The sequence below is a fragment of the Triticum aestivum genome, chromosome 1D (assembly GCF_018294505.1).
Source record: "Triticum aestivum cultivar Chinese Spring chromosome 1D, IWGSC CS RefSeq v2.1, whole genome shotgun sequence".
Lineage (NCBI taxonomy): Eukaryota > Viridiplantae > Streptophyta > Magnoliopsida > Poales > Poaceae > Triticum > Triticum aestivum.
Genome location: NC_057796.1, coordinates 149,544,553 through 149,616,641, shown reverse-complemented (window position 1 = coordinate 149,616,641; position 72,089 = coordinate 149,544,553). Strand labels below are relative to the sequence as shown.

General features: G+C 45.1%; 1 long non-coding RNA gene across 4 annotated transcripts; it reads left to right on the top strand.

Moving 5' to 3' along the window:
- The first annotated feature begins 38,567 nt into the window (after window positions 1–38,567).
- LOC123180815 (uncharacterized) lies at window positions 38,568–57,643 on the top strand. Of its 4 annotated transcripts, none has more exons than XR_006491256.1 (7): window positions 38,568–38,914; window positions 39,862–39,982; window positions 40,627–40,798; window positions 40,889–41,004; window positions 41,090–41,151; window positions 41,439–41,570; window positions 42,211–43,349. It is a non-coding gene; the product is annotated as an uncharacterized lncRNA (long non-coding RNA). The 4 variants fall into 4 exon arrangements; XR_006491257.1 differs by having other exon boundaries at window positions 38,569–38,914; window positions 40,892–41,004; window positions 41,103–41,151; XR_006491254.1 differs by having other exon boundaries at window positions 38,570–38,914; window positions 40,892–41,004.
- Window positions 57,644–72,089: the final 14,446 nt, after the last annotated feature.

Genomic DNA, 72,089 nt, shown 5'->3' with positions numbered 1-72,089 from the left:
ATACCGGGGCACCGTTGATTGCCGGCAAAACATTGAGATGCCTGGTTTTTAAATTCTAGTAAATCCAAAACTCTTCTGAAATTCATGAAACTTGGCATGCTATCATGGAGCGGCATCAACATGCCGTGGCACAAATTTGTCCCATTTGAGGCAGGTTTGGGTATATGCTTCTCACAAACCGGAGCTTCTCACAACAAGCATGATGGTTTTCGGTAGGGAACGTCCCACCTTTGGGGACGAGACGATATCCATTGCCTCTTATTGCTTTCAATTTTTTTTTTCTTGTGTCAACATAGAACAACAGGAGTGTTGTGTGATTTTTTGTGATTTTTTGGGGTTCGTTTGGACATTTTTATGCATTAACTGAGTTTACAATGCATTTTATGTGCATAATTCAAATTTTAACTACATGCACAAGCTCAAGTGCATATAAATTAGTTGAAAAATCAAATATGTGTCCTTGGGTGCATGCTTAGGTCCCATGCCAGAAATTGGAATGAATTTCAAACACCGGGGCACCGTTGATTGCCGGCAAAACATTGAGATGTCTGGTTTTTAAATTCTAGTAAATCCAAAACTCGTCTGAAATTCATGAAACTTGGCATGCTATCATGGAGCGGCATCAACATGCCGTGGTACAAATTTTGTCCCCTTTGGGGCAGGTTTGGGTATATGCTTCTCACAAACTGGCGCTTCTCACAACAAGCATGATGGTTTTCGGTAGGGAACGTCCCACCTTTGTGGACGAAATGATATCCATTGCCTCTTATTGCGTTCAAATTTTTTTCTCGTGTCAACATAGAACAACAGGAGTGTTGTGTGACTTTTTGTGATTTTTCGGGGTTCGTTTGGACATTTTTATGCATTAATTGAGTTTTCAATGCATTTTATGTGCATAATTCAAATTTTAACTACATGCACATGCTCCAGTGCATATAAATTAGTTGAAAAATCAAATATGTGTCCTTGGGTGCATGCTTAGGTCCCATGCAAGAAATGGGAATGAATTTCAAACACCGGGGCACCGTTGATTGCCACCAAAACATTGAGATGCCTGGTTTTTAAATTCTAGTAAATCCAAAACTCGTCTGAAATTCATGAAACTTGGCATGCTATCATGGAGCGGCATCAACATGCCGTGGTACAAATTTTGTCCCATTTGGGGCAGGTTTGGGTATATGCTTCTCACAAACCGGCGCTTCTCACAACAAGCATGATGGTTTTCGGTAGGGAACGTCCCACCTTTGTGGACGAAACGATATCCATTGCCTCTTATTGCGTTCAAATTTTTTTCTCGTGTCAACATAGAACAACAGGAGTGTTGTGTGACTTTTTGTGATTTTTCGGGGTTCGTTTGGACATTTTTATGCATTAACTGAGTTTTCAATGCATTTTATGTGCATAATTCCAACTTAAACTACATGCACATGCTCCAGTGCATATAAATTGGTTGAAAAACTAAATATGCATGCTTGGGTGGATGCTTCGGTCCCATGCAAGAAATGGGAATGAATTTCAAACACCGGGGCACCGTTGATTGCCGACAAAACATTGAGATGCCTGGTTTTTAAATTCTAGTAAATCCAAAACTCGTTTGAAATTCATGAAACTTGGCATGCTATCATGGAGTGGCATCAACATGCCGTGGTACAAATTTTGTCCCATTTGGGGCAGATTTGGGTTCTCACAAACCGGAGATTCTCACAACAAGCATGATGGTTTTCAGTTGGGAACGTCCCGCCTTTGTGGACGAAACGATATCCATTGCCTCTTATTGCTTTCAAATTTTTTTCTCGTGTCAACATAGAACAATAGTTGTGCTGTGTGATTTTTTGTGATTTTCCGGGTTCATTTGGACATTTTTATGCATTAACTGAGTTTTCAATGCATTTTATGTGCATTATTCAAATTTGAACTACATGCACATGCTCCAGTGCATATAAATTGGTTGAAAAATCAAATATATGTCCTTGGGTGCATGCTTAGGTCCCATGCAAAAATGGGAATGAATTTCAAACACCGGGGCACCGTTGATTGCCGGCAAAACATTGAGATGCCTGGTTTTTAAATTCTAGTAAATCCAAAACTCGTCCGAAATTCATAAAACTTGGCATGCTATCATGGAGCGGCATCAACATGCAGTGGTACAAATTTTGCCCATTTGGGGCAGGTTTGGGTATATGCTTCTCACAAACCGGAGCTTCTCACAACAAGCATGATGGTTTTCGGTAGGGAACGTCCCACCTTTGGGGACGAAACCATATCCATTGCCTCTTATTGCTTTCAATTTTTTTTCTCGTGTCAACGTAGAACAACAGGAGTGTTGTGTGATTGTTCGGGGTTTGTTCGGACATTTTTATGCATTAACTGAGTTTTCAATGCATTTTATGTGCATAATTCAAATTTGAACTACATGCACATGCTCCAGTGCATATAAATTGGTTGAAAAATCAAATATGTGTCCTTGGGTGCATGCTTAGGTCCCATGCAAGAAATGGGGATGAATTTCAAATACCGGGGCACCGTTGATTGCCGGCAAAACATTGAGATGCCTGGTTTTTAAATTCTAGTAAATCCAAAACTCTTCTGAAATTCATGAAACTTGGCATGCTATCATGGAGCGGCATCAACATGCCGTGGTACAAATTTTGTCCCATTTGGGGCAGGTTTGGGTATATGCTTCTCACAAACCGGAGGTTCTCACAACAAGCATGATGGTTCTCGGTAGGGAACGTCCAACCTTTGGGGACGAAACGATATCCATTGCCTCTTATTGCTTTAAAAAAAATCTCATGTCAACATAGAACAACAGGAGTGTTGTGTGATTTTTCGGGGTTCGTTTGGATATTTTTATACATTAACTGAGTTTTCAATGCATTTTATGTGCATAATTCAAATTTGAACTACAGGCTCATGCTCCAGTGCATATAAATTGGTTAAAAAAACAAATTTGTGTCCTTGGGTGCATGCTTATGTCCCATGCAAGAAATGGGAATGAATTTCAAACACCGGGGCACCGTTGATTGCCGGCAAAACATTGAGATGCCTGGTTTTTAAATTCTAGTAAATCCAAAACTCGTCTGAATTTCATGAAACATGGCATGCTATCATGGAGCGGCATCAACATGCCGTGGTACAAATTTTGTCCCATTTGGGGCAGGTTTGGGTATATGCTTCTCACAAACCGATGCTTCTCACAACAAGCATGATGGTTTTCGGTAGGGAACGTCCCACCTTTGGGGACGAGACGATATCCATTGCCTCTTATTGGTCTCAAATTTTTTTCTTAAGTCAACATAGAACAACAGGAGTGTTGTGTGATTTTTTGGGGTTCGTTTGGACATTTTTATGCATTAAGTGAGTTTTCAATGCATTTTATGTGCATAATTCAAATTTGAACTACATGCACATGCTCCAGTGCATATAAATTAGTTGAAAAATCAAATATGTGTCCTTGGGTGCATGCTTATGTCCCATGCAAGAAATGGGAATGAATTTGAAACACTGGGGCACCGTTGATTACTGCCAAAACATTGAGATGCCTGGTTTTTAAATTCTAGTCAATGCAAAACTCGTCTGAAATTCATGAAACTTGGCATGCTATCATGGAGTGGCATCAACATGCCATGGTACAAATTTTGTCCCATTTGGGGCAGGTTTGGGTATATGCTTCTCCGAAACCGGAGCTTCTCACCACAAGAATGATGGTTTTCAGTAGGGAAAGTCCCAACTTTGTGGACGAAACGATATCCATTGCCTCTTATTGCTTTCAAATTTTTTTCTCGTGTCAACATAGAACAACAGGAGTGTTGTGTGACATTTCGTGATTTTTCGGGGTTCGTTTGGACATTTTTATGCATTAACTGAGTTTTCAATGCATTTTATGTGCATAATTCCAATTTGAACTACATGCACATGCTCCAATGCATATAAATTGGTCGAAAAACTAAATATGCGTCCTTGGGTGCATGCTTAGGTCCCATGCAAGAAATGGGAATGAATTTCAAACACCGGGGCACCGTTGATTGCCGGCAAAACATTGAGATGCCTGGTTTTTAAATTCTAGTAAATCCAAAACTCGTCTGAAATTCATGAAACTTGGCATGCTATCATGGAGCGGCATCAACATGCCGTGGTACAAATTTTGTCCCATTTGGGGCAGGTTTGGGTATATGCTTCTCACAAACTGGCGCTTCTCACAACAAGCATGATGGTTTTCGGTAGGGAACGTCCCACCTTTGTGGACGAAACGATATCCATTGCCTCTTATTGCGTTCAAATTTTTTTTCTCGTGTCAACATCGAACAACAGGAGTGTTGTGTGACTTTTTGTGATTTTTCGAGGTTCGTTTGGACATTTTTATGCATTAACTGAGTTTTCATTGCATTATATGTGCATAATTCAAATTTTAACTACATGCACATGCTCCAGTGCATATAAATTTGTTGAAAAATCAAATATGTGTCCTTGGGTGCATGCTTAGGTCCCATGCAAGAAATGGGAATGAATTTCAAACACCAGGGCACCATTGATTGCCGGCAAAACATTCAGATTCCTGGTTTTTAAATTCTAGTAAATCCAAAACTCGTCTGAAATTCATGAAACTTGGCATGCTATCATGGAGCGGCATCAACATGCCGTGGTACAAATTTTGTCCCATTTGGGGTAGGTTTGGGTATATGCTTCTCACAAACCGGAGCTTCTCACAACGAGCATGATGGTTTTCGGTAGGGAACGTCCCACCTTTGTGGACGAAATGATATCCATTGCCTCTTATTGCTTTCAAATTATTTTCTCGTGTCAACATAGAACGACAGGAGTGTTGTGTGACGTTTTGTGTTTTTCGGGGTTCGTTTGGACATTTTTATGCATTAACTGAGTTTTTGATGCATTTTATGTGGATAATTCAAATTCTAACTACATGCACATGCTCCAATGCATATAAATTGGTTGAAAAATCAAATATGTGTCCTTGGGTGCATGCTTAGGTCCCATGCAAGAAATGGGAATGAATTTCAAACACCGGGGCATCATTGATTGCCGGCAAAACAATGAGATGCCTGGTTTTTAAATTCTAGTGAATCCAAAATTCTGTTAACCATTCACGTGACGTCACGTGTCTTGGTTTTAATGGCTGTAGGAGGTGCCATGCGGACAGCTGCTTGACCTTGACTGAATCGGAGGGGTGCGAGCGCCGTCTGGTGCGCAGGCTGACCGAGAGGCGTGCAAGCTGTCCTTGAGTGTGCAGGCTCACAGGGAAGCGTGCGAGCAGTAAGCTGCACAGGCTTACTGGGAAGCGAGCCCTTTGACTTCCATGGCCACCCGCCTTGCTCGCATTCTCTCCATTAATGGCGCCCAAGCCGCAGTTTAATTCGCTTTCTAAATATAAAACACTCTTTGCAAATGTTTTAGTTAAAACACTCGTATGCAAACTGACAGCTTCCCCAGGAAGCCAAGAGAAAATGTGTCGAGCAGGATTTCTGCAGCTCTTGATCGCAAACGTTTTAGATAGAACACCCGTATGCCAAGTGAGAGCAGCGCAGAATTTATGCATCCCTTCAACGTAAACGGTTGTTTTGGATGACCCGTGTGGAACCACGTACAAACAATTTGGTAAGATTTGTCAATCCTTGTAACACTGCGATTTGTCAAAATATGAAGCTAAAAATCACTAGCAGTATCTAATTTTTCAACTAAAATTCAGTAATTAATCATAGATTTCATTCATAGATTAAGCAATCATTCTTAATTTATACAAACAGTTCAACTCGACAGCTGAACCGATCAAACTTTTCCCCAATTGTTGCCAACCACGTACTGAAATAGCTAGTTCAACTATATATACTAGCTCATTTTAAGTACGTTGTACAGTTCCACCACATCTATAGTCAGATGAACTGAACAAAATGCCCCTAAATACTACTACTACTGCGGAGGGGCTTTGTACTACTTCCGGCAGCCTCTCCTCTGCCGAACGCGCTCAGTAAGAGGCGGAGGAGGAGGAGCCTACCGACGAGTTGGGCAACCACAATGCGGTGCCTGCTGCTAATACAGCTTCAGCGACGCTCGTCTCGAACGCCCTCTGCCGCTCAAGACGACCCCTCTCGAAGCGGTGGTTCTCCTCGTAGATCTCCTGATTCCTCGCCTCTGAGGCGGCGTGTGCCGCTGCCACTATGGCGGTAAGGCTCTTTGCGTGCTCGACGAGGCGCTCCTCCTCCTCCCACAGGAACTCGGTGTAGCACGGAAGATCGCTGTCACACGTGCGGGCATCAACGTCCGCCTCCAGCCTTCGGGCGGCGGTGGCGGAGCGGGTGATGACCCCGGCGGTCGACGGTGGGCTGGCGGCCACGGCGGCCGACGACGGGGTGGCGGCCACGACCACCACCTCCCGCCTTCGGGCCGCGGTAGCGGAGCGGGTGATGGCCACAGTGGCCGGCAGTGGGGTGGCGGCCATGACGGCCATCTCCCGCCTTTGGGACGCGGGGGCAGAGCGGGCGATGGCCCTGGCTTTCGACGGTGGTGTGCTGGCAACGACGTCTGGCAACAGCTGCCGACGGGCGCCGGCACCGGAGCGTGTGGTGGCTGTCCCGCACACACCCAACAGGGACGCCACGCGCACTACACTACGCCGGGACAGCGCCGCCGCCGCGGTGTAGCCTCCCAGCTGGAGCTGTCCTCTGATGATGGCGAAGTGGCTGAGCGATGATGATGGACCTATGCCATTGGCGAATGTGGGAGAAGCAGACGAGATAAGCTACAGGGATGGGGGGAATGCGACGCAAGACTCGTCGGTCGTGAGGGTTTTTATAGCAGGCCGATAAGCATTGGGATTTTGGGGGATTTCACCGAGTCGGGCGGGAAGCATGCGCGGGAATCTGCGAGGTTGCACGGGAATGGGCTCACCGACGATTCATTGGCTCCAGCGTTTGGCAAAAAGAACGCCCGCGCGCGCTGCGCAAGCTTGCGCTGTAAGCCGTCTGCGGCAGCGGGGTGACAAGACGTGAGAGAGGAGGACGAAAGGCCACGTACACATACGGTTAATAAAAAAACGTTTGCGATTTAATTACCAACTATACCACCGTCCTGGTTTGTAACTATGGTTAACTAATAAAATACGAATGCATGTCGCCAAAGATTATATAGTAGACGGAGGTGGTACCACACAGCCGCTCTCTACGCAGCGAGGCAACTGTCGGCCGGCTTGTAGGCGACCATTTGCTGCGTGTTCAACCGCTCCATGCGTGTGGTTGCTTGCTGTTCAGGCGGCCGCGGCACGCTCTGCTCGCGTCCCGCCGAGCGCGCTCTGCTCTCGCGTCCCTTCGGGTGCTCTACCCTCGTCCATCCACGCATGCTGCCAATGTTTTGGGTCGGCGCACGATCATGCACGTTCGTGTGCAAGCGGTTGCGCCGAGCGCGGTGCGACGATGCAGTTACCCGCTGCAAAAACTGCCATGCGGACGCGCCGAGAATCCATGCCGCCCGGCCCCCTTTTATGTTGGGGAACGTAGTAATTTCAAAAAATTTCCTACGCACACGCAAGATCATGGTGATGCATAGCAACGAGAGCGGAGAGTGTTGTCCACGTACCCTCGTAGACCGACAGCGGAAGCGTTATCACAACGCGGTTGATGTAGTCGTACGTCTTCACGATCCGACCGATCAAGTACCGAACGTACGGCACCTCCGAGTTCTACACATGTTCAGCTCGATGACGTCCCTCGAACTCCGATCCAGCCGAGTGTTGAGGAAGAGTTTCGTCAGCACGACGGCGTGGTGACGATGATGATGTTCCACCGACGCAGGGCTTCGCCTAAGCTCCGCAACGGTATTATCGAGGTGTAATATGGTGGAGGGGGCACCGCACACGGCTAAGAGATCTCAAGGATCAATTGTTGTGTCTCTGGGGTGCCCCCTTGCCCCCTATATAAAGGAGCAAGGGGGAGGCAGCCGGCCAAGGGGAGAGGCGCGCCATAGTGGGGGAGTCCTACTCCCATCGGGAGTAGGACTCCTCCTTTCCTTGTGGGGGTAGGAGAAGGGAAGGGGGAAGGAGAAAGAAGGAAGGGTGCGCCCCCCTTCCCTAGTCCAATTCGGACCAGACCATGGGGAGGGGTGCGGCCACCTTTTGATGCCTTTCTCTCCTTTCCCGTATGGCCCATTAAGGCCCAATACGAATTCCCGTAACTCTCCGGTACTCCGAAAAATACCGGAATCACTCGGAACCTTTCCGAAGTCCGAATATAGTCGTCCAATATATCGATTTTTACGTCTCGACCATTTCGAGACTCCTCGTCATATCCCCGATCTCATCCGGGACTCCGAACTCCTTCGGTACATCAAAACTCAATAAAATTGTCATCGTAACGTTAAGCGTGCGGACCCTACGGGTTCGAGAACTATGTAGACATGACCGAGACACGTCTCCGGTCAATAACCAATAGCGGGACCTGGATGCCCATATTGGCTCCCACATATTCTACGAAGATCTTTATCGGTCAGACCGCATAACAACATACGTTGTTCCCTTTGTCACCGGTATGTTACTTGCCCGAGATTTGATCGTCGGTATCTCGATACCTAGTTCAATCTCGTTACCGGCAAGTCTCGTTACTCGTTCCGTAACACATCATCCCGCAACTAACTCATTAGTCACAATGCTTGCAAGGCTTATAGTGATGTGCATTACCGAGTGGGCCCAGAGATACCTCTCCGAGAATTGGAGTGACAAATCCTAATCTCGAAATACGCCAACCCAACAAGTACCTTTGGAGTCACCTGTAGAGCACCTTTATAATCACCCATTTACGTTGTGACGTTTGGTAGCACACAAAGTGTTCCTCCGGTAAACGGGAGTTGCATAATCTCATAGTCATAGGAACATGTATAAGTCATGAAGAAAGCAATAGCAACATACTAAACGATCGAGTGCTAAGCTAACGGAATGGGTCGAGTCAATCACGTCATTCTCCTAATGAGGTGATCTCGTTAATCAAATGACAACTTATGTCTATGGCTAGGAAACATAACCATCTTTGATTAACGAGCTAGTCAAGTAGAGGCATACTAGTGACACTCTGTTTGTCTATCTATTCACACATGTATTATGTTTCCGGTTAATACAATTCTAGCATGAATAATAAACATTTATCATGATACAAGGAAATAAATAATACTTTATTATTGCCTCTAGGGCATATTTCCTTCAGTCTCCCACTTGCACTAGAGTCAATAATCTAGATTACACAGTAATGATTCTTACACCCATGGAGCCTTGGTGCTGATCATGTTTTGCTCGTGGAAGAGGCTTAGTCAACGGGTCTGTCATATTCAGATCCGTAAGTATTTTGCAAATTTCTATGTCTACAATGCTCTGCACGGAGCTACTCTAGCTAATTGCTCCCACTTTCAATATGTATCTAGACCGAGACTTAGAGTCATCTAGATTAGTGTCAAAACTTGCATCGATGTAACCCTTTACGACGAAACTTTTGTCACTTCCATAATCGAGAAACATATCCTTATTCCACTAAGGATAATTTTGACCGATGTCCAGTGATCTACTCCTAGATCACTATTGTACTCCCTTGCCAAAATCAGTGTAGGGTATATAATAGATCTGGTACACAGCATGCCATACTTTATGGAACCTATGGCCGAGGCATAGGGAATGACTTTCATTCTTTTTCTATCTTCTGCCGTGGTCGGGCTTTGAGTCTTACTCAATTTCACACCTTGTAACACAGGCAAGAAACTCTTTCTTTGACTGTTCTATTTTGAACCACTTCAAAATCTTGTTAAGGTATGTACTCATTGAAAAAACTTATCAAGCGTCTTGATCTATCTCTATAGATCTTGATGCTCAATATGTAAGCAGCTTCACCGAGGTCTTTCTTTGAAAAACTCCTTTCAAACACTCCTTTATGCTTTGCAGAATAATTCTACATTATTTCCGATCAACAATATGTCATTCACATATACTTATCGGAAATGCTGTAGTGCTCCCACTCACTTTCTTGTAAATACAGGCTTCACCGCAAGTCTGTATAAAACTATATCCTTTGATCAACTTATCAAAGTGTATATTCCAACTCCGAGATGCTTGCACCAGTCCATAGATGGATCGCTGGAGCTTGCATATTTTGTTAGCACCTTTAGGATTGATAAAACCTTCTGGTTGCATCATATACAACTCTTCTTTAATAAATCCATGAAGGGCAGTTTTGTTTATCCATTTGCCAAATTTCATAATCATAAAATGCAGCAATTGCTAACATGATTTGGACAGACTTAAGCATCGCTACGGGTGAGAAGGTCTCATCGTAGTCAATCCCTTGAACTTGTCGAAAACCTTTCGCAACAAGTCGAGCTTTATAGACAGTAACATTACCATCAGCGTCAGTCTTCTTCTTGAAGATCCATTTATTTTCAATGGCTTGCCGATCATTGGGCAAGTCAACCAAAGTCCATACTTTGTTCTCATACATGGATCCCATCTCAGATTTCATGGCCTCAAGCCATTTTGCGGAATCTGGGCTCACCATCGCTTCTTCATAGTTCGTAGGTTCGTCATGGTCTAGTAACATAACTTCCAGAACAGGATTACCGTACCACTCTGGTGCGGATCTTACTCTGGTTGATCTACGAGGTTCAGTAATAACTTGATCTGAAGTTTCATGATCATCATCATTAACTTCCTCACTAATTGGTGTAGGTGTCTCAGAAACTGGTTTCTGTGATGAACTACTTTCCAATAAGGGAGCAGGTATAGTTACCTCATCAAGTTCTACTTTCCTCCCACTCACTTCTTTCGAGAGAAACTCCTTCTCTAGAAAATTTCCGAACTTAGCAACAAAAGTTTTGCCTTCGGATCTGTGATAGAAGGTATACCCAACAGTCTCCTTTGGGTATCCTATGAAGACACATTTCTCCGATTTGGGTTCGAGCTTATCAGGTTGAAGTTTCTTCACATAAGCATCGCAGCCCCAAACTTTAAGAAACGACAACTTTGGTTTCTTGCCAAACCACAGTTCATAAGGCGTCGTCTCAACGGATTTTGATGGTGCCCTATTTAACGTGAATGCAGCCGTCTCTAAAGCATAACCCCAAAACGATAGCGGTAAATCAGTAAGAGACATCATAGATCGCACCATATCTAGTAAAGTGCGATTACGATGTTCGGACACACCATTACGCTGTGATGTTCCGGGTGGCGTGAGTGGCGAAACTATTCCGCATTGTTTCAAATGTAGACCAAACTCGTAACTCAAATATTCTCCTCCACGATCTGATCGTAGAAACTTTATTTTCTTGTTACGATGATTTTCAACCTCACTCTGAAATTCTTTGAACTTTTCAAATGTTTCAGACTTATGTTTCATTAAGTAGATATACCCATATCTGCTTAAATCATCTGTGAAGGTGAGAAAATAACGATATTCGCCACGAGCCTCAACATTCATCGGACCACATACATCTGTATGTATGATTTCCAACAAATCTGTTGCTCTCTCCATAGTTCCGGAGAACGGTGTTTTAGTCATCTTGCCCATGAGGCACGGTTCGCAAGTACCAAGTGATTCATAATCAAGTGGTTCCAAAAGTCCATCAGTATGGAGTTTCTTCATGCGCTTTACACCGATATGACCTAAACGGCAGTGCCACAAATAAGTTGCACTATCATTATCAACTCTGCATCTTTTGGTTTCAATATTATGAATATGTGTGTCACTATTATCGAGATTCAACAAAAATAGACCACTCTTCAAGGGTGCATGACCATAAAAGATATTACTCATATAAATAGAACAACCATTATTCTCTGATTTAAATGAATAACCGTCTCGCATCAAACAAGATCCAGATATAATGTTCATGCTCAACGCTGGCACCAAATAACAATATTTAGGTCTAAAACTAATCCCGAAGGTAGATGTAGAGGTAGCGTGCCGACCGCGATCACATCGACTTTGGAACCATTTCCCACGCGCATCGTCACCTCGTCCTTAGCCAATCTTCGCTTAATCCGTAGCCCCTGTTTCGAGTTGCAAATATTAGCAACAGAACCAGTATCAAATACCCAGGTGCTACTGCGAGCATTAGTAAGGTACACATCAATAACATGTATATCACATATACCTTTGTTCACCTTGCCATCCTTTTTATCCGCCAAATACTTTGGGCAGTTCCGCTTCCAGTGACCAGTTTGCTTGCAGTAGAAGCACTCAGTTTCAGGCTTAGGTCCAGACTTGGGTTTCTTCTCCTGAGCAGCAACTTGTTTGTTGTTCTTCTTGAAGTTCCCTTTCTTCTTCCCTTTACCCTTTTTCTTGAAACTGGTGGTCTTATTGACCATCAACACTTGATCCTCCTTTTTGATTTCTACCTCCGCAGCCTTTAGCATTGCGAAGAGCTCGGGAATTGTCTTACTCATCCCTTGCATATTATAGTTCATCACGAAGCTCTTGTAGCTTGGTGGCAGTGATTGAAGAATTCTGTCAATAACGCTATCATCCGGAAGATTAACTCCCAGTTGAATTAAGTGATTGTTATACCCAGACATTTTGAGTATATGCTCACTGACAGAACTATTCTCTTCCATCTTGCAGCTGAAGAACTTATTGGAGACTTCATATCTCTCAATTCGGGCATTTGCTTGAAATATTAACTTCAACTCCTGGAACATCTCATATGCTCCATGACGTTCAAAACGTCGTTGAAGACCCGGTTCTAAGCCGTAAAGCATGGCACAATGAACTATCGAGTAGTCATCAGCTTTGCTCTGCCAGACGTTCATAACATCTGGTGTTGCTCCTGCAGCAGGCCTGGCACCCAGCGGTGCTTCCAGGACGTAATTCTTCTGTGCAGCAATGAGGATAATCCTCAAGTTACTAACATCTTTCAACATAATTTTTCTCTAGGAACACATCAAAAATAAACACAGGGAAGCAACAACGCGAGCTATTGATCTACAACATAATTTGCAAAATACTATCAGGACTAAGTTCATGATAAATTTAAGTTCAATTAATCATATTACTTAAGAACTACCACTTAGATAGACATCCCTCTAATCCTCTAAGTGATCACGTGATCCATGTCAACTAAACCATGTCCGATCATCACGTGAGATGGAGTAGTTTCAACGGTGAACATCACTATGTTGATCATATCTACTATATGATTCACGCTCGACCTTTCGGTCTCCGTGTTCCGAGGCCATATCTGTTATATGCTAGGCTCATCAAGTTTAACCTGAGTATTCCGCGTGTGCAACTGTTTTGCGCCCGTTGTATTTGAACGTAGAGCCTATCACACCCGATCATCACGTGGTGTCTCAGCACGAAGAACTTTCGCAACGGTGCATACTCAGGGAGAACACTTATACTTTGATAATTTAGTGAAGGATCGTCTTATAATGCTACCGTCAAACAAAGCAAGATAAGATGCATAAAGGATTAACATCACATGCAATCAATATAAGTGATATGATATGGCCATCATCATCTTGTGCTTGTGATCTCCATCTCCGAAGCACCGTGCTTGTGATCTCCATCTTCGAAGCACCGTCATGATCACCATCGTCACCGGCGCGACACCTTGATCTACATCGTAGTATCGTTGTCGTCTCGCCAACAACTTGCTTTTACGACTATCGCTACCGCTTAGTGATAAAGTAAAACTATTACATGGCGATTGCATCTCATACAATAAAGCGACAACCATATGGCTCCTGCCAGTTGCCGAAAACTCGGTTACAAAACATGATCATCTCATACAACAAATTATATCACATCATGTCTTGACCATATCACATCACAACATGCCCTGCAAAAACAAGTTAGACGTCCTCTACTTTGTTGTTGCAAGTTTTACGTGGCTTCTACGGGCTTAGCAAGAACCGTTCTTACCTACGCATCAAAACCACAACGATAGTTTGTCAAGTTGGTGCTGTTTTAACCTTCGCAAGGACCGGGCGTAGCCACACTCGGTTCAACTAAAGTGAGAGAGACAGACACCCGCCAGTCACCTTTAAGCAACGAGTGCTCCGAACGGTGAAACCAGTCTCGCGTAAGCGTACGCGTAATGTCGGTCCGGGCCGCTTCATCTCACAATACCGCTGAACCAAAGTATGACATGCTGGTAAGTAGTATGACTTATATCGCCCACAACTCACTTGTGTTCTACTCGTGCATAGCATCAACGCATAAAACCAGGCTCTGATACCACTGTTGGGGAACGTAGTGATTTCAAAAAAATTCCTACGCACACGCAAGATCATGGTGATGCATAGCAACGAGAGGGGAGAGTGTTGTCCACGTACCCTCGTAGACCGACAGCGGAAGCGTTATCACAACGCGGTTGATGTAGTCGTACGTCTTCACGATCCGACCGATCAAGTACCCAACGTACGGCACCTCCGAGTTCTACACACGTTCAGCTCGATGACGTCCCTCGAACTCCGATCCAGCCGAGTGTTGAGGGAGAGTTTCGTCAGCACGACGGCGTGGTGACGATGATGATGTTCCACCGACGCAGGGCTTCGCCTAAGCTCCGCAACGGTATTATCGAGGTGTAATATGGTGGAGGGGGGCACCGCACACGGCTAAGAGATCTCAAGGATCAATTGTTGTGTCTCTGGGGTGCCCCCTTGCCCCCGTATATAAAGGAGCAAGGGGGAGGCAGCCGGCCAAGGGGAGAGGCGCGCCATAGTGGGGGAGTCCTACTCCCATCGGGAGTAGGACTCCTCCTTTCCTTGTGGGGGTAGGAGAAGGGAAGGGGGAAGGAGAAAGAAGGAAGGGTGCGCCCCCCTTCCCTAGTCCAATTCGGACCAGACCATGGGGAGGGGTGCGGCCACCTTTTGATGCCTTTCTCTCCTTTCCCGTATAGCCCATTAAGGTCCAATACGAATTCCCGTAACTCTCCGGTACTCCGAAAAATACCCGAATCACTCGGAACCTTTCCGAAGTCCGAATATAGTCGTCCAATATATCGATTTTTACGTCTCGACCATTTCGAGACTCCTCGTCATATCCCCGATCTCATCCGGGACTCCGAACTCCTTCGGTACATCAAAACTCAATAAAAATGTCATCGTAACGTTAAGCGTGCGGACCCTACGGGTTCGAGAACTATGTAGACATGACCGAGACACGTCTCCGGTCAATAACCGATAGCGGGACCTGGATGCCCATATTGGATCTCACATATTCTACGAAGATCTTTATCGGTCAGACCGCATAACAACATACGTTGTTCCCTTTGTCACCGGTATGTTACTTGCCCGAGATTTGATCGTCGGTATCTCGATACCTAGTTCAATCTCGTTACCGGCAAGTCTCGTTACTCGTTCCGTAACACATCATCCCGCAACTAACTCATTAGTCACAATGCTTGCAAGGCTTATAGTGATGTGCATTACCGAGTGGGCCCAGAGATACCTCTCCGACAATTGGAGTGACAAATCCTAATCTCGAAATACGCCAACCCAACAAGTACCTTTGGAGTCACCTGTAGAGCACCTTTATAATCACCCATTTACGTTGTGACGTTTGGTAGCACACAAAGTGTTCCTCCGGTAAACGGGAGTTGCATAATCTCATAGTCATAGGAACATGTATAAGTCGTGAAGAAAGCAATAGCAACATACTAAACGATCGAGTGCTAAGCTAACGGAATGGGTCAAGTCAATCACGTCATTCTCCTAATGAGGTGATATCGTTAATCAAATGACAACTTATGTCTATGGCTAGGAAACATAACCATCTTTGATTAACGAGCTAGTCAAGTAGAGGCATACTAGTGACACTCTGTTTGTCTATATATTCACACATGTATTATGTTTCCGGTTAATACAATTCTAGCATGAATAATAAACATTTATCATGATACAAAGAAATAAATAATACTTTATTATTTCCTCTAGGGCATATTTCCTTCATTTTATTCCTGCGACCATTTACCTTCATCTCTCGTCTCACATGTCACAATAAGCACACCCACGAGGACACATACAGAGAGGACATACATCGGTTCCAATGGCGCTCCCCGTGGCTCCAATGGCGCTCCCAGCGGCCGACGACGACAACGGTGGGCAGTTCACCACGCATCACGTAGTGGACACCCACATGAGGGGGAAGGCCCTCTCGGTGGTGTACATGAACGATCCGGTCTCGATGGAGAGCTCCATCCAAACTATGGAGCAGTTCCTTGCCGAGGACAAGTACCGAGTGGTCGGCTTTGACCTTGAGTACACCATCGGTCGTGCCGGGCATGATCAGAAGGTTGTCGTCGCCTAGTTGTGCGTGCGACATGACGTCCTTGTCTACCACTTCCACCTTGCCACAAGGCCTTGCGAGCGTTTCTCCAGGTTTATCAAGAGCTCCGACTACAGTTTCGCTACGGTGGACACCACCAACGATCTAAAAGCGCTCAAGGTTTCGGACTTGAAATGCCCGAATCTTGTCAACATCCAGCACCACTACAAGGTCTGGGTCACCGACAAAAGAAAAACTCCCTGGTTGACCTCGCCTCGGCCATCATCGACCCCTACTACGCAAAGATGAAGCAAGAGAGCAATAAGGAAACGAATGCCTGGCACAGTGTGTGGCATAAGAGACTGGATGAACAACATGTCAAGTACGCGGCCATGGACGCATACACAAGCTACGAGATGTACAGGCGGATCGTTGACATGAGGAACTGTCTTCTTCCTGACCCAGATGAGGGATCGAGCCACATAGCAGTGGTGGGAGCGTCACAAGAAGTAGATGACTAGATGATCGTTTCTCCTACTTTAGAATGCATGCAATTGTTTATTGAGGTGTGTGCGAATGATCTGTATAGTCACTTATGTAATTGGATGTTTCTTTCAGTTATATATATATATATACACATACATGTTATTCTACTGTAGACAGAGCAATTCACACGGCTTATTAGCAGCAATCGTCTGTGTTATTATTGGTCTTCGCACACATTTCAGATTACGGACCTGTTTGCCGCGTATCACACACATCTTGTTCAGTTGAAACGTTTCCATTGTGTTGCCTAATCACACACAGTTCATTCCAGTGAAGCGTATGCTATATATCGCACATGCCTTCATCTGGCTACCCGTTTCTTTTGTGCCTCCTCATCACAAACAGTTCATTGAGCTGAACCGTATGCCCTGCATCGCACATGCAACTAAATTCTGAACCGTGTTTGATGCATCTATCATCGCAAACGTTTTGCACCTTTTTTACGGGTTTTTTACACCACCGTTTGTGATTATGGCATCGCACACAGTTTCGTCGAAGGGACTCTGATCGTAGTGTCGTGTTTGGACCATCCCGCAGTAGTGATGTATTCTGTATATAGTCATATGTGCTTATGGAAAAGAACTTGCATGGCATCTTTTGTCCTACCCTCCCATGGCAGCGGGGTCCTAATGGAAACTAAGGGATATTAAGGCCTTCTTTTAATAGAGAACCGAAACAAAGCATTAGCACTTAGTGAATACATGAACTCCTCAAACTACGGTAATCATCGAAAAGAATCCCAATTATTGTCATCTTGGGGTATGCGGATCATAACTCGTAATATCTGTCTACAACTTGCAAGATAGGATCTAGAACACAAATATATTCATCGAGACATAATAGGTTCAGATCTGCAATCATGGCACTTGGGCCCTAGTGACAAGCATTAAGCGTAGCAAAGTCATAGCAACATCAATCTCAGAACATAGTGGATACTAGGGATCAAACCCTAACAAAACTAACTCGATTACATGATAAATCTCATCCAACCCATCACCGTCCAGCAGGCCTACGATGGAATTACTCACGCACGGCGGTGAGCATCATGAAATTGGTGATGGAGGAAGGCTGGTGATGATGATGGCGGGAATCCCCCTCTCCGGAGCCCCGAACGGACTCCAGATCAGCCCTCCCGGTGAAGAATGGGAGGCAGCGGCGGCTTCGTATCGTAAAACGCAATGAATCCTTCTCTCTGATTTTTTCTACGCGGATGTGAATATATAGAGTTGGAGTTAGCGTCGGAGGAGGCCTAGGGGACCCACAAGCCAGGGGCGCGCCCAGAGGGGTAGGGCGCCCCCCTTGTGGTCACGTGTTGGGTCCCCTCTGGTTGATTCTTTCACCGGTATTTTTTATATATTCCAAAAATATTCTCCGTAAATTTTCAGGTCATTCCGAGAACTTTTATTTCTGCACAAAAATAACACCAAGGCAATTCTTCTAAAAATAGCGTCAGTCTGGGTTAGTTCCATTCAAATCATGCAAATTAGAGTCCAAAACAAGGGCAAAAGAGTTTGGAAAAGTAGATACGACGGAGACGTATCAACTCCCCCCAAGCTTAATGCATTGCTTGTCCTCAAGCAATTCAGTTGACAAACTGAAAGTGATAAAGAAAAACTTTTACAAACTCTGTTTTATCTTGTTGTTACAAATATGTATAGCCAGCACTCAGGTTTTCAGCAGAGATTACAAACTAACCATATTCACAATAACAATTAGGTCTCACATTTACTCATATCAATGGCATAATCAACTAGTGAGCAATAATAATAAATCTCGGATGACAACACTTTTTTAAAACAGTGATATGATATAACAAAATGGTATCTCGCTAGCCCTTTTTGAGACCGCAAAACATAAATGCAGAGCACCCCTGAAGATCAAGGACTGACTAGAAATTGTAGTTCATGGTAAAAGAGATCCAGTCATACTCAATATTAATTAATCACAATGCATACAAATGACAGTGGTGCTCTCTAACTAGTGCTTTTTATAAGAGGATGATGACTCAGCAATAAAAGTAAATAGATAGGCCCTCCGCAGAGGGAAGTCGAGATTTGCAGAGGTGCCAGAGCTCGAGCTTTTTGAAACAGAGATGAACATAATTTTGAGCGGTATGCTTTCACTGCCAACATAACAACCAAGAGATCTCGGTATCTTCCATGCTAGATACGTTATAGGCGGTTCCCAAACAAAATCGTAAAGTTTTTACCCCCCCTCCACCAACAAGCACACTCCACGGCTGGTCCGAAACAACGGGTACCTTCCATACCAACAACATTCCTGGGGGAGTTTTCTTTGAAATTAAATTTTGATTTGATTTGAGCATGGAACTGGGCATCCCGAATACCAGCCACTTTCTCGTGAATGACAAGTGAATCAACACTCATTGTGAGAATAACCCACCTAGCATGGAAGATACTGACAGCCCCCCAGTCGCTACATGAGCGATTCGGGCATACAAAACAGATTATTATTTGATGGTTTAGAGTTTGGCACATGCAAATTTAGTTGGAACGGTAGGTAAACACCACAAATAGGTCAGTATGGTGGACTCATATGGAACAACTTTGGGTTTATGTAAGTGGATGCACAAGCAGTATTCCAGCTTAGTACAAGTGAAGGCTAGCAAAAGATTGAGGAGCGACCAACTAGAAAGCGACAATAGTCATAAACATGCATTGAGATTAACCAACATCGAGTGCAAGCATGAATAGGATATAAATCACCATGAACATAGATATCGTGGAGGCTATGTTGATTTTGTTTCAACTACATGTATGAACATGTGCCAAGTCAAGCCACTCGAATCATTCAAAGGAGGATACCATCCTATCATACTACATCACAACCATTTTAAAAGCATGTTCGCACGCAAGGTAAACCATTATAAACTCCTAGCTAATTAAGCATGGCATGAGTAACTATAATCCTTAATTGTCATTGCAAACATGTTTCATTCATAATGGGCTGAATCAAGAACGATGAACTAATCATATTTACAAAAACAAAATAGGTCGAGTTCATACCAACTTTTCCTCATCTCAATCATTTCATCAAATATCGTCATTATTGCCTTTCACTTGCACGACCGAATGGTGTGGATAGTAATAATAGTGCATGTGCATTGGACTCAGCTAGAATATGCAAACATTTAGTCAAAGGAGAAGACAAGGTAATATGGGCTCTTTGTTAGATCAACAATAATGCAAATGAGAGCCACTCGACATTTTCATCGTGGTCTTCTCTTCTCGACCCAAAGAAAGGAACAAGAATTTCAAAGAAACACACGGAAATATTTTTGGAGTTTTTGTTTTTCTGAAGAAAGTAAAACAAGAACGACAAAAACTATTTACACGGGAAAGCTCCCAACAAGCAAAAGAAGAACGAGACATCTTTTTGGGTTTTCTTTAATACTACTACTAAGCAAAGATAGGAAAACTAAAAAGAAGCTACAACTAATATTTTGGATTTTCTCAAAGTTTTTCAAACACACAAGAAGAAAGCGGGAAAAAGAAAATAAACTAGCATGGATAATACAATGAAAAAGTATGAACACCGACAACTGGAATGAGTGTGTGAACATGAATGTAATGTCGGTGAGAAATACGTTCTCCCCAAGCTTAGGCCTTTGCCTAAGTTGGTCTAGGACCATGGATTAAAGTAGCCCTCTCCTGGGTACTGAGGAGTATCCTGAGGGTTCCACTGGTTAGCGAGCTCCTGTGGCTCCCATTGATAAATACACTCCTCATATGGATTAGGTGATGGTTCTCGCGCAGGAACTAGGAATCGCGTCTGTTCCCAGTATGCATAAATGTCCTCAGGAAAAATGAGGTACCTGCCTGAATGAATATCGAACAAAGAAGGTGCAGGCAAAGTAATAATCTGACAAGTATCCTAGCTAAATACCAGGTTGTAGATGAGTCTCTTGTCCTTATCATCTTTAATAAAATCGTGCGCTACCATACTGTTATAGTCTAACACTGGTACGCATCGGTGCTATACAAACGGTTTTTAACCCCTTTCCGCGACGGTGTTCGGAACCGTCACCAAGTGAGTGACGATGATAAGGGGGTCCTTCCCACACGATCCAGCAACCGTCGGGGGTATTCCCTCCTGGCACACATGCTCGGCAAAATGAGGTCGTGTGCGACCGGCGAGCGCTCAAATATGGAAATACGCACAGTAGAGCTAAAAAATACAATTATGCAGGCGAAATTGTTTCCGGTCGCAAGTACATCCCACACAGTCAGTCCCTGCTAAACGTTTCAGTTCATATGTACATCCCACACGATCACTCCAAGGAAAACTTTTCCGTTCACAGGTACATCAGACACAATTTTCCCCGTTAAATCGTTTGTGATAGCGTTGCCATTGCACACGATATTAACAGTTTTATCGTTTGCATTATTGAATGCATCATACACGGTGCGTAGAAGAAACTGTGTGGCGAAGGCTGTTCATCACACACCGTTTTTACGTGGTAAACATTTGCGCAAGGTGGTCCTAACACAAACAGTATTTAAGAGAAGGTCGTGTGTGAAGTGGAGATTGATCCCACATGTAGTGGATCCTAGAAACATTTCTGATCTCCACGTCTATCGCAGACGTTTCGCTTTCGCAAACCATGTGCAGTGTAATACCTAATTAATCCCTAATTTAAAAATCACATGTTTTGAATTTGAAAGTTGGCAATCACTTATTTCATATCCAACCATGTTTATTACAAATATAGGTTCAACCACCAATGCATAATTCGATGCGCAGGTACATATACTGAAGAACTACAGAAGCACCAAGTAAAGAATGATGAAGCACAGTTGTACTGAAGACTGTGAAGAGAGAGGCGAAAGAGATTCTGGTTGCTGGAGAATGTGAAGCGGAATGCCCATATTGTGCCCTCCTCCATGAGTAATGCTGCACGACTCTAGGCCAACCCTTGTGATGGCCGCCCATCCATCCTTCAATGTCTTCATTACGACTTCTCGATGCTCACTGTAGTCTGGATGAAATACTTTAACCTTCATTGTGTGTCCACCAATCATGTACTTTGTGAGGTAATATTGAGTGAACTGCTTCGGGAACCACTGCGAACGAAAAAGATTTAGACATTGTTGTCTAACAACTCATTATGGGCAGTAAAAAGTGAAGGTTGCAGAGTTTGTAGTTACCATCCTACAACTCATTATTGTGTTGGATAGAGCATAAACAAATAATTTGCTTGCCACCATTCGTATCTTTTTGCTAATAATCATTATCAGTTTCCTCACTTGATGCTTGTTCATGAATATCTCATTGCCCCATACGCAAAAAAGGTCGATGTGTGGATCCTTGCCAAGGGCATATGTACCTACAAGCAACAAGTCAATATTAGAAGCTAACAAGTGTCCAGGCCTGAATCAATATGCACTACATTATGGAAAGACGGGGGAGTACAAGCCGAGGGATGAAGCTAACCTCGGCGGAAAATGGTGGCCACTCCCGTTGTTGTCCTGCATAAGTAGTGGAAAGGCATGATAAGTACAACAACCTTAACATCAAACAAATATAGCAAAGGTAAACAACATCATCTCCAAATGATAGCTTGAATGTGTTGGTTTCAGCATGCTGTTAAAGCAGATATAAAATGGAAGGCAATGTTACCGACAGCAGGCTTAACAACCATCAAATATTGCAATTCAAACTGGTATTGTCGAAAATGAATAGAACGTAGGTACTGCTTAAACATCACACTGGATAAATGTGTAAAACTGAAATAAAGGGCAAGTGTTAACTATACCAGGAATAACTGGAACCAAATATAGCCGTTCAAACTGGTATTGATGTAGTCGAGCAGCACAGTTCCGACTTGCACATAATGAACAACACATTGTGAGTGACTGAAATAAACAAGGTATATGACTAGTATAACAACCAAATATAGCCATTGAAAACTAGACAAAGTCTCACTACAACCAACCTAACAAGCAAATACAGATAAACAGGGCATATGCTTGAAAAATGGACAAATGCTCACTGCAACCAACCTAACAAGCAGATAGAGATAAACAAGGCATCTACTTGATAACTGGACAAATGCTAAAAAAAGCTACCTAACAACCAAATACAGATAAACAAGGCATCTGCTTGATAACTGGACAAATGCTCACTGCAACCAAACTAAGAACCAAATACATATAAACAAGGCATCTGCTCGATAACTGGAAAAATGCTCACTCCAACCAACCTAACAACCAAATACAGATAAACAAGGCATCTACTCACTAGAAACAACCAAAAATAGCCATTCATGAAACTGAAGTGGACAATTCATACTTAAGCATCACATAGCCCTATTGAACAATACATTTTTGCATAACTGAAATAATTAAACACGGCACAGTTAAAGCACCGCACGGCAAATGCTACTACAACAAAGGGTACATGTTGGCAAGCTAGAAAAGGTAAGATTTGCTGATAGAATGTTGCCTCACATTTCATGGACGGGGTCCTTCCAATTGGAAGAGCACAAACCCATGGTGCACTCTCTGATGTCACAGATGGGATGTTTCACCTTGGAAGAACCTTCGTGGGTGCCCTCCTCGTGGTCGTGGTCGTGGTCGATGAGATCTGACTTGGCAATTGAGGATCCCAAGCCGCCGCCGCCGCCATAGAACGTGTCCTTCAGAAATGACAAAATGGGCTCGATGGCGTATAAAGCTCGATGGCGGAGGAGATCGGCGGCAGGGCCATCGAAGAGATCGACGGTGGTTGAACCAGAGGGGCTGGGATGGACCACTTAACCTGTGACATGGCCCGCGTGAAGCTGTCGCTGTGGACGAGCTTGATGTCGTAGCCAGCTTTCCCGAGATACAGTAATATGCTAGCCCGCTGACATGAAGCCTTCGGCATGTCAACGTCTTCCCCGGCTTCTGCGGTGACGTGTTGTTCCGGGATCGACAGGTTGGGGTGAACGGCGGCCACCTCGCCAACGTCCGCCGGAGAGGCCATGATAAACCTCTTCTTGGCCGAACGCTCGTCGGGCTTCCCGAGATACGTGGTCGAGCTTAGGCTGCGACATTCTGGAGCAGGGGATGTGGATCTGGTGGGGAGGGACACCGCAGGCCTCATCTAAAAACTCAGGGGAGTGGGGCGACGGTATGGGAATCGCTGGGTAACATGAACTTTATTATCTAAACTAGGAGGAACGGGTAGACCGGCAGGGGTTGGCGGCGGCGCCGCCGGCAGCGGCCGCGAGCTGGGTTCGAGGGGGAGGGGGCAGGTGCGGGAGTGTTGAGGGGGGGTGTTTGAGGATACGCCGCGACTACTGAAAATTTTAGTAATGGTTGGTGGAGATGGTGGTGGACGAGGGAGGGCGACGGTTCAAATGCCTCGGCTACTGCAATTTTACTATAAGGTCGGTGCTAGAGGAGTGTGGGCGACGGTTGAAGTACGGTGGCTACTAAAATTTGGGTAAAGGAATTGATGCGGGGCGGGAGTGCCCAAGGTCGCGCAAGGTCCAATAACAATATGCGTGTATGATAATAAGGAAAAGTGGCACGGAATCGCTGATTTTTGCAACGCTCAAGGCAGGTAGTTTGTTTTTATATTTCTAGCTAGCTGGTCTATCGCACACGGTTCGTCCTAATTTCCAAATAAACTTACCAGCCTTTAGCTTGCATAGGTGGTGGTTTTACAGCGCACTTGCATCGCACACGGTTAAGCCAGTACCTCCACCCTATGCTCGCGCTTGCGCGGTCATGGTGATTTTATAGCGCACTTGCATCGCACACGGTTGAGCCAGCACCTCCACCTTTGCTCGCGCTTGCGCAGGCGTGGTGATTCACAGTGCACTTGTATTGCACACGGTTAAGATATTATACCCGTGTCCGTTGAGCGTCATCAGAGTCTTTGCAGCAAAAAATAACGTTAGAGAGGGTCAGAAGACAGCCACACCAGCATGTGGCCCAAATATATATGAGTGAAAAGGGTGGTCTATGATGTTCAAAACTCCAATGCACAACTTTGACCGCGCGGGCCCACGGTTGGGCACGTCATCGAAGATCGATGAGAGGGGCCAGAAGTCAAGAACCACCTGGAAGTGGCCAAATATATGTAGGAATATTGGGGATGTTTAAAAATTTAAATACACAATGCGTAACTTTGGTGGCACCTGCCTCGCAAACCTGAAAGCACCCTTGGATATATATATATATATATATAATGACATAATGTCGTACCTAGCTAGGATGCTTGGCCCACCACCTCCCACTTCGTGTCTGCGGGGCGGATGCACGTAATGATCGATACTTTGGTCATACATGCATGTCGCCATGACCTACCATAAGACAGACCAATGAATCTATCGTTTGGTCAAACGACAGCTGTTGTTGTCGATAAACCGCTTGGGCAAATAGATTGAACCATCATAAAAATCGCACGAGAGGGACCACAAAACCAACACCTCTTGCATGTGGCCTAAAATGATGTACGTTGGGAAGGGGTGATGTGTGTTTTCAATATAGAATAATGTACAATTTAGATGTGGTGCCTACCTCTCGATACAGACAACAACCATGAAGGCAAGGTAGTTAAGGACGAGATACGCAAGGTATGATGTAGGTTGAACCTAGCAATCCGAGCATGTGGGAGGGAATCCTGACAACACATGAGCTCGAGCTTTGGTTGAGCAACATGTGACAGTGACCGGCCCTAACACAAACTAGGAGGAATACATTCATGGCCAACACATACCCCTCATTATCGGTCAAATGGATGATATATATATACACTCGGGGAGCCCACAGATATGCGTGTCATCACAAAAAACCACACAAGGGAGACGTAGTCGATCAGAAGACCCCGTATACACTGCATGCGGCCTGAAAATATGTATGGGTACGGTGTTGTGTGATGTGTTTAAATCCCAAACGCACAACTTCGATGGGCCACGAACTACATTTCAAACCGAACACCGTACCCGACTCCAAGCCTGGTTCAAAATGTATGATGTCAATTTCCCAACTTCGAGGCGGCGATGGTGGGGGGGGGGTCATCCCACGCATGCGCTCAAACTTCATTTGGTCTAGCATGGGACACATCCATATCTATACCCCTATATAGTGTGCGAATAACTTTGAAAGTTGGTCATTGGATGAAGCCAATCCGACAGTACAGAGATGGCAAATCCGAGCACTACTGGCCGTTGGATATCATCTACATTCCACCAGATTCTGCCACATGTACAATCTAGAAGACTCCATGGTTGAACTTAAGCATAATGCACAAACCTCAAAAACAAGCACTTCTCCTTTGTTCTCTAGAATCTTCCATATCTTAGTTGCCCAAACTTTTTTCTAAATGAATTGTCACTTCTTGTTTTTACTTTACGATTTACAATCCACAATTCCATGAATCTTAAAATAGATTTTTTTTTATAAAACTAATTGATTTTGGATGAGATGAACTATAAGAATTAAACGAACATCTACATCATGCATATATGACTCAAAGCTTACATGCTATAGTGTGGTATTTCTGCATAATTTGGTTACCAAATCTCATGCATGCAATGCACGTGTACCTTACTAGTATCAATAGGAAACCATCACGGTCAAACCCTTCTCGTTGTTCGGTCAAAGGGATAGATTGTGTGGGCCCCCTATTTGTCATAAAGGATAGTATATATACCTCAGGGAGCCCACAGATATGTGTCGCGTCTATAAGCCACACAAGGGAGACATGCTCGAGAAGAACACCCTACCCCCTATACCCTGCATGCAACCTGAAAAAGGTTTGTATAATCGCCATGACAGGTCAAGTCAATCATTCTTTAATTTTTTAGAGGAAAAAATAAGTCATAAAAACATAGATGGTTTATATAATCGCCATGACAAGTCAAGTCAATCATTCTTTAATGCACAAGGGAGACATGCTCAAGAAGAACACCCTGCCCCCTATACCCTGCATGCAACCTGAAAATGGTTTATATAATCGCCATGACAGGTCAAGTCAATCATTCTTTAATTTTTTAGAGGAAAAAATAACCCATAAAAACATAGTAGGTTTATATAATCGCCATGACAGGTCAAGTCAATCATTCTTTAATTTTTTAGAGCAAAAAATAACCCATAAAAACATAGTCTACCAATTAGCAAAACAAGGATCCCAAGGTTTATATAATTGCCATGATAGGTCACTGTAGAGATATATTATATCTCTATAGTGACCATGTCATAGCATTTAAATGAAGCTTGAGATATGCAACTTCCCACCGGGTCACCCATCCTTGGACTACTCCAGCTCGAGCACGCTTAACTTCTGCGTTCTATTCGACTAGGCTAGCGGATGGGAAGTTGGCCCTTGCTGGTAAGAATTGCCTCCTTGCCATTAAGGCGTTTCACGCTGGTCACCCTATGGGACCTACTCCCTCCTATCACACACATTTGTGCTTTTAGAAATGGTGTGGGATATTTTACATGGCCGGTGTGTCGTCGCTAGCCTTCAATGAGCACTGGCACTGGTAGCGAGAAAACGATGGGAGAAGAGGCGGGAAACCGATGAGAGGAGTGGCGACAAACGGTAGCTTGTTTACAAAACCTAGTAGAGAAAGAAGCGTGAGCTAGCACGACGCATGCGCATAGTGCTTACCCATGTACTGCATGTGTTCTCGAAAGGGCTCAGGGTTGCCGTTCGATCTGGGAGCATCCAACGGTGCACACGTACGATCCGCGGGGTTTGGGTTCTGGCCAATCAGAATGCACGACTCAGATCGCGTGCGCAGCAGGGGGAGAGGGGTGCATCGGCCACGGGTTGGTAGGCACGCGGCTTTCGTGAGTGAACCGTGTGCTATTTGGAAACATTTCGTGAGAAGAATCTCGGTTTTTAAATGCCCGTAAATCCAAAACTAAGCTGAAAATCGTGAAACCTGGCATGGTGTCACGACATGGCACATATATGTCGAGGAATTTTTTTCGTCCATTTTCGTGCAAGTTTTATTACAAGCCTCTTACAAACTGGAGCTTCTCTCAAAGAAGCCTCGTGGTTCCGATAGGGAAACATGTCCCTCTTGTGGGAGAAACGTAATCACTGCCTCTTTTCACCTTGTATTTTCTTCTACGGGCAACATGGAACGACAGGATATCCGTGCTGAAATTTAAACTTATTCAGGGTTCGTTTGGCGTTTCATACACTAATTGAGTTTCCTAGGCATTTAATGTCCATAGTTCAAATCTGAACTTCAAATACATGCTCCAGTTCACCAAAATGGCTAGAAAATTTATACATGTGTCCTTGGGTGCATGTTTAGGTCCCATGCCAGGAATGGGAACGAATTACAACCGTACCCGCATCCTGGCTCGTCCTCAAACATTTGGAATCTCGGTTTTTAAATCCCCGTAAATCCTAAACTCACCAGAAAGTCATCAAAGGTGGCATGGTGTCAGGTCATGGCACATATATGTCGTGGTAAAAACATTGTCCAATTTGGGCCAAACTTTATTACAAACCGGAGCTTCTCTCAAAGAAGCCTCGTGGTTCCGACAGGGAAACGTGTTCCCCTTGTGGGCGAAACGTAATCACTGCCTCTTTTTGCCTTGTATTTTCTTCCACGGGTAACATGGAATGACATGATATACGTGCTGAAATTTAAACTTATTCAGGGTTCGTTTGGCCTATGGCCTTTTTATACACTAATTGAGTTTTCTAGGCATTTAATGTCCATAATTCAAATCTGAACTACAAATACATGCTCCAGTTCACCAAAATGGCTAGAAAAATTATACATGTGTCCTTGGATGCATGTTTAGGTCCCATGCCAGGAATGGGAACGAATTACAACCGTACCGGTGTCCTGGCTCGTCCTCAAACATTTCAAATCTCGGTTTTTAAATCCTATAAATCCAAAACTCACCAGAAAGTCATCAAAGGTGCATGGTGTCACGTCATGGCACATATATGTCGTGGTAAAAACATTGCCAATTTGGGCCAAGCTTTATTACAAACCTCTTACAAACCGGAGCCTGTCGCAAGATCCCTCGTGGTTTCGATAGGGAAACATGTCCCCTTGTGGGCCAAACGATAATCGCTCCCTCTTCTAGCCTCGTATTTTCTTCTACACGCGACATGGAACAACGGGAGATTCGCGTTGAACTTTGAAATTATTCAGGGTTCGTTTGACCTTTTTTCTTCAATAATTGAGTTTTCTAGGCATTTAATGTCCATAATTCAAATCCGAACTACAAATACATGCTCCAGTGCACCAAAATGGCTAGAAAAAACGTACATGTTTCCTTGGGGTGCATGTTTAGGTCACATGGAACGAATGGGAACAAATTCAACCGTCTCGCCGTCCTGGCTTGGCCACAAACATTGCGAATCTCGGTTTTTAAATCTCTGTAAATCCAAAACTCACAAGAAAATCATGAAACTTGGCATGGTGTCACTACATGGTACATATAATTGTCCAATTTGGGCGAAGCTATATTACAAGCCTCTTACAAACCGGAGCATGCCGCAACCCTCGTGGTTCCGGTAGGGAAACATGCCCCTCTTGTGGGCGAAACGATAATTGCTGCCTCTTCTCGCCTTGAACTTTGTTTTCTACAGGCAACATAGAATAACAGGAGTGTCGGGCTGAAATTTGAAACTGTTCAGGGTTCATTTGGCCATTGTATATACTACTAATTACTAAGTTTTCTACGCATTTAATGTAGTCCATAATTCAAATTTGAACTACAAGCACATGCTCCAGTGAAGCAAAATGGGTGGGAAATCATACATGTGTAATTGGGTGCATATTTAGGTCTCATTTAAGGAATGGGAATGAATTACAAACTTGTCGTCGTCCTGAAACATTAAGAATCTCGGTTTTTAAATTGTTGGAACACGGGTTCCGGCAAAACCCTCGAGGTTCGAACACTGGGGTGCGCACGAAGATCTCCTCCCTACCGATCCACGCCCTAGCTTGCTAAGATCTCGCGGACGAACTCGACGAACTCGCAACACAAAAGACACAAGATTTATACTGGTTCGTGCCACCGTTTTGGTGTAATACCCTACTCCAGTGTGGTGGTGGTGGATTGCCTCTTGGGCTGATGATGAACAGTACAAGGGGAAGAACAGCCTCCTGAGGTTGAGGTGTTCTTGTGCTTGACGAACTTGTGTGGGTGAGATGCCTCTCAATCCGTCCCCCTCTACGGTGGTGGCTAGCTCTACTTATATAGGCCCTGGTCCTCTCCCCAAATATTGAGCGGGAAGGGAGCCAACAACGGCCAATTTGAAAGGGGATAGCTAGTACAGCTTATCCTTACAAAAGCGGTCTTCGCCTGCGAAAGGCTCTGGTGGTGACGCCGTCTTGGGCTCCATGGTGACCTCCGTCTTGCCGTCCTACTGGTCTTGGTCTCGTTGCACCGATATGAAACCTTTGCTTGATGCCTCGGTACTCTGCGCCTGCGCTTGCCTCCTTAGAACCAAAGAGGAAAACAGGACACTGCGCGCGCTGGCGCCCGCCTGGCGCCCGCCTGGTCTCGATCGTCATGGCTCACGTCACGAGGATCTCGCGAGGTTTGCCTTGCCTTGATCTCTCCGCCCCTCGTGAGCCTGCCTGGCGAGGCCGCTCCTGAGGAGGTCTTGCGTCGTCCGCCTCGTGAGGGTCTTGAATACCTCGTCGATGAAGATGGGTCGTACAGTCCTGCTAGCTCAGCCACGCTGTGGGCCACAGGCAGGCAAGTCTGGGGACCCCCGTTCCCAGAACGCCGACAGTAGCCCCAGGCCCAAGGCGCGCTTGGGCTTGGCTTCAAGACGAAGCCAAAGGTCAAGCGCAGAGCACCGCAGGCCCCAAAAGCCCGTGGCCTCGGTTGACGCGTGGCGGTTGACTGGACGTGGGCGTCTCCGCTTCCCCACGCTGCCTCGGCAACTGCCCATCTTGACAAAAAGGTTGGCGCAGACAGTGCTTGTCTTCATTGCTTCTTCCTCGCCTTGCTCCAGTCCCCTTTCTTGCTCCTTGCTGCCGGAACCTCTAGATCCGCTCCAACCTCTCTCCGCATCTGCGACCAATGGCGCCGCGCAAGGTCAAGTCCTCCTCGGCGCCGGCTTGGTTCGAGCCAGCCCTTGATGCGCCCAACGTCATGGAGAAGAACCTAGCCGCCACACGCTTGCTGACGGCGGGGGAGAGCAACGAGAGGGGGAAGACGGAGCTCCGGCTTGCCTCCGACGCGCCGGAGCCTGAGGGAAGCACCTTCTTCCCTTTCTTCACAAGCAGCATCGCCGCCGGGTTGGTTCCCCCCTTTTCTGATTTCTTTTTCGAGGTCCTCGACCACTTCGGGTGCAGGCGCTGCATCTCCATCCCAACTCCATTCTTCTCTTGTCCATCTTCGCCTACTATTGCGAGGCGTATCTGGGCGTGATGCCGTCCGTGGCTCTTCTGCGCCACTTCTTCTTTCTTCGCATCAGCGAGGGACACGTCTCCGGGTGCGCCAATTTCATCGCATCCGGCAAGCCCAACTCGACTCGAACACCGGGAAGAGGGTCGACAACATCCGGGCCAAATGGGTCATGATGGACGCCAAGTGCGCCCATCCGCACTTGGCATTGCCGACGGAGGCGCCCCAGTCTAACAAGGGGTGGCCTCGTGCGGAGCTCACTGAAGAGCGGGTGTCGTTGGTGTTGGAGCAGATGATGACCGACTTGAAGCCGGGCAACGCGAAGGCGGCCAAAGTGACGGGGGCCATGCTCCTGAGGGAATTCCTGATGCTGCGCGTTGCTCCACTTCAGGCGCGCGCGCGCCCCTTGTGGAGGCTTGGAGATGTAGGAGACAAGGTTCTCCTGAGGCCGGAGGCCCTTCCTGACGATGAGCTGATTGTTGCCCTGTGCCTCCTGGTTGGGGACAACCAGGAGTACCCGCCGAGCGCCTTCACTCCTTTTTTCCATCGCAAGGACTGGGAGCCAATCGTGGCCTCCAAGCCGACCTTTGATGCGCGCGGGCTAGTGCCGCCCACGCCCTCTGGAGGCCCTGCGGCGCCGAAGCCAGTGGATCTGTCTTCGGACGAGTCCCGCGGAAGGGAGGAGAGGAGGTGGACTCGGAGGCGACCCCCGAGGAAATGGGGGAGACCTCTCCCTTGAGCAAGGCCGACATCCTCCGCGCCCTGCCAGGCGACGCCGAGATCGACGCCCGCCAGGGGGAGGGGGAGCTGCCTCTCATCCCGACACGGGGTAGATCGTCGCTGGTCTCCCGAGATGCTGCCTCTGCCCTGACGCCACCTGGAGCCGCCTCCAGCCCTTCTGTTGCGCCGTCTTCTGCTCCGGGAGCCCGTGCGCCTACACCTCAGGCTCCGACGCTTTCAGGTTTCATGCTCCCCAAGCGGAAGGTGGACTATGTAGCAGTGAATCAGTAAGTGCTTCGAGCTTCGTCTTGTTCCTGCTTGTACTTGCTATTTTCTGACATTCGCCCTTGGTCGATCGGGCCGGTGTCTTCAGCGAAGAAGAGGAAGGAGGATGCCGCGGCCGTGCCCCCCTCTGCGGAGAAGAGAGGCGATAGCACTCGCACCTCCCCAGCCCGGCCGCCCTCGTGAGGCCAAGCGGAGCATCGTCAGGAGAAGTCAGCCCCCGTGGCCCCGCTGGCTCCGGAAGTGCCGGCACCCGCTCTGCTGATGAGGTCCCAAGGGCTCCGGAGCCCTTGATCTTCCAGGCTCTGGTAACGACGTCGCCTCCTCCTCCCGCTGTGCCTCTGGCCCCAAATTCTTCTGCTTCCTCCGCAATCTTGGAGCACGTCTTCTCGGGGATGGCCAAGCTGCGGGAAGACCTCCTAGGCGCGGACTCGCACCTAGTGGCCGGGCGCCTGGAGCTGGCCTCAGGCTGGCTTCACTCCGACTCGGCAGTTCGAGCGTCGCTAAGCCAGGCCGCGGCAAACTCCGAGAAGGAGAAGCAGGCCGCCGCCAGAGCTGTGGCCGATCGTGAGGCGGCGCTGAAGGACGCCGAGGCCGCCCGCGACCGCTGCCGAGAGCTGGAGGGTGAGTTGAAGAGCCTGTGCGACGAGCGCGCAAAAGAAGCACGTGACCGCAAAGTGAAGGAGGAGGAGATGAAGGCTCGGGAGGACGCCATCAAGGGCCGCGATGCCGAGCTGGGGGAGCTGACGAAGGCGCAGGCCACGGAGCACAGCCGACTGGAGGAGCTGGAGCAGAAGACGAAGGCGAGGGAGGCCGAGCTCGACGCCGAGGCGAAGGTCCTGGCCGAAGACCGCGTGGCCTTCTTGCTTCTTGAGAAGAGGTCCAGCGTGGCGCTGAAGTCGTTGTACGAGAAGGTCCTGGAGAAGCCGCTGACCTCCGACGAGGATGGCCCTGCTGAGCTGCTTCCCCACTTGGTGAAGGCGCTTGAGGAAGTCGTGAAGGGCATCGGTCCCATGGCTGAGGCTGAGGCTCGTGTCCTTTCTTCAGCTGCGCTGACACGTGTCTTCAGCCATCTATACCTTCGTGACCCCAATGCTCGTCTCGACGAGCTGCTGGAGCCTGTAGCTGATGCACATTGTGCGGCCGCCGCCGCAGCCGTGAAAGGTCAGGTGGAGGCCCCGCTGAAGAAGTTTCACGGCTTCGTCCTCGAGCCCTCGACCGGCGATGCCGCCGATCCTACGGCTGGCGGTGCAGGTGAAGACGACGCTACCAAGGGAGGAGCACCTTCTGCAGGCGATGGCGGTGTCCAGGGGTGACCTACGGCTGCTTTCCTGTTTCATTCCTGCAACATGCATCAGGCCTCGTGGAGGCGTTAAACTTTCATTTGATATTGTGAGGACAATATGTCTTGTAATATTTGCTTCGAGATTTTGCGATTTTCTTCCTATTTGCTTTGTGTTGGGCCGACCGGTGACCAGGACAGACCAAGGAGTGAGGGGCTACGTGACCAGTTAGGCTCCTGAGTCGCGATGCTCAGGAGTCCCCCTTGACGCGCAAACAGCTTATAGGGAGGATACGCGAGGATAGGTTGACGTTCTACGTCAGCAGAGCCCGGCCCCGCGCATACCTCAACCGCCATTGGGTCGACCGGAGACCAGGACATGCCAAGGAGTGAGGGGCTGCGTGACCAGTTAGGCTCCTGAGTTGCGATGCTCAGGAGTCCCCCTTGACGTGCAAACAATCTCTATACATTTGCCCTCACCGAGGCTCGGCTCGGGATGGGCGTGCGACGACCAGGTCCGGGAGACCTGGTTGGGTGGCGTGCACTTGGGCGTGACCCGAGCGCAGACCCCGGGTCCGGGAGACCTGGTTGGGTGGCGTAAACTTGGGCGTGACCTGAGCACAGCCCCCGTGCCCAGCCCCCTCGCGCGGCTCTCCCGAGGGGAGGCGTTGTGGTGAGGCCGGACGCTGAGCTCTAGGGCTCCCTGAGGTTGGTACGACCGTGAAGCCGCCCTCAGTTGTTTATCACCAGCGCGGAGCATAGTGCTTCCGCTTGTGCACGGGCATAGCCGCTCCTCGGCAGTGTCGACGGCCAGCGCGGAGCATGGTGCTTCCACTTGTGCATGGGAGGGGGGCTCCCTCCGCGGAGAGCCCCCGGGGCGTGTACAGCCCCGCCCTGACACGTGGCTTGCACGGCAGGGCTAGACGAGGTGTATCTGGGCACTCGTGAGCCAACGCGGGACTCACGAGGCCCTACCTCAAGGCGGGTTGCACCTGGTCTTGGTTCTTGTTCGCTGTGCTGGTCCTGCGAGGTGGTCAGACAACCTGCGCCGAGCGAATCTCCTGAGGTTATCGCGTGAGAAAGCCAAGCACCAACAGCCCCAGGAGGTGACGTAAACGGGGCCGGCCCGCTAGATAGAGCTCAGCCGTTGGATTTATCGACGCTGCAGGGACGGGCCCGAGCACAGACGCCGTGCTCAACTTACTCACGCGAAGGGTCCTGAAGAAAGACGGCTGGCGCGCGGTCCCCATGATGGGTGGCGATCGAGCAAGTAGTAATCATAGGTAGGTTAAACATGAAAGCAGCAGGCTTAAGTAAATGCAAGGGAGATACATGCCACTGGGTCAGGCCCGAGTGGCTTGGGGATGATGCAACCCAAGGGGCGCTCCCAACAAGGTAAGCTAAAGACATAAAAAGGGATACATGCCACAGGGACGGACCCACGTGGTAAAAAAAATCGTCCAGTTTGAGAAGAGGCGCACACAATAGTAGCCAACGAAGTCCTTTTTGAAACAAAAAGTTGACATGTTAATATCGCAAACAGTTGTATTATATTTACCATGTCGAAATTTAACCATACTCGGTGGCGTGCGTGCAACTGTTTGATTAGACGGGACGAGCGCGAGAAGTCCACCGTGCTGGCTTGACGGGACGCGTGCGAGCAGTCCGCCGCGCAGGCTCGATGGGACGCGTGCATCCTGTCCACCTCGCAGGCTCGACGGGACACGTGCGAGCAGCAAGGCCGCCCATGCTCACCGGGAAGCGAGCTCTTTGACCTCCATGCACCAGCCGCCCCCGCCTCGCTCACAACTTCTCCATTAATGGGTTAATTAAAGCACCTGGACGGAGGGTGTTTGCTTGTGATCCCATGGCAGCATTTGCTTTGTTCGTGTTTTCAACTCGTATTCCGCCCTAATTTAAATTGCCACATAGGGCAACGGATAATACGACCACAAATAAAATGGCAACGGATAATACGACGACAAATTTACAATGGCGCAGATAATAATTGTCTTACATATTCCGGATAATTTAAAATGCCACATGCGGCAAAGCCCGGAAGACACGGGGGCAAGAGAAGAACGAAATTGCAAACAACAATCTGGGTCGCTATTGTCTCTACTCGTTGATGGATCGTCGGGCGACGAAATCCTCCAGCTCCTTCTTCAATTCCTCACGACTTTGCTTGAAAGCAGCCACGGATTCCTCCACCTCCTGCTCGCGCCTGATCCAGAGCTTCCTCAAAGCCACCCATCAGTTCCTCGACGACCGCTTTCAGTGTCATCTTCGAGGCACTGCCCTGCTCATGCAGCATCTTCCAGCCGACGGCCTCCTCCTCCTTCTTGGCGAGCAACGTGAGGAGCTTCGCATTGTCACCCATGAGTTGCTCGACGAGGCCGGTCGCCTTATCAACCGAGGCATCGCTGATCTTGAGCAGCTTCATCAAGCCGTCGACCAGCTCCTGCTGCGTAGTGACGCGAGCGAGAATGTCATCGTCGCCAGCGAAGGACTTTAGGAACGCCAGCTCGTCGCGATGGCCGATGCCGCGAATGCGCTTGTGAGAGCCCTCGCGTGCCCGTGAGAGCTCGTTCGAGGCCTCCGCGGCGCGCCGGGACATCTCTGGTGCGGTTGCGACTTCGCGACGGGACCTCTCTAGTGCTTCTGCGGCCTTGGTCTTTGCTGCCTGGTTATATGTCCACCCTAAACTCTTCCTACCGGTCATGGTAGAACAACTTGACAGGAAAGACCAGTTTTGGGGGTGATGAGGAGAGGAACCGTGAAGTAATTTTCGAGTGGGTAGTTTTTATAGCCCGATGCTAAGTGTGAACACATATTAGTTTAATAGGTGTGAACAGATTTGCAATTACGTATTGCGTTGTAATCTGCAATGTGACGAGAAACAAGGTAAAAATTTATTGATGGCAGAAGGTTGACCACATGGTTGCTCGAAGTTGAGTCGGCTGTTTGCCACGTATCACACACATCTTGTTAAGTTTAATCGTTTCTGTTGTGTTTGCTAATCGAAAGCAGTTCATCCGAGTGAACCGTATGCCCTATATCACACACACCTTGATCTGGCTAACCATTTCTGTTGCACTCCCTAATAGCAAACAGTTCATCGGAGCGAACTGTATGTCGTATATTGCACACACATTGATATGGCTGCCCGTTTTTGTTGTTCTGCCTCATCGCAAACAGTTCGAATGGGTTAGCCGTGTGCCCTGAATCGCACACGCAACTAAAATCTGAACCGTGTTTGATGGCTCCTCCATCGCAAATGTTTTGCACCTTTTTTGATGGGTTTTATACATCCCCATTTGTGATTAATGCATCGCACACAGTTTTGTCAAAGGGTCTCTGATCGTAGTGTCGCGTTAGCAGCATCCTGCAGTAGTGTAAGTATCTAGTGGGTAGCAGCATCTCCTCTTCCTCATAGTGCCTAATGGGTATCTCGAAGCGTCTAGCAAGGCAGGAAGCATAGATACCTACAAAGATAGGACCCCTCAAACAGTGTAAACTCAACCGTCGAGGAATAATAGCGCCCAAACTAAAAGTTCTATCACGAAGTAAAGCATGGCACAAAATAGCGAGGTCAGGGGCACTAAGGCCTCCACTCTCCCCATGACCAATTAAACATCTCCCAACAAATAATGAGTAATAGCGTAAAATAGGAAAAACGCAAACTAGCCACTCTCTCTTTCGACACTCCTCTCTCTTCACCTACGGTAACTTCATCAATAAAATCTTCCACATCTCTAGGACATAGTTCACTGACGCTGCCCTCATAAGGTAATTTGCAAACCTCACAAAAATCATAAAGCGTCATCTCCTTATGCTCATCATATGAATAAAACTCTACCGTGGGTGGTGATTTCCTAGCATCAAAGTGAAAATTTTGCACGAAGGTATTAGTGAGTAGGAGGTATTGGTCACACTTATCGTGTAGGAAGTCGGTGATGCCTGCATTCTCCGCCAAATAATAGAAATCCTCACAAATTTCGGCCGCCCTCAAGAATGCATCACTCGGCCGAACACCTGCGGTGCCAGGTGAAGGAAATATGCCCTAGAGGCAATAATAAAGTTGTTATTTATATTTCCTTATATCATGATAAATGTTTATTATTCATGCTAGAATGTATTAACCGGAAACTTGATACATGTGTGGATACATAGACAAAACACTGTGTCCCTAGTAAGCCTCTACTAGACTAGCTCATTAATCAAAGATGGTTAAGTTTCCTAACCATAGGCATGTGTTGTCATTTTATGAACGTGATCGCATCATTAGGAGAACTAGCGGGTCCACCCGCGCAATTGCGCGGCTAGAATTGATATATTTAATAATCGAATTTTTGCTATTTTGCTTACTCATATGGACTTGTATTTTGTTTGTTCTTTGACATTCCACAAAAGTTTTTAACTATTGTCAGTTGAACACCTTCATATGCACCTCCATATGAAATTTTCCTCTTCATAGTGTTGTTTGTGTTTAAGTTATCTCCATCTATAATTTTAGTTTGCCAAAAAATATTTTGTGTGAATGCCTAATATTTTCTTTGTTCGTTAGTTTTACTACATGTTCGTAATCCATCATGAAATACTGAATTCTATAGCTTTATTTTTGTGAGAGAATTTTGTAGCTAATTCACCATAATATATTTTGTACCTAATATACCCAATTGTGTAAGAAATCAAATGAAAGTCTAATCGAGTTATTTCGTATAGGAGTGAGTAAATGAAATAAAAAATATATTATTCGTTTTCACTTCATCATATGATAGTACAGTATAAGCTACAACCAGCTGAGTTATTTCACAAAAAAAAGTTACAGCCAGCTGAGTTATTTCGCAAATAAAATAGTTACAGCTAGCTAACCATGTGTTCCGAGCTGCGTCTCGCAAGCCGTCGGATGCAATTGTGAGATACAACACGCATGACAGATGGGATCGTGGGCAAGCTGACACACCTTACTGCTGTACCATCCATCCCCTCATCCCTCTTCACATTCTCGTTCTTCTTTTTTTTTATAGAAAAGGAGGATGACCCCCGGCCTCTGCATCTGGGAGATGCATACGGCCACTTTATTAATTATTCTCGAGGACCTTACAAAGTATTACAAACAATATACCTGAAACTATCATCGTGGCAACATATGCCGCTCCTCTTATCCATATGATGTAGGGATGCTAGCTGGGCCACTACCCAAACCACTCACCTAAACCTAACATTCTCGTTCTCCTCCCGTTCCTTTTTCTCCATTCCTTCTTCGATCCATGGATTCATCCCAATTTGTTGCTAGATCCTGCCCAGGGTGGAGGACGGGGTGAGAAGGGGGATTTGCGGCGGAGTGCGGTGGCTGCAGGTTCTCGGCGGCGGCAGGTCCTCCAGCTTGACCACACGTTCCTGCTGCTCGCTGCCGCCGTCCATTGGATGGCCATGGAGCTGGGCCCCTTTGAACTTGAACGGTGGCTCTCCTCTAGGTAATATCTGCTCTTCCCCTCCTTCTCCTTCCTTTCCAGATGCTTGGTCTGCTAGGCTCCAGCAATGGCGCGGATTTTTTATTCTTTATGGAGATTTCCTATGGCTATGAGAAATTTGCTCCTTCATGTGAATGCGAGTGGCTGCACAAATCCATCCAGCGTCCTACCCATGCATCAGTAAAGTTGGGAACGTGATTCTATTGAATGGCAAATCGGACCGAGGCTAGGGCATGCGTTCCAGCCGCAGATTCTACGTCCCCTAGCAGCGAGGCCGCGAGGCAAAGTGGTCGCCTGCGAGGTCACCGAAGAATATGAGAGATCCGTTTCGTGCTGCTCTCTTGTTTGTGGCACTGGGCCGAGAGCTGTGCCGTCGGGTTCGACAGCCATGTTCTTCATAATGTTCCTCGTCGTATGTGGCACCGTAGTAGGGATGGGTATGACCGTCTTACTACTCTCTCATCATCCTTTGCATTCTTCTCTTGTTGGGCACAGTATATATGTACTTTAAAAGTTCATTTACTTAGGCTGTGTTCGGCAATAGTCTGCTCCTTCGCCAGGGAGCGAAGCCGATGGAGCACCCATCTGACTGCTCGCCAAAATTGCACTGAGTGCCGCTCCGCTCCGCAGTGGAGAGATTCCGAACGACCTTTTAGTTGATCCATTAAATTTATTCAGAGATAAGGTTGAGTTACTTAGTTCTATGAAATTATAATTAGGACCATAAGCTCATACATTTTGTTGTTCATATAAGGACAATTTGTAGGATATAAATTACAGAGTTATTTATCTTGCCATTGATGTGCATTGTGTTGCTTTAGGGAATTGAGCTTCTATATTTTCTCAGTTGACATTCTGCCCAACTTTGATTATTGTCTCTTGAACACATCTATATTAATTATATGAAGTGTAGTATAGCAAACGGTGTTAAATATTTCTTTGTCTTGTAGAGAGTCCACAGGTGGAGGCAGGTCGTGGGCTTCCTATTTGCTACTGTGGCAGCTTCCACCTATGTAATGTGCTACAACTTTGCATCATTCCTACTTTCTGCACACGACTGATTCGTCACAGGTATGCTTCCCCTTATAGTTGGATAAAAGGTGTATTCTTTCTATTTGTTGTTACCATATGCTCCCTCCGTTCCCAAATATAAGTCTTTATAGAGATTTCAACAAGTGACTACATACGGAGCAAAATGAATGAATCTACACTCTAAAATATGTCTATATGCATCCGTATGTTGTAATCCATTTGAAATGTCTAAAAAGACTTATATTTAGGAACGGAGGGAGTATTAGCATGTTACATTAATGATATGTGTTTTTAAGAAAAGAAAAAAGGACACCGATAACTGCCACACGTGTGGTGTATCGGGTGGTTGTGCTGCACACCTCGTGTGGCATGGAGAAGAACCCGCCCGCACGACCGCGTTCGGGCGCGTGCAGCCACAGCCCGCACGTCCGGTGTGTGGTAAAACCGCCCACACGTCCGGGCCAAACGACCGCGCTGCCCGCACGACCCAGCACGCCAGCCGTCCTGGGCTCCTTCCGATCCCCAGTCCGCCCTCCCGCCATTGTCTCGCACCTCTCGATCCCCTACCTCCGTCGCCTTCCTTCTCTGGTTGCCATGGCAACCAGAGCAGATCCCTAGCGCCTTCTACGTGCAAACAGCAAGAACGCTTTTTGCGGATTGTTGATGCGTTCTTGTTCATGCAGTGACTAAAAGCACAGTGGCAGAAAAGAAAAAGCAGAAGAATGAATCACGAAGATGGCACTGATCCTTGGCTTTCTCAAAGGCCGGAAACGCCACCTTGGGATGCAGCAGAGTACACTCAACTCATTTCTTCAGGGCCATTGCTGCCACTACTAGAGCACTACGCGGGCATCGGTACGATGCATGATAAACAAAGAAGAAACAGTTGCCATGTTCGTGACGATGAAGATGTCATTCTACTTATGTCCTACAATCTATTTTTAGCAGGTTCTTATGACCAAACCACAATCGGGGGGCAGCATGGCAAGTTTCGTCACAGGGCGCTAACGCTGACAAATGTACGGGCAACCAACTTCAGCTAGCTAATGTGGCAAATCAAGGTAACGCATACGAAAAAGAAACTTGCTGTTGTGGACATGAAATTAAACTTGCAAGGATGGCAAAAGACTCACGAGAAAAATGTAGGACCTTCATGCAGCACGTGGCATCAGGCGGCAACCATGTACCTCCATCAACGTCGTACACAGGTGAGTGCATGAAAGTGAAGTTGTGGATAGTGAGTTAGGAGAAAGGAACATATATGACAGCTGCAGTTGCCATGCCTGGACAGCTTCAGTTGCCATGGCTGGACAAACTGCAGTTGCCATGCCTGGACAACTGCAGTTGCCATGTATAATCAAATGTGACTGCAATGTCTAAACAACCGTGGATGATAAGTGTGAACAAATCTATGTGGCATGGTTGGACCACTACATGTGCCATGTTGAACAAACTACAGTTGCCATGCAATGATCAACTGCTACCATGATCGCAGGTTGTTACGGTGGAACCACATCGGCAAACGTCTCATGGCAAGCTTCACAGTTGAAGGAAAGCGCTATTGCAGATAGAGCACATCAAATTGGAATGACAGACCACACAAGATCGGTACATGCGGCACAACAAGGTAAAAAATAAGTGAAAACAGAAAACAGTACTGCATTTGCTTTTATGGGGAATAACATGTGAAGAAAAGTAGATTTGTAACGGTGATGGTGGAAAAAACAAACAAAAAATGCTACCAAGTGGTCGTGTGCAAAGAGTCGTATATTGTCTTCGAGATTTGCCAATTGCTATAAGAGTACGTGCAAAATTCATGATTGTTCACATTTGCGTATTGAGCTCAAGCCTAGAATACAAGTTTTGATGCTAGAGTATACTGGTTGCCATGTGTTTGGCAACAGTAGTTGCCATGTATGTTGGACTGTATCTGCCATTGCTATATGCTGCAAGTTCTGATGCTGAAAAACGCTGGTTGCCAGGTGTTGGCAACAGTAGTTGCTTGGACTATATCTGCCATTGCTATATGCTACAAGTTTTGATGCTAAAAGACGCTGGTTGCCATGTGTTGGCAACGGTAGTTGCCATGTGATTGGACTATAGCTGCCATTACTGGAGAATTACAGTTGCCATGCATGGCCATATGCAGATTCACGGCTTGCTGTGTGAATGATGTCATGCAAAATCACATGCAGTTGCTGTACTCCGTTACGATAAACATGACATTCAAGCAAAATCTTACGCTCGTACCTGATTTTTTATTACAGGACCTTCAACTACAATTAACAGCGGCGGGGACATCTACTGCGGGGAGCTCTGAGCGCACGGAAGACGCGTTCCACCAGCCAGCCAACACTCATGCCACAAACAATGCCGAGTCAGTGTCGGAAATGGCAATCGTGCCAGCAATACCGACAAGCACACCTGTGCACACCAGCACAAGCAACACTCAAGCAGATGAAACAGCCGCCGATACTGAAGTGAATGATGAAACCGATGACGAAGCACAAGGGGATGAAGATGGTGGGCAATCAGAAATCATGGTACCCCAGCCCCCGTATCTTGGGCAGAGATTTGATTCGTTTGAAGATGCAAAGGAATTCTACCAGACATGCAAAGTTCCATGGGTTTGCGGTCAACACCGAATACCATAGGAAAATAAAAAAAACTAACGAGTACAACAGAGGTGAGATGAGGTGCTACAAGGCACGAAGAAACAAGAAGGGCAAAGGTGATGCACCTGTCGTTCCGGAACAAAAGAGAGGTATCATTGTCAAGACGGAATGCCCTCTCCGGTGTAAGCTGAACGTAGATGGAGCACAGTGGGTGGTCACTGAATATTTTGACGAGCACAACCATGAGCTAATAAAGAAGTTTGACCTGGTAAAATTTCTGACCGCCTACAGAGGATTCACCCCTCTCGAGAAGAAATTCATAAAGCTGCTACATGATTGTAACACCGGTCCATCAAGAATGGTGCAGATACTCTCCCTCATCCACAACAAAAAGGGGTCTCTGAGTAGCATGCCCTACATACCAGCAGACGTCACAAACCTAAAGGCAAAGTACCGTAGAGAAAGCAAGTTGGCTGACATAGAAGCCACGATAGCCTACTTCGATGAGAAAGCGAAAGAAGATCAAGATTTCTTCTACAGGATAAGATTGGATGATGAGGACCGTGTTAGGAACATGTATTGGGTGGATGGTGCTGCAAGAAGAGCCTACAAACATTTCTGAGACTGCATTTCATTCGACGCGACATATCTCACTAATATGTACAAGATGCCATGCGCTCCATTCATAGGAATAAATAACCACAATCAGTCATTGCAGTTCGGATGCGGGCTCGTTCGGAACGAAGACATGGATGGGTACACTTGGCTGTTCAAGACCTTCTTGGAGTGCATGGGTGGACTTGCTCCGATAAACATAATAACAGACCAGGATTTTAGCATGCGTGCAGGCATAGAGGTCGTTCCGTTGGCAGTGCACAGGCACTGCAGGTGGCACAATATAAAGAAGGCTGAGGAGACGCTAGGACCGTTCTTTGCTGACCGTCCAGAGCTGCACAAGGCATTTGAGCTGTGCGTGGACCATAGCTTGACGGTGGAGGAGTTTGAAAGGAGCTGTATGGCTATGATTGAAACATATCAAGTCCAAGACCACGAGACGCTTGCTAGCTTGTGGGAGAAGCGAATGTACTGGATGCCGGCCTACTTCATGCAGTGCTTCTTCCCGTTTCTGCAGACTACACAGCGCAGTGAGGGGTTCAATGCTGTTTTGAAGCGGTACATGAGCCCTGGCAACTCATTGCTACAGTTTGCCAAGAAGTACACCGCTTTGCAACAAAAAATACTGGGATCCGAGCTACAGCAAGAAGCAAACACCGCGCTCAAGTAGCCAAAATTGCTAACGTATTTACCAATGGAGAGGCAGATGAGCAAGATATACACCAACAAGATTTTTAACAAGTAAGTCAGTTGTGTTACAATCTTATTTGCACAATCATGAAGGTACTAGGTCCCATGTAGAATGCAATGCAGTTGAAATGCTTATTTGAAAATGATGATTTTGTTGAAAAGTAGCCATTAGGTACAGAGTAACCATGATATGTAGTTGCCATGCTTAATGAACTACAGTTTGCCATGCTCAATGAACTGCAGTTTGCCATGTTTACTCAACTGCAGTTACCATGTTTGCTCAACTGCAGTTGCTATGTTTGATGAACTGCAGTTGCCATGTTTAATGAACTGTAATTCCACTGGCCATGATGGTATGGAATGTAAATGCCAAAATGAAGTTGTTATGTAGTTGCCATGTTTAAATGAACTGCAGTTGTCATGTTTAATGAACTGCAGTTGCCATGTTTACTCAACTGCAGTTTCCATGTTTAATAAACTGTAGTTGCTATGTTTGAACGAATTGTAATTACATTGGCCACAACAACAAAAGGTGCTAAAAAAACTTCACACAAGAGTTTAACAAAACCAGACAGAACTTGCAGATTCCAGGAAGAAATAAAGTGTGCCAGCATGTACACGGCTTTCCAGGTGGACGAACATACGGTCAAGGTGTGTTCTATCCTAGGCATGTCGGATTCAGAACCTGAAGACCTGGACAAGGGAAGGAACTACTTTGTGAAGGCATCGATAAGCGAAGGCGAATACTACTGCCAATGCTGCAAATTCGAACGGGACGGGATTGTGTGCTGTCACATTCTAAAAGTAATGGACGTGAACGCGGTGACACGAATTCCCCGCCATTTCATAAGTCGGCGATGGAATTGGGACGCTGACGACGCATTGGCGCCGCAAACATCAAACGCAGTTTTGGCCGTGCATGACGAGAGACCAGAGTCAACCATGGAAGCCGTGAGGCACGTTGTGTTGACAAAGAACTATGCTGACCTAATTGATGAAGCGTGCAAGAGTGATGAGACAGCAAGGGTCGCAGAAAAACACAGGACGGCCCTCAAAAGAGAGCTTGATGAGATCAAGAAGAGGAAAGCTGAGGAAGCCTTACACAGGTTCCCCCGCACATCAAGCGTGCCTTCGTCCACAGGGCCATCATCTGAAAACTCGGAGGTAGGATCTGGAACAGCAAGCACACAAACACAGGTTAGGAACCCGCCCCGTTCCATCACAAAAGGGCGTCCAAAAGAGATAAGATACAAATCGGGATTGGAGATTCAAGCAAAACACAAGAAACCAAAGAAAGGGACGGGCAATCCGTAAACAACATTGGAGCACTGTGACTTGGTCCATGGTGACATTTTTTTGTAATCTAGATGTTCTAAATTTTGTAAAAATTGGAGAATGACTCTTCAGGGGCATCAGAATTTGAAGTAAAAATGCCATGAAGGAATAGCTACAGTTGCCACGTGTATAGCACTAAATTTGCCATGTTACTTGAACTGAATCTGTCATGCAATTTCTACTGAATCTGCCATACCATTTCTACTGAATCTGCCATGCCATTTCTATTGAATTTGCCATGTTATTTTTACTGAATCTGCCATGTTAGTTGTACTGAACATGTCATGTTAGTTGTACTGAATCTTCATCGCGTAGATTTCCATGTTCAGTCAGCGCATTTTAGTCACACATATTGTATTGTGGTGCAAACTATGGGAAACAAGCTGAAACGGTCTCGTGCAGCAACCGCACAGGTTACGGCTGCGTGATCAAACTACCATGCTAGCCGGTACAGTTAGCAGTGCAAAAAACCCAAAAATCCAAACAAGGAAGAACGATAACTTTCACTAACCATGACCGATTAACTACATTTGCCATGTTTTCAGACATCAAGGACGCATTCAAAACACCATACTGGTACTACCAACCCACAAGCGCATAATAATACTGAAAACACATAAACGTATCTGCTGTCACACCTAAGTAGGTTCACATCCACACATATATTACAAATTATTTCAAATGTCACTCACACGCCACCACTGTATACTAGGCTACGGGGAGATGCAGTCATAGCATATTACACGGATATAGTTTTGAAAAAACAAGGTAATACCTTACATTCCTCGGCAACAGAATGTAAGGTGGGCGTTCGGTATGGAGCACCACGTGATCACTTGTACTTCTTGGCGGCTTTCTTCACAGCTTTCTCTATGAACTCACGTGCGTTGGACCGCGTGTTGAAATCTTCATTCATCAACCAGTTCCATGTGTAAATTTTGCGGAGCTCGACGACCATTACAGCTGTGACGACAGGAACCCGTCGACCTTCCCACTTTGCAAGGTATTCCAACGTGTGGAAGCCGTAGTCGTGCCTAAACAAGAAAAGAGTCAGGTTAACTCACAAGAACGGAGAGAAAAATCGTAAACTTCAATTCAGAGGTGACAAAAAAGGGTAAGCATTGGTTTAGAGGACACATGAAGAAAAGATGAGAAAATACCGGTTTCCTTGCTTCGTAGTCGCCACGTACTCAATTGGAAAATGTCTGATCTGGACCTTTGAGTTTTCATAGTGACGGTTCCATGTCTCTTTGAGGTTGTTGATGAAGTATTCAGCATGCGTAGTAAGGTCTGCATCAGCTTCTGAACGTATTGAATCAAGCACCTCAAAACGTTGGTTCTTCAGGTCAAGGCAAATCACGTAGTGGTGACCACACTTGTCATGTGGGTCCTATGGTGCAAGCTCCTGGAACATGGGGAACAAGACCTGCAAGCAAAAAATAAAGGAAAAGAAGAAGCAGAGCTTACATTAAGAATAAAAATGATGTAGTTGGGAAAATGACGTGTAAAGATATCACCGGTTACACTAACAGGCACGTGAGTGACATAAAAGCAGCAAGGGGTCCAAGAAAAGTAGACCAACGTATAATGTTTAGTTACAGTAGGTAATTAAAAGAAGTTGCCATCCATGTATGAGCAAACCTGCCATGTATTTTAGTTTGAAGTTACCACATAGGTTGTATTAAGAAAAGCAAATCAAAAAGTCATTTTACATGGCAGCTGTTGCCACATGAAACAGCTGTCACAAAACATGGTCTAGCCCACATGGGAAGCATAGCTACTGGCAAAAAAATACCATGGGAGGAAAAAATGTGCAAAAAAGGAAGGAGTACTCACACATTTCTTCATTGTGAGCTTGAAATCACCATGCGCAGCAAAATGCTTCCTCAGAATTTTGTGGTGGAAGTCACCATCCCATATTTTGCAGGTCACGCTGTACTGCATGATTGTTTTGTCGGGAGACATATCCATATGCCTGTTGATGAAGTCAATCCCACATGCAACTACATTCTTCGACATTTTACCGAGTCGCCTCACAGACTCGGCAAGATCACCCAGGTCAACGTACGTCGCATCACATTGTATGATCTTGGTTCTGTCCAAACATGAGCTGTATGAAAATGATATAACATGAAAGAATCATGTCTACTAAGTAAAAAAAGAAATAAAACGTAAACGGAGCATATTTAGAAATAGCAAAAAGATGAATAGTAAAAAGAGCAAAGCAAATGAGAGGTTTATGTGGGTGTGGTCATTACGCTTTCAGCTCCTTCATGTGCTTGCTGTTGGACCTCGCATTTCCAAAGCGCTTGACAATTTCGTACAGCTGGTTCTGATCCTTTGTGGCCTTGATTTCCGGCTCATAATCATCCGCGGGTGGTGCGTGAACTACCATGTGCTGCCTCACAGAACCAGGGGTGGCACTTCTAATGGTATCCTCAGATACCGACTCAGCAGGCACGTTGGAACTTGATTGCCCCTGACCTCGTGAGGACCTTCTCTGCAATGCTGCCTCCTTAATCCTGCGGTAAGCTTCATCAAGTGACGGCGTAATCTCCTCGGGGGTGGCTGCAAGGGTCAAACAAGTGGGTTAGGAATCCTTGGAAACAAAACAAATCTAGTTTGAAAGAAAAGTTGCAGAATATGAAATATAGGCACAGAAAGTAGGGAGTTGCCATGTGCAGGCAATTCCAGTTGATATGTGCAATGCATTGTAGTTGCCATGTAACAACAACTACAGTTGTCATGTTGTATCAACTCCAGTTTCCATGTGCTTGCAGAATGGAAAATGCAGCATGGCAACAGAAAATATAGGTGACAGCGTGCAAGCAAATCCAGTTGCCATGTCCATTAGATAACATTTGCCATCACAAGTGAGAACCCAAAAAAAATGCTTGGGACAAAAGTCAGACTAAAAAGATGTATACACGAAAATGATAAACGCATAAGAAATGTACCTTGCACAATCGGCTCTGTGAACTTCACAGCCTTCTTGCCCTCGACCGTTGGTTGCGCCATCATTGGGGCCATGCCTGCCGGGAAAGCAAAGGCAACTGGTGAAGGATCTTGCACCACTGGTTCATCTTGACTGCGATCGATGGCAAGGCTACAGCTCGGTGGGGTGAAGGCCATTGGGTGCCTCTCCTGCCTACTGGCCGGACTGCGAACAACTTGCTGGGCAGAATCCAAGGGTGTAAGATCAACAAACATTTCTGCATCAGCCGCTGCAGAATCATCGGGCTTATTCGTAGGGCGGGGCGTGCTGTCAGCGGTATCAGTCGCAGCTTTCTTGATAATCTTCTTATTTGGGCTGTAGGGGACACCGATGTTGACTGGGAGCGGCGAAGTGCACAGATTTAAGCTGGGGTTAACCACGGCAGGTAAAGACGCAGTCTGCTCCGCACGTTCACCTCCGTCAGTCGTGCCCGCCTTGCCACCTGGGTCGGTTGTACTCCGGTCTTCCGTTCTCTCCATAACATTGCTTCTGGCAGATGGTGGGAACAGTGTGGACGTAGGCACATAACCAGAGTCATCTCTGCTGCTCCTAGCTACAGCCGACGCGTTGGGTATATTTGCAGATTGCTTGCAGGGGCTACGACGCCTAGGTGGAAGACCAGCTCGCGTAACGGTCACCTTAGCAACCTCTGGAGCACCAGAAGTTGGAGCTGCTGTGCCAAGAGTCTCACCTGTGGATGGCATATCATTATGAACTGTCGCCTCAGCCCCTTCTTTCATGGACGAAGAAGTGCCACCACCCACGCGCTTGGAATCCGTGTCAGATGAGCGGGAATCTTCCTTGCTTAGGTTGATCTCGGGGGCGTCCACTTCAATACTTGCTGATCGGGTGGCATGGCTCACAGCAGCATCCTTCATTGCCAGCAGAGTGGGCAATATTTCAGCAGTCCTGGCAGATACCGACTCGTCACTCCCAGATGTACGGATGCCTGCTGTCGTAGCCTGCACATCTGCAACCGGCGGAGATGCTCGGCCGCTTGCATCAGAGCTAGTGGGAACAGTGGACGCTGCAGCAGCAGGTTTGTCCACTGGCGCCTCATGAACGTTTGAGTTGCCACCAGTCGACAGCTTTGAGTGTATGCGTTCGAGTGGGTCTCTGGGGTTCTGCTTGGTCACGCGTGTGGTAGTCTTCTTCACCCTAGAAAAAAAACACACGAACATTGTTAGATGAACAACTGATAATTGCAAATGTAGGTGGAATAAGAGTTGCCATGTGGCCTAGTTAGCAGTTGCCATGCAGAACAAGCAGGAGTTGCCATGGTACACATCTTAAAAAATGTAAGAAATGTGTGATGTGCCAGGACTGCCATTTCAAAACTAGGTGTGGATGAGTGCACAAACAAAATGGAAAAGCTGGTAGTTGCCATGTAGGTGGAATAAGAGTTGCCATCTTGACTAGTTAGCAGTTGCCATGCAAAACAAGCAGGAGTTGCCATGTAGTAAAAAGAAATAGAGCATGGGAGAAACAACAGTTGCAATGTGGGACTGATGGCAGAAGCCCATGTGGCAAGCTGAACAGCTGCATTGAAAAGCAAAAATATAGCAATATGGCGATGAAAAAGAACAGGGATAACCTACTTCTTGACTGTCTTCCTCAAATCTGGCAACACGACAGGATCACCGGTGTTGGACGTCGACGTACAAGGAGATGACCTAGTGGAAGGCGTGTCACCAGCAATAGGGGCACCCTTGTTCAATCGAGCAGAAACACGGGTTGGCGTTGGTGCTTGTTTCTTCGTAACTGCTCGTCCACCAGCTGTCGCCTCACTGCACATATAAGAAACAGGCAAAAAAAGGTGCCAAGTGTCAGACACGAAAATCGTTGCCACGCTTAGCAAAAACAAATTGAAAAAAGGGGTCAGTCTGTTCGAGAGGAGAGACAAAACAAAACACTAAAATAGAAGTCAAACCTCCTCCTAGCAGCTAAGGGATCGGTCCTAGGTCTCTTGACAGGATAGCCCTGCCCAACATCCTCTGGATCCCTCCCCCTCTTTGAGGGCGACACCCCCTTGCCTCTCGCAGTTGTATGTTCTTTGACTTTCTCCGGTGAGGGGACATCTGGTGCACCCTTGCCCTTCTTACCACCTGCACGAACTTCAACATGTTCATCATCGTCGGTGTCATGATGCCCGTTCTCCATGTCATCGTCATTGTCCTTGTCAAGAGCAGCATCTCCATCTAGTTCATCTTGTGTGTCCGGAAGCTCCTGTGAGCTGTTGTAGTCGTACCGACCACGGTAACCAGTTGGCCGATGTGTCCGTTCTACAACAAAAGGAGGGAACTGCCTCGCAACCGCGTCGCGGTCAGAGCCATTAAGGGACGTCCAACCCTCAACCAACTTCCCGAGCAAGCTGGTCATTCTGGATGCAAACTGCCCAATTAGATGCTCAACAGGTGCCCTCGCCTGTGCACGAAACAAGAAGCAGCAGTAACCAACCCGTATTAAAGTCACGTGCACAAGATCAAAATAAACCAAACACAACCATAGATATATATCCTTGATTACCTCAACAGGACAAGACGGAGCTGAGTGCACGCCCATCCACTTTCCAAAGTTTTGAGGCCCACCAAACACGTTGTAGTCTATAGCATGCTTGGCCATCAGCTGAAAAAAAAACAAAAAAACAGCTAGCATGTAAAGAGAGAAAACAATGAACACTAACTAACAGTTCATGTATTGCAAAAAATAAAAATAAAAAAGAGGAAGAGGATAGAAGTTTCAAAGTCGACGGCAGAGTTGCCATGTGGGGTAAGACATGGATACCATACGCAGACAACCATGGCTAGCAAGGTAGTCATCTCTTGTTAGCCACGAACGGTTGCCGTATGGGGATTTTTCATATGTTATGCAGCGTCAAAAATGAAAGAATGCCGTGCAAAGAAAGAAGCCAGAACTAACCTGCAGTTTCCCGTATTTCGTATCAGTTATCTTGTCCGCGGCAAGCACAACCTTGACATCATCGTAAGTCCACGCAGAAACAGCGAACTTGTGTGGAGGCGGCGGGCCTCCTATCCCAGTAAAGTCCACAGTGGACAGATCAAGACGATCGACGTATATGAGCTGATGTACAACAATGTAAAAAGAAAAAAAATATCAGTTGCCATTATGGTATTTTGCAAAAAAAGAAGCTAACGTATGTTCCTTCAATCATCAAGTTGGAGGGCATGAAGAAAGAAAAGAGTTGCCATGTATTTTTGTTAGTTGCCATCTATATGTGTAAGTTGCCATCTAGTTATGTTGGCAGTTGCCACAATGTCACCATCATGGTTGCCATGCATACTCAAGGAGCTAAGAGTGTTTGCAAAAGACTAGTAGAAACATACCATTAAATGGAGTCGACAACCCTTCTGGTACATCTTGTTTGAGAATGCATCATGCAGGAAGTCCGCAATGAACTTACACCAATTCATGTTCTTCACATCTTTCAGTTTTGCCTGCACGACACAAATTTCAGGACAAGAAGTTGCTGCATCAGAAATCAAATGAGAAAACATCAAAATACTGGCAATGACTAGCTTACAGATGACATAGGAGTCAAAAGATTGAAGGAAAAATAAAAGTAGTAGAGATAGAGCATTAACCAGGATGGGGAAGCATTTGTTGCTTGGGCGAAGAGATGTGGTTGGCGCAAAAACAGCTGAGATCAGGTACATGAGTAGCTTCATCTTGAAAACCTCGCCATGGGTTGTCATCCCCTCCAGTGAATTTGCCAGCACGGTCGTGTTCGACATGGATGACAACCCAGAAAACAAACGGGCAAACAACGTTTCCTCAATCTTATTATTGACCTCATACGGGACTTTGATCTCTCCATGGGGCACACCCAACGTGCAGAACACGGATTCCTCGTCTAACGGCAGTCTTCCACGTCCCGGAATCACAAATTCCCTGGAGGCTGGCTCGTAAATCTCACCGAGCCAGTCGCATACAGGGTTCACTAAATTCTTGCACCGAACATCCATCAGAACCTACATCCCCATCTCAGCAGCAACTCCCTTCTGGTCGTCGGTAAATCCCTCGGTCAATATAGTCAGGCGTTCCTGTGAAGCCCTATTGCGATTACGTTTCTTCTTCTGCAAAACAGAGAAATGATCATTTGTTGCCATGTTTCACCATCATGAAAATTTAGTCCCTATCAGACGATTGCAAACTCAACATGACATTGAAAACATATGGGGGAGGGGGGTGTGGGGGGGGGGGGTGGACAGTTACCTCATCGCCGTCTGTTGTCTGTCCAGTTGCGCGATTCTGCCGAGGTAACTCCATGAAATCATCATCATCGTCTTGATGATCGCCGCGAGTCATTCTGCTGATGTAAGAACAAAGCAAAAATGTCAGGGTGAAAATGAAAGTATGAAGTAAGCAGTTGCCACCTAACAGAATGTACTTGCCACAAAGGCTCAATTGAAAGTGGCAAAAAGTACTAGGTTGCCATATATTGTGGTAACATATAATGTGGTAACTCACACTCTGTCCTCATAAAAAAATGAGTTGTCATATATTCAAAGGCGAATGTACTAGGTTGAAATTGCCATGTTAAAATGCAAGACAATTCAAAAAGCGTTGAAAACATCTACTGAACAACATGTAATGTGGCAACTCACAAACTGACCTCATATTAAAAAATGAGTTGCCATGTAGTACGGCCAAATATGTTCAGATATCACAAGTCAGTATGGCAAACACAAAAAGTGAGTGTATTGTACAGAGAATTTGCCACATTATCCTGCCTATATCATGGCAACAGCCTTAGTGTGTTAACAGAAATACTTGCCACATGGAAGTCATACTGTGCGGCAACTGACACATTTGATCAGGAAATTAGTTGTCATCCAGTGCACATAGTTGCTGAAACTGCCATGACTACCTATTTACTACACTTTATCAGGCCTACAGCATGACAACAGCCATAGTGTGTGCACACAAATAGTTGCCACATGGAAAACATATTTGTGGCAACTGACACAGTTGATCAGGGAATTAGTTGCCATCCAGTGCAGGTAGTTACTGAAACTATCATGTCTACCTTCTTACTGCACTTTGAAATACAACTACCTAGATCTAGGGTTCACTGGCAACTATCATAACCTGAAATTCGTCAACAAAAAACTTCCTGCACTGCTCGCAAATAGCATTTCGAGACAGTACATAACTATGAACACCCACACCCCCTACGATTGTCCAACAATAAATGTGGCAACTAAACACATTGGCTTCATTAAAAATCTACAGTTCATAAGGCAATTTAACAAATGTTGAAGTTGCCATGTTAACGCAAAAGAAACTAGAAACAAAAAGGGACACATACTACAATGCACAAACATATAATGTGGCAACTGACACCCTGTCCTGATATAAAAATGAGTTGCCATATCTTCACAGGCAAGTGTGATAGGTTCAAATTGCCATGCTAAAAGTGCAGGACAATTCAAAAAGAGCATAAAAACATCCACCACATAGCATGTAATCTGGCAACACACACCCTGACCTCATATTAAAAACGAGTTGCCATGTATGTTCATATATCACAAGTCAGAAGGCAAAACGCAAATTCAGTCTACAATACAGTGAATTTACCCCATTATGCTGCCTACAGCATGGCAACAGCCATTGTGTGTTCACAAAATTAGTTGCCACATGGCAAGCATGTTTGTGGCAACTGATACGGTTGATCAGGAAATTAGTTGCCATCCAGTGTATACAGTTCCTGTAACTACTATGGCTGCCTTTGTAATTCACTTTGAAACACAACTACCTAGATCTAGGGTTCAATCCCAACTATCAAACCCTGAAATTAACCAACAAAAAACTTCCTGCACCAATGGCAACAACATTTCAAGGCAATGCATGACTAACAACTACAAAAACGCCGGCTCAAATTGAACCGCAACACCCGGATGTGGTTGCGGACAGGGCGAGCCACACCAGCATCACTGCCACCGCGGCAGCGACGAACCTGCGCAATGCCATCCTAAACGGCAAACACAGGACTCCGCCGCCGACGGGAACGCCGGAGCACCGCGATTACGCCGTAATCACTGTGAATCTCGAGCGGAGAAATGCACCGCAGAGGGGAGAGGGGAAAATGCAGGGAGGAATGTCAGCGTGGGGAGGAGCATTACCTTCAAGCTGCGGGCACTCCGGCATAGACTCTCTGGTCCGGCGAGCCCCACCGACGACCACGAATGCCGTCGACTCTTCCGCCTCCGCCGCCTCCTCCTTCTATCGGCTTCTCCAATCGAATGAACTGCTGCAGATGGTGGGTTGGGTGAGTAGAGAAGTGGGGGGAGTAAATGGAACCGCGCACGATGGGGGTGTGAAGTAGGGAGCCGTGCTAGACGGCAACCGCATTCGGGCGACGCGTGCGGGCGCAACCGCAGTCCCACCGCACGCCCCCGAGTGGCAACCGTTGACCGCGGAGAGGAAACCGGCGTGCGGGCGACCCCTCTTACACACCACACAATCGACTTGTCCTACGTGGCACACGAAATCAGCCAGATCGTGTCAAGATTCGTGCAGCAGCTACTGGACGGCGACGGATGCGTATGCGCGAGTTGGCTAACGCCCACACGTGTGGGCGTTAGAGGCTTGTATTTATTAAGTGAATTTGGACCATATGTGTTAATTGATATGCAATAGAGTTTCCGCATGTGTTGTACGTGATGCCTATAACACTGGAGCTTTTTTCATTGTTCTCATCAACTGAAAAGGCTAGGATAGAAGAGCTGTTACCAAGAACATAAAACTCACTAAAGTTCATGTCTGAATGTATTTCAAATAATAACAATGTGACATGCTTCTGATAGTGCTAACGTTTGACCCTTATAATAAGTGCCCTCCTTATATTGATCGATGTCATGTATTCTTTCTATATCTCCGCAAACGTAAATGGTTTACTTGGCGATTCTCATATTTTCCATTCAATGAGTTCAGCAATTTTGCTATTCCACTTTTACTAGTGCAGAGTATATATAATATAAAAGTTCCTATTCAAATTAGTAGAATATACTTACCAGGTGTTAGAATTTCTAGATATATACCACAATCGTCGCACTAATACTTGTCAGTTTCCTCTGTAGTTAGTTTTTATCAATCATTACATGATCATTTGAACATTTTTGTGTAACAGATCTATTATAGCTATTGTCGTGAAAAATAAACTAAAGTTAGCAACCCGAAGAAACTGATAGACATAAAATAATATAGATATGGTTCCATTATAACTGATATTACTCAGTTGTCACTACAGGCTTGAGAGTCTCATTTTCCTCAAGAAGTGGTGATATCATATCTGAGAAGTTTGATGCATTACCTAACTTTTCTGGGTTTTATGCCACATTCCAGTAAGTTCTCGTAATGTTCTCCTTTTTAAAAAATGTTTCTAGCGCTCCTTATGTATTGCTATCTATCTTGATCATTTTTCATAAACTTTCTTCTGTCGAGTGCCTGCATATATGGAGTTAGTCGAGTAAAAAATATATATGTTACATTGATGAATAAACATGAGTCATGAATCATTTGTTGATCAATAATAGAAGATAGTGTTCCATAACTGAAAGGAAGTTCTCAAGTTTTGGCTATGCATAGAACTGCATATATTCTTGAGGCACTGCTTGACTTTAGGCACAACCCTATTAAACTTATGACAAATCTATTAGATTTGTTTGTAAATTACAGAGGGTCATGTAACATTATTGGACTTACTGTTTGAATTTCTAGGCCATTGTTTAGGCCACAATAATTACATCCTCCTTTGAAAAATAAGCAAACATTCCACATAGTCTCGCTCTGGTTTCATCACCCCTAAAGAGGTCAAGCTTGAAAAGTGTTAATCTTAGCCTCAATGGTGGAAGTCTAATTAAAGTTTCAGTATGCATTATGCACTTGCTCTATTTAGAAGCAGTCGTGTGGTAATATGAAGTTTTTTTTGTTACTATCGATTCGACATGCTTCATTTGGGTGAATAATCCAATGACATGCAAATTTGGTGATTAATTTCTTCACGGTTAGAAATATTAATTATATTATTTCAAACTATAAAGTATAGACATACCTAAGCATTGTTTAACTTTATCTCCCTGTTTTTGCGTCGTGTCCTTGGTAGCAAACTCGGAGTTGTAATCTTGAAAACATTCTGATGGCCCTTTCACCCCCGTAACCTTTGTATTGTACGCAGAAAAAGTAATTTCATTTCTCAATGGGTGATACTTTGTGGATTCCACAACCCGAAAAAATAATTTCGTTTCTCAATGGGTGATACTCTGTGGATTCCACAACTCTAGAAGTGTTGTATGCATAAATAGAATTTACATTTTCTTTCATCAGTATAAGTGTATCAAATTCCTCTGGGTAGTTGTGTGATGTTTTAATGTTGATAGTCACATGAATTGTTTGGGCATGTCAAAGCAAGCAAAATATTATTAGCAATTGTTTGTCTAAAACAGTAGAACAATCTGCAAATGAATATGTAATGAATAAAAAATTTCATCCATCAAAATCATATCAAGGCTAATAAGCTTATCGGTTTTAATCCCGCATTCTCAGTACTTTAACTTGAATGTTCTAGTTTGTCATGTTGTTGGTAAGCATTATGCTTCTTGCACACCATAGTTTTTTGGCTGCAAAAGGAGTCAAAAATTGTTAGTCAGTTACCAATGCATCTTTTGTCCTGATAAGTGAATTAATTAAAATATTTACAGACCTTGATGATTCAGTGAGAGGCAGCTCTGAAGATCTGTCCTGACTTCGTCGGTCGTCCTGTTGCGGTCACATTGCAGTTTCGGCTGTTTGTCTGGCATCGCAGAACTCAAATTTGTTGGTGGTGCTCTGGTCGGGTAGCAGATTTGTTCTGCAGTCTTCGATTTTATTGGTGTTACGCTGCCCGGGTAGTAGATTTGTTGTGCAGTCTTCAATTTTGTTGGTGGTTCTCTTCCTGGGAAGTAGATTTCGGAAGACCTCGATTTTGTTGGTGGTGCTTTGGTCGGGTAGCAGATTTGTAGACTTTGATATGTCCAGATTTGGTTGACTCCGACTCTTGGGCATCTGTTGGATGTGGTCGGCCGAGTGTCTTTCTATTTTGTTGCCTTGGCTGACTCCATCTAGAGTTTCTTTTTATCTAGAGTCCATGTGGAGACGTGGAGTTCTATTGATTGAGTCCCTCCAGATAGGATGGACCGGATCAAGAATTTGTACGTGTGTTGTTAAAAAAAGAATTTATACGTGTCCTATGTCAACACGTTTCTGCACTTTTGTTTATTTCCGAGTTCCTTGTCTATACTTGTAGGTTGTCCTTCTAATCAGGCACATCCGGACATGTGAATCCGATTGATATAAGTTTGTCCCCAAGGGATGTACACGTGCCTTTTTTATTGGAAAGGCTGTATACGTGACACATTATAGCAATTGTACATGAATAATATTGTGCGGTAACTTTCAGACGTTTACCTTTTTTTTCTGTTTTTTCTAAAGGTCCTGTTGCTATCGTGACAACATAAAAGTTCAATACCACTGTTGCATATATTTTACGACGTTACGTAAAAACCTTTAAATCTTAGCCGTTGTTATTCTAATCGAACGGTGTAAACAATATTATCATATGTGGATGAACATGATGGCTTATTTGACTCTTGTTTTAAGTATATAAACCTTTAAATCTTAGCCGTTGTTATTCTAATCGAACGGTGTAAACAATATTAGCATATGTGGATGAACATGATGGCTTATTTGACTCTTGTTTTAAGTATATAATAGATGATGTGATGGACAAGACCCATCCGTTAGCTTAGCATAATGATTGTTAAGTTTTATTGCTATTGCTTTCTTCATGTCAAATACATATTCCTTCGACTATGAGATTATGCAACTCCCGGATACCGGAGGAATACCTTGTGTGCTATCAAACGTCACAACATAACTGGGTGATTATAAAGATGCTCTACAGGTATCTCCGAAGGTGTTTGTTGGGTTGGCATAGATCGAGATTAGGATTTGTCACTCCGAGTATCGGAAAGGTATCTCTGGGCCCTCTCAGTAAATGCACATCATGATAAGCCTTGCAAGCAATGTGACTAATGAGTTAGTTGTGGGATGATGCATTACGGAACGAGTAAAGAGACTTTGCTGGTAACGAGATTGAACTAGGTATGAAGATACCGACGATCGAATCTCAGGCAAGTAACATACCGATGACAAAGGGAATAACATATGTTGTCATTACAGTACGATCGATAAAGATCTTCGTAGAATATGTGGGAACCAATATGAGCATCCAGGTTCCGTTATTGGTTATTGACCGTAGAGGTGTCTTGGTCATGTCTACATAGTTCTTGAACCCGTAGGGTCCGCACGCTTAACGTTCGATGACGATTTTGTATTATATGAGTTATGTGATTTGGTGACCGAATGTTGTTCAGAGTTCCGGATGAGATCACGGACATGACGAGGAGTCTCAAAATGATCGAGAGGTAAAGATTCATATATAGGACGATAGCATTTGGACACCGGAAGTGTTCTGGGGGTACCGGGTACATATCGGGTCACCGGAAGGGGTTCCGGGCAACCCCCGCAAGCTATATGGGCCCTATGGGCCAAGAGGGGAAACAAACCAGCCACAAGGGGATGGTGCGGCACCCCATATGGCTGGCCAAATTGGAGAAGGAAAGGGGAAGGAGGAAAGGAAAAAGGGAATAGGATTCCCCCTTCCCCCTCTTCCCTTCCTACTCCGAATAGGAATAGGAAAGGGGAGAGGCCGAATTGGGAGGTGCCCAAGTAGGATTCCTCCTACTTGGGGCGCCCCCTTGGCTGCCTCTCCTCCCCTCCAACCTATATTTATGAGGGAGGGGGCACCGCTAGAACACACATCAATTATTCCAGGCCGTGTGCGGTGCCCCCCTCCACAGTTTACGCCTCCGGTCATATTCACGTAGTGCTTAGGCGAAGCCCTGCACGGATCACTTCACCATCACCGTCACCATGCCGTCGTGCTGACGGAACTCTCCCTCGACACTTTGCTGGATCAAGAGTTGGAGGGACGTCATCGAGCTGAACGTGTGTAGAACTCGAAGGTGTCGTACGTTCGGTGCTTGATCGGTCGGAACAAGAAGAAGTTCGACTACATCAACCGCGTTGTCAAACGCTTCCGCTTTCGGTCTACGAGGGTACGTGGACACACTCTCCCCCTCTCATTGCTATGCATCTCCTAGATAGATCTTGTGTGCTCGTAGGAATTTTTTTGAAATTACATGCTATGTTCCCCAACAGTGGCATCCAAGCCAGGTCTATGCGTAGATGATATGCACGAGTAGAACACAAAGAGTTGTGGGCGGTGATCGTCATACTACTTACCACCAATGTCTTATTTTGATTCGGTGGTATTGTTGGATGAAGCGGCCCGGACCAACCTTACATGACCACGTTCATGAGGCTGGTTCCACCGACAGACATGCAACTAGTTTCGCATAAAGGTGGCTGGCGGGTGTCTGTTTCTCCAACTTTAGTTGAATCGAATTTGACTACAGCCGGTCCTTGTTGAAGGTTAAAACAGCAAACTTGACGAAACATCATTGTGGTTTTGATGCGTAAGTAAGAACGGTTCTTACAAGAAGCCCGTAGCAGCCACGTAAAATTTGCAACAACAAAGTAGAGGACGTCTAACTTGTTTTTGCAGGGCATGTTGTGATGTGAGATGGTCAAGACATGATGTGATATACGTTATTGTATGAGATGACCATGTTTTGTAGAAGTTATCGGCAACTGGCAGTAGCCTTATGGTTGTCGCTTTATTGTATGAAATGCAATCGCCATGTAATTGCTTTACTTTACTTTACTTTATCACTATGCGTTAGCGATAGTTGTAGAAGCAACAGTTGGCGAGACGACAATGACGCTACGATGGAGATCATGACGGTGCTTTGGAGATGGAGATCAAAGGCACAAGATGATGATGGCCATATCATGTCACATATTTTGATTGCATGTGATGTTTATCTTTTATGCATCTTATTTTGCTTAGAACGGTAGTAGCATTATAAGATGATCCCTTAACTAAATTTCAAGGTATAAGTGTTCTCCCTGAGCATGCATAAATTTCAAGGTACAAGTGTTCTCCCTGAGTATGCACCGTTGCGAAAGTTCTTCGTGCTAAGACACCACCTGATGATCGGGTGTGATAGGCTCTACGTCCACATACAACGGATGCAAGACAGTTTTGCACATGCGGAATACTCGGGTTAAACTTGACGAGCCTAGCATGTACAGACATGGCCTCGGAACACTGGAGACCGAAAGGTCGAACGTGAATCATATAGTAGATATGATAAACATAGAGATGTTCACCATTGATGACTACTCCATCTCACGTGATGATCGGACATGGTTTAGTTGATTTGTATCACGTATCATTTATATGACTTGAGGGATGTCTATCTAAGTGGGAGTTCTTAAGTAATATGATTAATTGAACTTAATTTATCATGAACTTAGTGTGATAGTATTTGCATATCTATGTTGTAGATCAATAGCTTGTGATGTAGCTCCCTGTTTATTTTTTATATGTTCCTAGAGAAAAATAAGTTGAAATATGATAGTAGCAATGGTGCGGACTGGGTCCGTGACCGCTAGGTGATAGACCTATTGCAGGAGCGGATGCAGACGTTATGAACGTTTGGCAAGCTCGGTATGATGACTACTTCATAGTTTAGTGTGCCATGCTTTACGGCTTAGAACTAGGACTTCAAAAATCTTTTGAACGCCACAGAGCATATAAGATGTTCCAAGAGTTGAAATTGGTATTTCAGACTCATGCCTGAGTCGAGAGGTATGAGACCTCTGACAAGTACTTTGCCTAAAATATGGAGAACAGCTCAACCAGTGAGCATGTGCTCAGAATGTCTGAGTACTAGAATCGCTTGAATCAAGTGGGAGTTAATCTTCCAGATAAGATAGTGATTGACAGAGTTCTCTAGTCACTATCACCAAGTTACCGGAACTTCGTGATGAACTATAATATACAAGGATGACGAAAACGATTCCCGAACTCTTCGTGATGCTAAAATCGGCGAAGGTAGAAATCAAGAAAGAGCATCAAGTGTTGATGGTTAACAAGACCACTAGTTTCAAGAAAAGGGGCAAAGGAAAAGAAAGGGAACTTCAAGAAAAGAATGGCAAGCAAGTTGCCACTCCCGTGAAGAAACCCAAAGCTAGACCTAAGCCTGAAACTGAGTGCTTCTACTGCAAAGGGAATGATCACTGGAAGTGGAACTACCCCAAATACTTGGCGGATAAGAAGGATGGCAAATTGAACAAAGGTATATTTGATACATGTTATGATGTGTACTTTACTAGTGTTCATAGTAACCCCAGGGTATTTGATACCGGTTCAGTTGCTAAGATTAGTAACTCAAAACAGGAATTGCAAAATGAACAGAGACTAGTTAAGGGCGAGGTGACGATGTGTGTTGGAAGTGATTCCAAGGTTGATCAGATCACCATCACACACTCCCTCTACCGTCGAGATTAGTGTTGGACCAAAATAAATGTTATTTGGTGTTTGCGTTGAGCATGAATATGATTGGATCATGTTTATTCGATACGGTTATTCATTTAAGTCAGAGAATAATTGTTGTTTTGTTTACATGAATAAAACCTTCTATGGTCATACACCCAATGTAAATGGTTTATTGAATCTCAATCGTAGTGATACACATATGCATAATATTGATGCCAAAAGATGAAATGTTGATAATGATAGTGCAACATATTTGTGGCACTGCCGTTTCGGTCATATTAGTGTAAAGCGCATGAAGAAACTCCATGCTGATGGGCTTTTGGAATCACTTGATTATGAATCACTTGATGCTTGTGAACCATGCCTCATGGGCAAGATGACTAAGACTTAGTTCTCCGGAACAATGGAGCAAGCCACTAACTTATTGGAAATAATACATACCGATGTATGCGCTCCGATGAGTGTTGAGAATCGTGGCGGGTATCATTCTGACCTTCACAGATGATTTGAGCAGATATGGGTATATCTACTTGATAAAACATAAGTCTGGAACATTTGAAAAGTTCAAAGAATTTCAGATTGAAGTGGAGAATCATCTTAACAAGAAAATAAAGTTTCTATGATCTGATCGTGGAGGCGAATATTTGAGTTACGAGGTTGGCCTTCATTTAAAACAATGTGGAATAGTTTCACAACTCACGCCACCTGGAACACCACAGCGTAATGGTGTGTCCGAACATCGTAACCGTACTTTATTAGATATGGTGCGATCTATGATGTCTCTTACCGATTTACCACTATCGTTTTGGCGTTATGCATTAGAGACAGGTGCATTCACGTTAAATAGGGCACCGTCTAAATCCGTTGAGACGACACCGTATGAACAATGGTTTGGCAAGAAACCTAAGCTGTCGTTTCTTAAAGTTTGGGGTTGCGATGCTTATGTGAAAAAGCTTCAGCCTGATAAGCTCGAACCCAAATCGGAGAAGTGCATCTTCATAGGATACCCAAAAAGAAACTGTTGGATATACCTTCTATCATAGATCCGAAGGCAAGATTTTTGTTGCTAAGAATGGATCCTTTCTAGAGAAGGAGTTTCTCTCGAAAGAAGTGAGTGGGAGGAAAGTAAAACTTGATGAGGTAACTGTACCTTCTCTCGAATTAGAAAGTTGCTCATCACAGAAAACCATTTCCGTGATGCCTACACCAACAAGAGAGGAAGCTAATGATAATGATCATGAAACTTCAGATCAAGTTACTACCGAACCTCGTAGGTCAACCAAAGCACGTTCTGCACCAAAGTGGTACGGTAATCCTCTTCTGGAAGTCATGTTACTAGACCATGACGAACCTACGAACTATGAGGAAGTGATGATGAGCCCAGATTCTGCAAAATGGCTTGAGGCCATGAAATCTGAGATAGGATCCATGTATGAGAACAAAGTGTGGAATTTGGAGGACTTGCCCGATGATCGGCAAGCCATTGAGAATAAATGGATCTTCAAGAGGAAGACGGACGATGATGGTAGTGTTACTATATACAAAGCTCGAATTGTCGCAATTTTTTTCCGACAAGTTCGAGGTGTTGACTACGATGAGATTTTCTCACTCGTAGCGATGCTTAAGTCTGTCCGAATCATGTTAGCAATTGCCACATTTTATGAAATCTGGCAAATGGATGTCAAAACTACATTCGTGAATGGATTTCTTAAACAAGAGTTGTATATGATGCAACCAAAGGTTTTGTCGATCCTAAAGGTGCTAACAAAGTGTGCAAGCTCCAGTGATCCATCTATGGAACTCGTGCAAGCATCTCGGAGTTGGAATACACGCTTTGATGAGTTGATCAAAGCATATAGTTTTATACAGACTTGCGGTGAAGCCTGTATTTACAAGAAAGTGAGTGGGAGCACTACAACCTTTCTGATAAGTATATGTGAATGACATATTGTTGATCGGAAATGATGTAGAATTTTCTGCAAAGCATAAAGGAGTGTTTGAAAGGAGTTTTTTCAAAGAAAGACCTTGTTGAAGATGCTTACATATTGGGCATCAAGATCTATAGAGATAGATTAAGACGCTTGATAAGACTTTCGATGAGTACATACCTTGATAAGATTTTGAAGGAGTTCAAAATGGATCAGTCAAAGAAGGAGTTCTTGCCTGAGTTGTAAGGTATGAAGTTGAGTAAGACTCAAAAAACGACCACGGTAGAAGATAGAGAGAGAATGAAAGTCATTCCCTATGCCTCAGCCATAGGTTCTATAAAGTATGCTATGCTGTATACTAGACCTATTGTGTACATTGCCATGAGTTTGGAAAGGGGGTACAATAGTGATCCAGGAGTAGATCACTGGACAACGGTCAAAATTATCCTTAGGTACCCAAAGAGGACTAAGGAAATGTTTCTCAGTTATGGAGGTGACAAAGAGTTCGTCGTAAGGAGTTTCGTCAATGCAAGCTTTGACACTGATCCGGATGACTCTGAGTCTTAATCTGGATACATATTGAAAGTGGGAGCAATTAGCTAGAGTAGCTCCGTGGGGAGCATTGTAGACATAGAAATTTGCAAAATACATACGGATCTGAATATGGCAGACCCGTTGACTAAACTTCTCTCACAAGAAAAACATGATCACACCTTAGTACTCTTTGGGTGTTAATTACATAGTGATGTGATCTAGATTATTGACTCTAGTAAACCCTTTGGGTGTTGGTCACATAGCGATGTGAACTATGGGTGTTAATCACATAAAGATGTGAACTATTGGTGTTAAATTACATGGCGATGTGAACTAGATTATTGACTCTAGTGCAAGTGGGAGACTGAAGGAAATATGCCCTACAGGCAATAATAAAGTTTTTATTTATATTTTCTTATATCATGATAAATGTTTATTAATCATGCTAGAATTGTATTAAACGGAAACTTGATACATGTGTGGATACATAGACAAGACACCGTGTCCCTAGTAAGCCTCTACTAGACTAGCTCATTAATCAAAGATGGTTAAGTTTCCTAACCATAGGCATGTGTTGTCATTTGATGAACGGGATCACATCATTAGGAGAATGATGTGATGGAAAAGACCCATCCGTTAGATTAGCATAATGACCGTTAAGTTTTATTGCTATTGCTTTCTTCATGTCAAATACATATTCCTTCGACTATGAGATTATGCAACTCCCGGATATCGGAGGAATACCTTGTGTTCTATCAAACATCACAACGTAACTGGGTGATTATAAAGATGCTCTACAGGTATCTCCGAAGGTGTTTGTTGGGTTGGCATAGATCGAGATTAGGATTTGTCACTCCGAGTATCGGAGAGGTATCTCTGGGCCCTCTCGGTAAATGCACATCATGATAAGCCTTGCAAGCAATGTGAATAATGATTTAGTTGTGGGATGATGCATTACGGAACGAGTAAAGAGACTTGCTGGTAACGAGATTGAACTAGGTATGAAGATACCGACGATGGAATCTCGGGCAAGTAACATACCGATGACAAATGGAATAACGTATGTTGTCATTATGGTATGACCGATAAAGATCTTCATAGAATATGTGGGAACCAATATGAGCATCCAGGTTCCGCTATTGGTTATTGACCGAAGAGGTGTCTCGGTCATGTCTACATAGTTCTCGAACCCATAGGGTCTGCACGCTTAACGTTCGATGACAATTTGTATTATATGAGTTATGTGATTTGGCGGTCAAATGTTGTTCAGAGTCCCGGATGAGATCACGGACACGACGGGGAGTCTTGAAATGATCGAGAGGTAAAGATTCATATATAGGACGATAGTATTTGGACACCGGAAGTGTTCTGGGGGTACCGGTTACGTATCGGGTCGCCGGAAGGGGTTCCGGGCAACCCCCGGCAAGCTATATGGGCCGTATGGGCCAAGAGGGGAAACACACCAGCCACAAAGGGGCTGGTGTGCCCCCTCCCATATGGGCTGGCCAAATTGGATAAGGAAAGGGGCAGGAGGAAAGGAAAAAGGGAATAGGATTCCCCCTTCCCCCTCTTCCCTTCCTACTCCGAATAGGAATAGGAAAGGGGAGAGGCCGAATTGGGAGGTGCCCAAGTAGGATTCCTCCTACTTGGGGCACCCCCTTGGCTTCCTCTCCTCCCCTCCAACCTATATATATGAGGGGGGCACCGCTAGAACACACATCAGTTGTTCCAAGCCGTGTGCGGCGCCCCCCTCCACGGTTTACGCCTCCGGTCATATTCACGTAGTGCTTAGGCGAAGCCCTGCGCGGATCACTTCGCCATCACCGTCACCACGCCGTCGTGCTGACAGAACTCTCCCTCGACACTTTGCTGGATCAAGAGTTCGAGGGACGTCATCGAGCTGAACGTGTGCAGAACTCGGAGGTGTCGTACGTTCGGTGCTTGATCGCTCGGAACGAGAAGTTCGACTACATCAACCGCGTTGTCAAACGCTTCTGCTTTCAGTCTACGAGGGTACATGGACACACTCTCGCCCTCTCGTTGCTATGCATCTCCTAGATAGATCTTGCGTGGTCATAGGAATTTTTTTGAAATTACATGCTACGTTCCCCAACACGAGGAAGGTTGTACTTGGGCTTCTTCTTCTCTTCATTTTCATTTTCCTTTGAACCCCGGCTTGAAGAGCCTCTCAACCATCTCTTCATCATTTCTTTTCTCTGGATTTTGTTTGAAACTTTTAGTGACTCAAAATAAAAATGAACCAAACTCAACAAGATTGATAGCAACTACTCCTACAAGTGTCTAGGGGCTATATCATGCATCAAAACTACTTTGGGCCATATAAATTTGACATGCAAGCTCAAGAACAAGGTCACTACAACAGCAAAAATTTGTAATATAGAAAGCACTAGAACAAAAACTAATTAGACCATTGGAGGAGTCACATACCGAAGACCAATCCCTCAAAACAGTTTTGCAAATGAAGCTTTTCACAAGGAGATCGAAAATGGCAGCAAGATGAGCAAGAACACGGGTTTGAGCAACGAGATGCTTTTTTATGGAGGAAGACGAAGTGGATGGGTGCTGGAATAAGTGAGGGTGACCCACGTGGGACCCACAAGCCACCAGGGCGCGCCAAGGGGGGTGGGTGCGGCCCTAGGGCTTGTGGCCCACTGGTGCAACCCCATGGTGTGTTCTCAGTGCCAAAAATTATCAAATATTCTATAAAAAATCATACTAAATTTTCACGGCATTTGGAGAACTTTTATTTTTGGGACATCTTTTATTGCACGGATAATTCAGAAAATAGACGAATAATACTATTTTTGCTTTATTTATTCTAAATAACAGAAAGTAAAAAGTAGGTACACATAGTTGTGGTTTCTAAATTCATTGATCTCATTCCCATCAAAAGGAATCCATTAACAAGGTTGATCAAGTCTTATTAACAAACTTCTTCCGAATGACATGAAAACGGAGAACTCTAGGTTACCACAGCGGGGATATGCATGTCCCCAACAATAAGAATGTCAAATTTCTTTTTGACAGAAGGAAGAGGGAATTCAAAACCTCCAATAGCAATAGTTGAAAATTTTCCAATAGAATTGATGCTATTCACTTGAGGTTGTTTCTTCGAAAAGTGTACCGTATGCTCATTACCATTAACATGAAAATTGACATTGCCCTTGTTGCAATCAATAACATCCCCTGAAGTATTCAAAAAGGGTCTACCAAGGATGATCGACATACTGTCGTCCTCGGGAATATCAAGAATAACAAAGTCCGTTAACAAAGTAATGTTTGCAACCACAACAGGCACATCCTCACAAATACCAATGGGTATAGCAGTTGATTTATCAACCATTTGCAAAGAGATTTCAGTAGGTGTCAACTTATTCAATTCAAGTCTACGATACAAAGAGAAAGGCATAACACTAACATCGGCTCCCAAATCACATAAAGCAGTTTTAACATAGTTTCTTTTAATGGAGCATGGTATAGTTGGTACTCCTGGGTCTCCTAGTTTCTTTGGTATTCCACCCTTAAAAGTGTAATTAGCAAGCATGGTGGAAATTTCAGCTTCCGGTATCTTTCTTTTATTTGTAACAATATCCTTCATATACTTAGCATAAGGCGACATTTTCATATTATTAGTCAAATGCATACGTAAAAAGACAGGTCTAAGCATTTCAACAAAGCGCTCAAAATCCTCATCATCCTTTTTCTTGGATGGTTTAGGAGGAAAGGGCATGGGTTTCCGAACCCATGGTTCTCTTCCTTTACCATGTTTCCTAGTAATGAAGCCTCTCTTATCATTGCGTTGATTCTTAGATTGTGGGTTATCAAGATCAATAGCAGGTTCTACCTCCACATCATTATCATTACTAGGTTGAGCATTAACATGAACATCATCATTAACATTGGCACTAGGTTCATGCTCATTACCAGATTGTGTCTCAGCATCAGAAGTAGAAATATCATTGGGATTCTCAGGTGTGTCTATAACAGGTTCACTAGAAGCATGCAAAGTCCTATCAGTTTTCCTTTTCTTTTTATTAGAAGGACTAGGTGCATCAGTATTAATTCTGTGAGAATCTTGCTCAATTCTCTTAGGATGGCCCTCGGGATACAAAGGTTCCTGGGTCATTTTACCACCTCTAGTCATAACCCTAACATCATTATCATTGTTCGTACTATTCAACTCATTGAGCAAATGATCATGTGCCTTAAGTACTTGTTCTACTTGAGTTTTTACCATGGAAGCATGCTTACTAATAATCTTAAGATCACTAATAGTTCTACTCATGTAATCACCCAAGAATGTAAGCATTATGTTTCAATTGTCTACTAACATAAGCATTGAAGTTTTCTTGTTTAACAATAAAGTTATCAAACTCATCCAAGCATTGGCTAGCAGACTTATTATGAGGAATATCACCTTCATCAAATCTATAGAGAGAATTTACCTCTACTACCCGTGTCGGGGCATTAAGACCATGTATTTCTTCAATAGGCGTTAAATTCTTAACATCTTCAGCTTTAATACCTGTTTCTTTCATAGATTTCTTTTCCTCTTGAATATCTTCAGGACTGAGAAATATAATACCTCTTTTCTTCGGAGTTGGCTCAGGAGTTGGTTCTGGAAGTGTCCAATCATTATCATTACTCAATATATTATTCAATACCAATTCAGCTTGCACAATAGTTCGTTCCTTGAAAACACAACCAGCAAAACTATCTAGGTGGTCCATAGAAGCATCGGTTAGTCCATTATAAAAGATATCAAGTATTTCATTTTTCTTGAGAGGATGATCAGGCAAAGCACTAAGTAATTGGAGAAGCCTCCCCCAAGCTTTTGGGAGACTCTCTTATCCAATTTGCACAACGTTAAATATTTCCTTTTAAGCAGCTTGTTTCTTATTAGCAGGGAAATATTTTTCAGAGAAGTAGTAGATCATATCCTGGGGACTATGCACACAACCAAGAGCAATAGAATAAAACCATAACTTAGCATCACCCTTTAATGAGAAAGGAAACAACTTAATTATATAGTAATAGCAATTTTTTTCCTCATGAGCAAATAGGGTGGCTATATGATTCAATTTAGTAAGATTTGCCACATCAGTTTCAGATTCATAACCATGGAAAGGATGAGATTCAACCGAAGTAATTAACTCAGGATCGCCAGAGAATTCATAATCCTTATCAGTAACAAAGATTGGTGAAGTAGCAAACTTAGGATCATATTGCATTCTAGCATTCAAAAACTTTTCTTTCCACTTGCATAATAATTTTTTAAGATCATCTTTATCCTTACAAGCAAGAAAGTCCCTAGCTACCTCTCCATCCATAACATAATCCTCAGGCATGACAGGCAATTCATATCTAGGAGAGCTAGGTCTAACATGTGTTTCAAAGTGTTCAATTTTAGCATCATATTCAGCATAATCAATAGTTCTTACTCTAGCAAGATGTTCATCAAGTAATTCACCCAGTAGCACAGTTTTATCAAGCAAAGTAGTATCAAAATAAACATCATTCATAATAGAAGTACCATCATCAATAACATGCGACATATCAGAATCAATAGCTGGTGTAGGCGTCGCAAGCTTAGTCAAAACAGAAGGTGAATCAAGTGCAGAGCTAGATGTCAATTCCTTACCTCCCCTCGTAGTAGAGGGAAAAATCTTGGTTATAGTATCTTTCAAATTCCTCATAGTGATCAATAGATATAAATCCCAAGTGACTCAGATAATAGAACTATGCTCCCTGGCAGCGGTGCCAGAAAAAGGTCTTGATCACCCACAAGTATAGGGGATCACAACAGTTTTCGAGGGTAGTGTATTCAACCCAAATTTATTGATTCGACACAAGGGGAGCCAAATAATATTCTCAAGTGTTAGCAGTTGAGTTGTCAATCCAACCACACCTAAAAGACTTAATATCTGCAGCAAAGTATTTAGTAGCAAAGTAGTATGGAAGTGATGGTAACGGTGGCAAAACTAACAGTAGCAGTTTTGTAGCAATTGTAACAGTGGCAACGGAAAAGTAACATAGCCAAGATCAATATGTGAAAAGCTCGTAGGCAATGTATCAGTGATGACAATTGTGTCGGATGGCATTCATCATGCAACAGTTATAACCTAGGGTTGATAGAGAACTAGCTCCAATTCATCAATATAATGTAGGCATGTATTCCGCATATAGTCATACATGCTTATGGAAAAGAACTAGCATGACATATTATGTCCTACCCTCCCATGGCGGCGGGGTCCTAATGGAAACTAAGGGATATTAAGGCCTCCTTTTAATAGAGAACCAGAATGAGGCATTAGCACTTAGTGAATACATTAACTCCTCAAACTACGGTAATCGCCAGAAAGAATCCCAATTATAGTCACCTTGGGGTATGCAGATCATAACTTGTAATATGTGTCTACAACTTGCAAGATCGGATCTAGAACAAAAATATATTCATGAAAACATAATAGATTTAGATATGAAATCATGGCACTCGGGCCCTAGTGACAAGCATTAAGCATAGCAAAGTCATAGGAACATCAATCTTAGAACATAGTGGATACTAGGGATCAAACCCTAACAAAACTAACTCGAGTACATGATCAATCTCATCCAACCCATCACCGTCCAGCAGGCCTATGATGGAATTACTCACGCATGGCGGTGAGCATCATGAAATTGGTGATGGAGGAAGGTTGGTGATGATGATGGCGATGAATCCCCCTCTCCGAAGCCCCGAACGGACTCCAGATCAGCCCTCCCGATGAAGAACGGGAGGCGGCGGCGGCTCCATATTGTAAAACGCGATGAATCCTTCTCTCTGATTTTTTTTCTTCGCGGATGTGAATATATAGAGTTGGAGTTAGGGTCAGAGGAGGTCCAAGGGACCCCCTAGCCAGGGGCGCGCCTAGGGGGTAGGGCGCGCCCCCACCCTTGTGGTCACCTGGTGGGTCCCCTCTGGTTGATTCATTCACCAGTGTTTTTTATATATTCCAAAAATATTCTCCGTAAATTTTCAGGTCATTCTGAGAACTTTTATTTCTGCACAAAAATAACAACAAGGCAATTCTACTTAAAACAACGTCAGTCCGGGTTAGTTCCATTCAAATCATGCAAATTAGAGTCCAAAACAAGGGCAAAAGAGTTTGGAAAAGTAGATACGACGGAGGCATATCAGTTGTCTTGCGCATGCGCTCGATGGCCTTGCTCTTCTCCAGGTTTGCCTCAATGCGGCGCTCCGAGACGAGGAAGCCGAGCAGCTTCCCGGCCGGCACGCCGAAGATGCACTTCTCCAGGTTGAGCTTGATCTGGTACTCGCGCAGATTGGCGAAGGTTTCCTCCAGGTCGTCAAGGAGCGTGAGGTGCTGCTTGGTCTTCACCACGATGTCGTTGACGTAGACATGGATGTTGCGACCGAGTTGCGTGAGCAGGCATTTCTGCATGCAGCGCTGCAAGGTAGCGCCAACATTCTTCAAGCCGAATGACATGGTGATGTATCAGTACGCCCCGAAGGGCGTGATGAAGGACGTCTTCGGGGCGTCGGCCAGGTCCAGCTTGATCTGATGATAGCCGGAGTAAGCATCCAGGAAGGACAAGAGCTCACAGCCGGCGGTGGAGTCGATCACTTGATCTATCTGCGGAAGAGCAAAACGATTCTTGTGGCAGGCCTTGTTCAGGCTGGTGTAGTCTATGCACATGCCAGGTGTTGTTCTTCTTCAGGACGAGGACCGGGTTGGCCAGCCACTCATGGTGAAACACTTCCATGATGAAGCCAGCCGCGAGTAGCTTGGCGACCTCTTCACCGATGGTTCTTGTCTTCTCTTCTGAAAAGCGACGTAATGGCTGACGGACAGGCTTGGCATCCTTGCGGATGTGTAGTTGTGCTCGG